Below are 72,089 nucleotides of genomic sequence, written 5' to 3'. Positions count from 1 at the left end.
TTCCCTCATCTGTAAAATGGAGATTAAGACTGTGAACCCCACGGGGGACAATCTGATGGCCTTGTATCCCCCCCAGCACTTAGAACAGTGCTTTGCACAGAGTAAGCAATCAATCATATTTATTGAGCGCTTACTGTGTGCAGAGCAGCAATCAATCAATCAATCAATCATATTTATTGAGCACTTACTGTGTGCAGAGCACTGTATTAAGCGCTTGGGAAGTACAAGTTGGCAACAAACACTTAACAAAAACCATCATTATTATTATTAATCCCTATTTTACAGATGAGGTAACTGAGGCACAGAGAAGTTAAGTGACTTGCCCAAAGTCACACAGCTGACAAGTGGCGGAGCTCTTTCCACTGAGCCATGCTGCTTCTCTTGGCCATGCTGGAACATACCCTGCTGGACACCTTTGTTTTGGAGAACTGCTGAGTTTGAATCTTGGGCCCCTAAAGGAGCAGGAAAAGAGAGTTTAGGCTGCAGGTTTTTTTTGACCTGTGATGCCCCTGGGCTGGAGTGGGAGTGGGATCTTATCATCATCATCAATCGTATTTATTGAGCACTTACTATGTGCAGAGCACTGTACTAAGCGCTTGGGAAATACAAATTGGCAACACATAGAGACAGTCCCTACCCAACAGTGGGCTCACAGTATAAAAGGGATATGTACAAGTAAAATAAATACATGAATAAATAAATAAATAGAGTAACAAATATGTACAAACATATATACATATATACAGGTATACATATATACAGGTAGACATGGATGTGGGGAGGGAGGGCATTCCAGGCCCATAGCACCTGTATATATGTTTGTACATATTTATTACTCTATTTTACCTGTACATATCTATTCTATTTATTTTATTTTGTTAATATGTTTGGTTTTGTTCTCTGTCTCCCCCTTCTAGACTGTGAGCCCACTGTTGGGTAGGGACTGTCTCTAGATGTTGCCAACTTGGACTTCCCAAGCGCTTAGTACGGTGCTCTGCACACAGTAAGCGCTCAATAAATACGATTGATGATGCTAGGGACACTGATGACTCCACACTTGCCGAAGATCTTCAAGCAGAGCAGTGTAGGTGATGGTGCCTGGGAGACATGATTAGCAGTCAGACCCACCTGGCATGCAGTTTTCATCAGCTGGAGCTTCCTGAAGCACTAACTGCACAAGGCTCTGCCCACTAGGCATTTGGGAAACCACAGTAAAGATGTGGCCCCTGCCCTTCAGGAGCTTACGATCTAATTTAGGAGAAAAATGGCCACAAAATGCAAACATACCTTATAAGCTGCATGACCTAGTAGAAGGAACACAGGACTGGGAGTGAAGACATCTGGGTTTAATCCTGACTCCTCTATTTGCCTGCTGTGTGACCTTGGGTAAGTCACATACTCTGTCCCTCAGTTTCCTCATCTGTAAAGTCAACCAGTGGTATTTAAAATGGGGATTAAATCCTTGTTCTCCCTCTCCCTAACACTATGAGCCTCATCTGGGGCAGGGACTGCATGTGATCTATATGGTATTTAGCACTATGCTCAGTACAGTGTAATTGCTTAACAAACATTACTATTATTATTGTTAAAAGAGAAAGAGCATAGATTCAAATGATAAAAACAAGAATAGGCGGGGACAGTGTTATACAATGTTCCCTTCAAGGCCCTACTGAGAGCTCACCTCCTCCAGGAGGCCTTCCCAGACTGAGCCCCTTCCTTCCTCTCCCCCTCGTCCCCCTCTCCATCCCCCTCATCTTACCTCCTTCCCTTCCCCACAGCACCTGTATATATGTATATATGTTTGTACATGTTTATTACTCTATTTTACTTGTACATATCTATTCTATTTATTTTATTTTGTTAGTATGTTTGGTTTTGTTCTCTGTCTCCCCCTTTTAGACTGTGAGCCCACTGTTGGGTAGGGACTGTCTCTAGATGTTGCCAACTTGGACTTCCCAAGCGCTTAGTACAGTGCTCTGCACACAGTAAGCGCTCAATAAATACGATTGATTGATTGATTGATCCAATGTCCAATCTGATTTTTTTGTATCTGCCTCAGTGCCTAATAATAATAATGGTATTTGTTTAGTGCTTACTATATGCCAGGGACTTTACTAAGCGTTAGTATAGTGCTTGGCACATAATGAGGGCTTAATAAATACCACGTTATTATTATTATTGTTCATATAGTGATCTGGATGGGGAAGCTGTCTATGGGGTAGCCTCTGAGGCCAAAAGGCTAAGCAGTGAACAGGGCCAGGCGTGATAAGAGGGACCCAGCTGTTCACCAGGGATGAGATTCTCTGGGTCCTCAAGCCTGTGGGGATGGGACAAGAGGGTGAACTAGACCAAGGGAAGGGGTGTAGAGCTAGAGGGACTCCATAAACTGGGAACGAGACCCCACCCAGGATGATTCATGTGGATATTGTGGGGTGGGAGCAGGGCGGGGGGAAGGCAGCCTGCATTTCTGGTCAGGCAGCTTGGCCTTGCGATGGGTTGGGTAGTGTAGCCATTCACCTGTTTTTATTCAAGAAGGTCTGGTGATCACCTATTTTGTCCCCTGTCTTGTACTAATATGCTGGGGTGAAAGTAAAAGTGGACACCTACCAAAATAAAGATCCTGCTATCGCATTTAAATCCCTGGCCATTTTGATCAGGCCAGGCAGTAGGTCAGGGGTGGATGAACCATTTAAAGCTGCTGCGGGGAGAGAGAGTGCCACTCCATCTCAACCTGTAGCCCATGTGGGAAAAAAAGAATCATCGCCTCAGAAATAACTCTACTGGAATAGGCACCTGGTTTGGGGCAGTTCCAATTTACTTCCAACCCTGCACGTACAGCCCCAGGCACCTTTATCATCATCATCAATCGTATTTATTGAGCACTTACTATGTGCAGAGCACTGTACTAAGCGCTTGGGAAGTACAAATTGGCAACATATAGAGACAGTCCCTACCCATCAGTGGGCTCACAGTCTAAACAGTCTCACCTTTATGTCTGCTCTTTTTAAGTGCCCAGCCCCCCTCCCTCCTCGGGCTCTGCCAGTTGAGTTTTGTGGCTTGGAAGCTATGCCCAGGTGCCTGGGGACCTGAGTGGGGAGCCTGTTGACTTTGAAGTGAAAAACCTTCCATATGATGTCATTATGCTACCTTGTGTAACTTGGGTAGCACCTAACGTAGGGTGCATTTGTTCCTTCTGGGCTGGCAGAAGAGCATTCAGTGTCTTTAAGTCGACTACTCTTATCACTCAGCAGGCCGGTGGCAGAGTTGAGACAGCAACTCATTACTCCTGACTCTCAGCTCCATGCTCTTTCCACATCACTAGGTCTTAATAGGTAGATGAGGCCAGGGAGTGATTGGTTAGAAGGAATCCAACTGAAGGTAGCACCTTCTCATCCCCTACCTAACCTTGTCTCTCTTCCTGATCTTGGTGGGGTTCAGGGGGAGGGAAAAACAGGGTGGGGAAGTTGGGAGTTACCTGAGCAGTCAGAGTCAAAAGGGAAGCGACTCTGTCCCCGCTTCCCAATCGCCCCCCTGCCCCGGGAGGCAGACCCACCAGCAGGCTCCTCCTCTGAAGCTGCAACCCCACCCGTCCTTCCTTCCTGCTGCCCAGGCTACAGAGGCTGCTGGAATGTCAGCAACAAACAAGGGAGGGGAGGCAGGAATGGACCAAAGAAATTGGGAGGGGAGGCAGAAATATACCAAGAGTCTGAATTGCCAGCAGGATGGGATCAAAGGCCAAGAACTCTCATCCTTCTCTTACCCCCCCAAAACCCCACACCGAGAGAGAGATGCTTAACTCCCTCACTGCTGAAATGCGAGAGTTTGAGTTGTGATGTGGTCTACTGTTACCAGAAGCCAAGCAGAGAAGTGTGTGACTGGCTCATATCCCATGCTTCATTTGGTGACTGCTTGCTTCGTGTGGTGTGATGGTTAGCTCTGCATCCCTGTTTTCTCCACCCGCTGCTGCACCATGATGCCACATCTTTGCCTATTTTAAGTCTCAGTCCAAGTAGGCTGCCCTCCTCCTGGTCCTTTCCTGGGTTCTTGGGTCCACTGTCATAAGCAACACTTCTTAATTCACTTTATTGGACTTATTCTAGATTTTTGGAATGTAGCATAAAAGTATTGCGGTCCCAGGTTTCCTAGAAAAAATCTGGCAGGGCGGGGCACTCCCGAAATCCTCACTCAAATCAGACACCGGTCACACAGTCGAGCTGGATTTATCCGAAACTGTAGATAACTGAGTTTTCCAAGGGAATGGATGTAGATGGGACCCAGAACTGAGCCTTGAGGGACTCCCACAGTTAAGGGGTGGGAGGCAGAGGTAGAGCCTGTGAAAGAAATTGAGATGGAACAACTAAAGAGATAGGAGAACCAGGAAAGATAATATCAGTAAAACCAAGGTTAGATGTTTCCAGGAGAACGGCGTGGTCCATAGTGTCGAAGGCACCTGAGAGGTTGAAGAGGATTGGATGGAGTGGAGGCTGTTGGATTTAGCAAGGAGATCACTGGTCACTTTTGAGAGGGTGGTTTTTTTGCAATCACTGTGGTGGAAGCCACACTCGGGGTTGTGGGGGCGGGGGTCAAGAGGAGATTTGAAGGAAAGGAAATGGAGGCAGCTGGTGTAGACAACTCAGTCAAGGATTTTGGAGAGGATTGGTAAGAGAGAGATGGAGTGATTACTGAAGGGGGCCATGAGGTCAGGGGAGGGTTTGATTTTCTGCTTGGTTTGGAGGCTGAGCCCAGACTCCATTCTTTTGGGTAGGAGATCAAGAAGTTTTAGCTCTGATTACAAGGTTGGAAACAAGAGATACTTTGGCTGGTTCCAGAGCACTGGCCCATGAACAGCCTAAGGGTTATAGCACTCGGTGTACCAAACACCACAGAGGGAAAGGAACATCTAAAAACTGACTTTTTAGGTTTCCCTCCTCTTCCTCCAAGAGGGATCCCCAACCACGTTGGCAGGGGGCCTCCTCTTCCCCTCTTCCTACCCATCCACTAGCAGGACCTGGACAAACAATCTAGACCACTGGATCATCATCAATCGTACTTATTGAGCGCTTACTGTGTGCAGAGCACTGTACTAAGCGCTTGGGAAATACAAGTTGGCAACATATAGAGACAGTCCCTACCCACCAGTGGGCTCACAGTCTAAAAGGATCAGACTGTTCGGTTTCCCCCTCAACAATTACAGAGAGGTAAGGAGAGGGACCAGTGACAAACCACTTGGAATGACCAAATGGACCCTGGGAGAAGAGGCTAAAGTTAACTGGGAGAAATGAAGACTCCTCAGGAAAGACAGGTACTAACACAATATTTATATATAAGGTACTAACTGGAGGGACAGAAGAAAAATAAGACAGTCCCTGCCCTCAAGAAGCTGCAAGTCTTTAGAGACTCCCAGAGTTAAGGGGTGGGAAGCAGAGGAAGAGCCCGCAGAGGTTGAAAAGGAATGGCCAGAGGAATAGGAGGAGAACCAGGAGAGGACAGTGTCGATGAAGCCTGGCTTAGATAATGTTTCCAGGAGAGGGCAGCTGAAAGGTCAAAAAGGATTAGGGTTAGGACAGATACAAATATGCAGAGAAGTAGATAAAAAATGCAGTGACAGGCATAGAATATAAAATAATTATGGTAATAATTATTATGGTACTTAAGCACTTACTATACACCAAGCACTATTCTAAGCACTGAGGTAGATACAAATTAATCAGGTAGGTAGAGTCCCTGTCCCACATGGGGCTCACAGTCTAAGTAGAATGGAGTAGAATTTAATCCCCATTTCACAGATGAGGTAAATGAGGCACAGAGAAGTGAAGTGACTTGTCCAAAATCACCCAACAGAGAGAGGTGTGGCAAAGCTAGGATTAGAACCCAGGTCCTCTGACTCCCCGTCCCATAACTTTCCACCAGGCCTCACTGCTTCTGTAAAAGAAACATAAGGGCATGAAGAACAGAAACGTGTGGGTTGCCTGATGTCTAGAGCTGTAAATCCATTCTAAGGCTTTGCTGACTTGATCCAGATAGGTTAGAGTTCATTCAAGAAAACTCATGGAGAAGGTGAAACATAATATCGAAAAAGAGGGGTTTATGGGTGTAAATGAGATGTCTTGTTTCTGTCATGGTCATAGAGAAGAGCAACAGAGAATGGGGTTTGCCTTGCAATAGGTGAGATTTAGGGTAGGCATTAAGAGTACGGAGCCCAGCACTTAGTACAGTGCCTGGCACAGAGTAAGTGCTTAACATATACCATTATTATTATTATTATCATTGTTAAGAAGAACTTCCTGATTGTCAAGAGGGTGGACTACATAATTGCTTCAAGTCCTTTTGAACTGAAGATTCTAGGCTTCTACCCGTCAGAAAGAGGCGTGAGTTTGACAAGGAACGAGGAGGTCCCAGATCTCTGAACTGCTCTGGAGGTGATGGCAATGGCTACACCAGAGCTAGTAGAGGGCAGGGACAGGATTAGTTAGAGGGCAGGGACAGGATGGGGAGGAAATACATCTGGAGGAAGTGCATTTTCTGTCACCGGGTGGTCAAGATTTGTCCCACGTGTTAAGACTTCAGAAAGAGAAGTCCAAGGCATATTTCACACTAACAAACACACCCATCCTAATTCCTAGACACTATGAGGCCGTACTGGTTCATCCTGCAAATAAACACCATAATGGAGAGTGTGGGAGTAAGTGGCTGGGGATAGGGAGGAACAAGCCAATTGTCTGGGAGGGCTCAAACCCTCTTGTAGCCCTGTCCTTGAGAGCTGGGCTCAAACAGACCTTCCCACACACTTGGGCACACTTAAAAAAACAAAAGGAAGAGCAGAATAATAATAATAATTGTGGTATTTGTTAAGCTCTTACTGTGTGCCAAGAACTGTTCTAAGAGCTGGGGTAGATACAGGGTAATCACGTTGTCCTACGTGGGGCTCACAGTCTTATTCTCCATTTTACAGATGAGGTTACTGAGGCCCAGAGAAGTAAAGTGACTTGCCCTAAGTCACACGGCAGATAAGTGGTGGAGCTGGGATTAGAACCCACATCCTCTGACTCCGTACTCTTTCCACTAAGCCATGCTACTTCTCTAAGTAGTAGAGCAGTAGTAATTGTATTTAAGTGTACAAAGCACTGTGCTAAAGTCTGGGAAAGAGTAAACAAACGCAAATGAGAGCAGGGCCTTGTCCCTCAAAGGACTCACAATCTATGAAAAGCAGCATGGCCTGGTGGATAGAGTACGGGCCTGGGAGTGAAAAGGACCTGGGTTCTAATTCCAGCTTTGCCACTTGTCTGCTATGTGACCTTGGGCAATCACTTCACTTCTTTGTGCCTCAGTTACCTCATCTGTAAAATGGGGACTAAGACTGTGAGCCCTATGTGGGACAGAGAATGTATCCAACCTGATTATCTTGTATTTACCCAGTGCTTAGTACAGTGCTTGGAACATAGTAAGTGCTTTATATATATTATATAATATATATTATTATATTATATATTAATTATATATTATATATAATATATTAATTATATTATATATGTATATAATGTAATTATTATAAGTGGGGAGAGGACTTGAGACAGTCACATTCATTCATTCATTCAATAGTATTTATTGAGTGCTTACTGTGTGAGCACTGTACTAATTCTGGGGAAGTACAAATCGTCAAGATACAGAGATGGTCCCTACCCAACGAAGGACTCATCTGGAGCAGTGAAATAATAAAACATTAAAACAGCTTAAGAAACAAGTTTAAATATGCCATGCATAAAATACACTACCTACAAAAGTGGAAACAGGCATTCCACCAAAATCCCTGCTCAGGTTTGATTTTCTGCAGTCTTTCCCTTCTTCAGCAAGGCCTGAGAACCTTGATATACTGGTCTTCTCTGACCTCCCTCACCCCACCCTCGCAGAAACTCCTCTCTTTGTTGGAGACAGACATGTAAAATGTTAGAAATCAGCTGGGGAAAATCCTGAGGTTTTGGTTTGTGCAATTGTTGCTGCAAAGACCTTCGGCTGCATGAAAATACAGCACTTTGCATCGTGTTTGCCTTGAAACACACCCGGCAGGCATTAGCAAGCAGCTCTGAATTCTTCCCTCAGAGTCTTCTCACTCGAAGGAAATGCTAATGATTTCAGAGAGAAAAAGATCTTAGAGTCCTTGGGCTGGAAGAGACCTTGAGAGATCATCAAGTCTCCCTGCCTCAGCACTTTTTGATGCTGAGACTTCTCCATTGTGAGCTGACGCCCACGAAAGCCCGCTGAGGTAGGTCACTGGGCTTAATTATAGGTTGGTATCATGTGTACATTATCTATGTAGATGCCCAAGTATATATCAACCATGCAAGGAAACCCAATCTTCTTACCACCTCACCTCATCCCCAGGAGATGCAGAAATTGTAAAGTAAATGAGTTCAGCATTCCTTGCTCTTCCCCCAGCATAAATGGTTATCTTATCAAATAAATGCTTATTACAAAACTGCATAAAATGTGGGGGGGGGATATGTTTGTCTGGACTGTCTTGGGCACATAAATTTGTTGGGGTGTGTGTGCATGTTTGTGTAAGTGTAGAAGAGATTTTTCAGTATTAATAATGCATTTATTGAAAGCTTCAGTGAACAAAACATTGCCCTAGGTACTTACGGAACATACAGAAGAAATTAAAGATGTAATCCTGACCTCAAGGACATTGCACTCGAATGGAGGAGACAGTAGATATGAACTGTTGAACATACCATGGTTGAGAGAGGTCTGATATAAATAATAAGCACAAGGAAATGACTAAATCCTTAGCAAGTGAACAGGTAAACACATGAGTGCTAGGGAGGCTGATGGGATGGCACATAAGAAACAATGTGGAGGTTTTATCAGCAAAGTCCATATTTGAACTCTGTCCATAAAAGAGTACCACGGCCTAGAGGATAGAGCAAGGGCTCGGGAGTCAGAAGACCTGGGTTCTAGTCCTAACTCTGCCACTTGCCTTCTGTGTAACTTTGGCCAAGTCACTTAATTTCTCTTTGCCTCAGTTTCCTCATCTGTAAAATGAGGATTAACTCCTATTTCTCCATTTCTCTCCCCTTCTTAGACTGTGAGCCCTGTTTGAGACAGTGACTGTGTCTGATCTGACTGTGTCTACCCTGGTGCTTGACCCACAGTAAGTGCTCAACAACTACTGTTATTATTAATAATGATAAGAATATTAATAACGTTAATAAGAGAATAAAGGGAAGCAAAGACCAAATATAAGTGAATCAGAAACCATTTCAGAGGACAATGCGTTGGAAGGAATTGAGATTTGGGAAACCAAAAAGCTATGGGCAGTGGATCCCAGGTGTCTGAGACTTTTACACAGCTCAAGAATGAGCACCTTGGACTCCCGGAAAGGACACCTGAGCGGTAAACCTGGTCCTGGGTGCTCTGTGTATATAGAGTTATTTTGGAAAGGGGGTTGGAGAAGTGGGGATTAGGAGGTGACTTTAAGAGAAGGGATAGGATAGTGAACTTTGCCTGCTGATGATCAGGGAAGGAAGAACAGGACATGAGATACACGGCCAGCTGTGGGCTCTGGGGGAAAACAGATGCAGCATCCAATGAGAGAAGAATAAAGTCACTCCCTAGGTCGGGCCTCAGTTCTGCGAGTGGATGCCAGGCCAGTTTGCTTCTGCAGGGAACAAGTCAGGGCAATACGTTTTTCCCTCTCTTTCCCTAACAGCTGCTCTTAAGAAGCAATTGGCTGGCCTCCAAACAAAAAGAACAGTGCCCCGGCCTGGGTTCACGTTGGATACGACTAGGGCCTGGCTGTTGTCCTCTGGCTAGGCAGTTACCTGAACCGAGCTCTCAATTCCTCAGTTTTTTCCCAAAATGGAGGAAACAGAACATGGCTCTGTTGGGAAATTGGCTATCAAGGGGATGGGAGGCAGGTGGCCTAGCAGAAAGAACCCAGGATTGGGAGTCAGAAGCGCTTAGTACAGTGCTCTGCACACAGTAAGCGCTCAATAAATACGATTGATGACGATTGATGATAGCCCTGACTCCACCACTCGCTTGCTATGTATCCATTGACAAATCATCTAAATTCTCTGTGCTTCACCCTCTTCATCTGTAAAATGGAGATAAAATACCTCTTCTCCCTCCTGCTTAGACTGTGAGCCCTGTGTGGGGGCCCAAGGCTGTGTCTGATCTAATTATCCTATTTCTATCTCAGTGCTTAGTACAATGCTTGGCACACAGCTCTTAACAGATACCACAGTTGTTATTATTAGGGCAGAGCTTGGCCCGTAGTAAATAGTAATAATAATAATAATAATGGAATTTGTTAGTGCTTACTATGTGCAAAGCACTGTTCTAAGCGCTGGGGAGGATATAAGGTGATCAGGTTGTTCCACATGAGGCTCACAGTCTTAATCCCCATTTTACAGATGAGGTAAATGAGGCTCAGAGAAATTAAGTGACTTGCCCAAAGTCACACAGCTGACAATTGGCGGAGCTGGGATTTGAACCCGTGACCTCTGACTCCCAAGCCCTTTCTCTTTCCACTGAGCCAAGCTTCATTATTGTTATTATAATTTCCTTTTCTGGAGAGGTTTATAAAGTGGCTAGGCTCACATGCCTGGTATCTAAAAGAAATCAAGGCCTACCCTAAAGAAATCCAGGCAACAGAAATCAAGCTGCTAACCTAAAAAAAAAAAAAAAATGATTCGGTGAAGAGAAGAATCCAACCTTTGACCAAGCCAAACTTCCTGTTTGATCAGAGGATCAGAGCTTTGATCTTGCAATTTCACCTCTTGATTCTCTCTCTCTCTCTCTCTCTCTCTCTCTCTCTCTCTCTCTCTCTCTCTCTCTCTCTCTCTCTCTCTCTCTCTCTCTCTCACTCATCTAGCTCAGTGGTGACGTGGATGCCGCATGAACAGTTTTCTTTTTCCTTTGGAGCAACTCACCTCAGCCAATCAACCCATTTTTGTGTGTGTGTCTGTGAGTGGTGGTGGTATTTGTTTTGTTTTTAATGTATTTGTTAAGCACTTACTATGTGCTAGGCACTGTAGGCGGGAGTAGATACAAGCTAATCAGGTTGGACATAGTCCTGGTCCCACATAGGGCTTACAGTCTTAATACCCATTTTCAGATGAGGAAATTGAAGCACAGAGAAGTGAAGTGACTTGCCCATCGTCACCCAGCAGACGAGTGGTGGAGCCAGGATTAGAACCCAGGTCCTCTGAATCCCTGACCCATGCTCTTTCCACTAGGCCACACTGCTTCCCTGTACTACCCAGCTTTTACCTAGGAGAGCTCCAACCACGTCTTTAAGACCTACTTTCATGTACACAACTCTAGCACAGGCCATAGCCCACACAAGTCTGGCGAGAGCAGGCCCCAGCCCACTTCCAACGCTTTATCTCTCCTCCATCCCACCACCACCCATAAACCTTTTTTCTCACCCTCCCGGCCCCCGCACTCTTAGGGCCTCAGAGCAAGACATTGACCCAGGAAGAGGGACTGATAAGATACTGAAGGCCCGCTGGCTCAGAAAGACATAAACCCACACAGTCCTAGGAGTGTGAAGAAACATGTCGGGGTGGGGGGCGGGGGAGACAGGTGTGAAGTGCTCAAAGCTGAGTCCGATGGCGTGGTATGGGAAGAGGCTGAGCCTGGGAACCGGGATGCTTAGCTCCCAGTTCTACTCTTGGCCATTTTGGGACTTAGCAATGTCGGGTGTAACCAGGATTTTTTTTTCTTTCAGAACACCCAGGAAAAAAGTTAATGAGTATGGTCTGGTCAGGCCTTCCCAGCTGCCTTGGAAGGGAGCTCTGGAAAGAAGGGCAGTCACCTGGGAAGGGCACAGAATCCAGACCTAGTGTGCAGAAGGAAGAAAACCTGAAATGGAGAGGTATGGAAAGAGGGGGGAAAACAGGACAGACAGGAAGCATGCCTGAACAGAGTGCCAAGTGTGAAAGGAGAAGCATAAGAAGGAGACAAGTGTGGAGGCCCAGATTGGAAGACAAGAGGCAAAAGGACAGTTTGGGATTCTAATGGGAGGCTTGAGAAGTGCCCAAGCAGAGGTTGATGATGATGCCGGCTTTGACTTTGCAGCAAGACAAATAGGATAGGATAGTAATAAGCCCATTATGGATGTTCAAAAAACAGTCAACAACAAAGGGAGGGGTGCAGGAAAAGATAACTGGAAAGAGAAGATTCCTGCCCAGCCACCAAATAGCTGTTCAGGGTAACCTTCCCCCTAGCTCTTTCCCTTCCTTTCCCCATGTCCACCTCTTCAGCTCCAGCCTCCAAGACCACTATTACTGTGGAATCTTCTTTCCTTCTCCCCCTCTCACAAAGATTCTCAGAGCTGGAAATAACAGATTTGAAACTTTTTTTAAAGGTAGAAAAAAACACTTCTCATGGTCAGTCAGTAATACTTCTTAATGAGTCAGTGGTATTTATTAAGCACTTACTGTGTGCTGAGCACTGTACTAAGCACTTGGGAGAGTATAATACAACAGACATGGTAGACATGTTCCCTGCCACAAGGAGCTTTCAGTCTAGAAGGGGAGATAGACATTTAGCACTGATTGGACATAAATGTTAATTGAAGTTGCTCTAATCTGCCACCTAGAAGTTTGTCTATTAAATGTTCTCTCTTTTTCTCTCTCTTCTATTTTTTCCCCTCTCACCACTCTCTCTACTTCCTTTTTCTCCTTTCATCCCTTACCAATTTTCAGCAGAAGCCCTTAGATCTGGTCAGGCCTTCCCAGCTGCCTTGGAAGGGAGCTCTGGAAAGAAGGGCAATCACCTGGGAAGGGCACAGAATCCAGACCTAGTGTGCAGAAGGAGGAAAACCTGAAATGAGAGGTATGGAAAGAGGGGGGAAAACAGGACAGATATGAAGCATGCCTGAACAGAGTGCCAAGTGTGAAAGGAGAAGCATAAGGAGGAGACAAGTATGGAGGCCCAGATTGGAAGACAAGAGGCAAAAGGACAGTTTGGGATTCTAGTGGGAGGCTTGAGAAGTGCCCAAGCAGAGGTTGATGATGATTCCGGCTTTGACTTTGCAGCAAGACAAATAGGATAGTGAACTGGGCACCATGAAGATTCAATCCATCCATCAGAAGTATTTTTTTTGAGTGCTTATTGTGTGCAGAGCACTGTACACTTGGGAGAGTACAATATAACAGAGTTGGTAGACGTGTTCCCTGCCCACAATAAGCTTACAGTCTGGAGGATTCCTTGCTCATGTCCCCTCCTTTCAAAATCTCCCCATCTTCAAAACCCTCCTGAAATCTCACCTTCTCCAGAAGTCTTTCCCCAATTAATTTTCTCCTCTCAGGTAATAACCTCCCAATGACCACCTTAGTACTTACATACACCTACCTACTCATAGCACTTTTGTATATTTGAATTAAGCACATATTTATTCCCCTATTGATCTTACCCGTCTTTCCTTCTCCTATTTAGAAATAATCCTTTTAGATTGTAAATTCCTTTTGCCGTTGGAGTACTCCCCCTGTCTCTTAGTGCAGTGCTTTGCCATATGATTGATTCATTGAAGGATACCCCAAATTGTGGAAATTATTCAGTAGGCTTCCTGCAGAAGGCTGCAGAACCCAAGCTTGTTCAATCAATCAATAGTATTTATTTCTGTTGTTCTTTGCAATGGGAGCAATCCAAAAGTCTCTGGGAAAAGTTCCGTGAAGAACCCAAATCCTCCCTTCCTAACCAGCTAGCAACTTGCCGAGGGGCCAGGCAGATCCCAAAAAAACAAACCTAAAAGCAACCTAATATCATTTCCATTCTCATTCTGTTTTTATCCATGAGAATCGGAGTCTGGGGAGGAGAGATTCCAAGCTATAGGTTGATATTTGTGTTTTCTGAGCCACATGATATAAGAGTAGAAGAAGGGGGAGACGATTTAGGAAGGGGGGAATTCAGACTAGGAATACACTGTGTCAGGTTGGATTGGCCCAGTCTTTAAATAACTGGTTAGACTCTGGGGTACCCAATCTCATCTGCAGTATCCCCTTCCTCCCTCCCTCTCTCCCTCCCTCAGAGAGGATGGTACAAAGGGGTCTTTGGGACAGAGCTGGGCCTGTCCCAAGTCCAGCTCCAGTGGTGTCCACTGGCTGGTTCTGGCATAGCTATAGCCATCATCCTCTGCATTCCTCCACTGGACAGTAAATGCATTTACCAATTCTACTATATTGGGCTCTCCAAAGTGCTTAGTACAGTGCTCTGCACAAAATGAGCACCCAATAATATGCAAGGCAGTGTGACATGTGAAAAGCAGCATTACCTAGTGGATAGAGCACAGCCCTGAGAGGCAGAAGGACCTGGGTTCTAGTCCTGGCTCGGCCACTTGTCTGCTGTGACCTTGGACAAGTCACTTGACTTCTTTATGCATTACTCACCTCATCTGTATTATTTATTTTATTTGTAAATATTTATTCTATTTATTTTATTTTGTTAATATGTTTTGTTTTGTTCTCTGTCTCCCCCTTCTAGACTGTGAGCCCGCTCTTGGGTAGGGACCGTCTCTATATGTTGCCAACTTGTACTTCCCAAGCACTTAGCACAGTGCTCTGCTCACAGTGCTCAATAAATACGATTGAATGAATGAATGAATCTGTAAAATAGGGATTAAGACTGTGAGCCCCATGTGGGACATGGACCATGTTCAACCTGATTACCTTGCATCTACCCCAGCTCTTATAACAGTGCCTGGCTCATAGTAAATGCTTAACAAATGCCATTAAAAATGAATAAATAAATTGATAAATTTCACTGATTGATTTGCCCCTAACCATTACCCATTTGTCTTCCCCAGGGACCTCCCTGCCTTCACAGTCTGGAGACTCCATTAGCTGGAAGTAAAGTGGCTTCACTCCTTGCCACATGTCTCCCAGGATCTACCAGTTGCAGTGCTTCAGGTGAGGATGTGGGTTCTAATCCTCCTTCCGCCACTTGTCTGTTGTGTGACCTTGGGTGAGACACTTAACTTCTCTATGCCTCAGTTACTTCATCTGTAAAATGGGGATCAAGACTTTGAGCCCCATGTGGGACAACCTGATTATCTTGTATCTACCCCAGCGCTTAGAACACTGCTTGGCACATAGTAAGCGCTTAACAAATGCCATCATTATTATTATCGTTATTATTACCACACCTCACTGTGATGTAGAGGGGGTTGAAACAGACTCTGAGTAGGGCCATGCCTACTGGGGCTATGCCTTCCATGGTGAAGGGTTAGTGACCAAAGAACCACCTAGAGCATTACACAAGTTGGACAGGTTCAGCAGGATTTCTGAAAATAGCTGGCTAATATAGGTGGTGAAGGCTGCAGTGGCAGAGCAGGAGGCTCTATGCTACAATCACTTGGGCAGAATAAGTGTTCTGTAAGTGCAAAGCAGGTTGTGTGCATTTTGCAACATGCCGTCCCCCTGTACTCACATATTGCATGCCACGGTCCAGCAGGAACACTACTGGCACAGACCAGAGGGTACAGGTGGAGCTCCACATGTCAGATAGGAGCAGGAGGGCATCCTAGCCTCAGTCCCAGCTTTGGCAAAGGCTCCGAGGGAAGAGATGGAGGCCCAGGCAAGGAGATCTAAGGCAGAGGCTAGGCAAGACTGGCAAGGTGGACTAGAGAACAGCAGGAGATGAGAGCAGGACATTGGCCCCATGCACCCACCCGCTGGTTTCTTAAGTCTCAATTCATCCTCCAAAGAGCTGCTGCTTCCCCTGGCCTTCCCTCTGCCCTTTCCACATTCCACTTTCTTCCCGTGGACTCGCCCTATCCACGATGTTCCCAAGGAATGTGTATTTATCTAGTCACCTCCTTTGGTTGCTCCTGATCCTTCCCTTAGGGTCTGTCCCAGTAGAACTGAGGGAAGGAGTAGAGTTAAGGAGCATCAGGGAAGGTGAGCTAGGGCTGGGGGCAGAGGTGCCAACTTTTCATTTTGAGTGTAGGGGCAAATGGGGAGCAGGGATTTTAGGGAGGGTGAGGCCTGGGTGAGGACAGGTTGCAGTTCATCCTGGGGTCTTTTCAGCCCTGAATGGAAACTTTCAAGTTTTATCAGAGGCCTTGGATGAAAGCACCCAGAAAACTAGCTCAAAAAACAGTGGGGGTGATTAACCCATCATCCCCATGGAGTAGGCATCTATGGCTAGGAGGGGGAGATTTCTCTGGAATTAGATATTAAATGGATACAACAATGATTTAGAAAATGGTTGGCATATTACCACCTGGATTTTGTGAACCAACATCTCAGCTCCTTGATTAACCAACATTCTGAAGACACCCCTCCCTGCCCCTGCCAACCAATCTCCACCACCATGGCTCTGCAGTTTGGCCAGAAATCCAGCCGCTTCCTCCACGCTCAATCTCAGTTTCAGTCAGTCTCTGATTGAGTGACAGAGCAGGGCTGGGACTGGGGAGAAAAGAGAGGGAAAAATAAAGCAGGGGCAAGAGAGAAAGGGGAGAGGGAGCAGAGGAAGGAAAAAGAAGAGAAGAGAAGTTAAGGGAAATATGAGGAAAAGAGGGGGTAGGAAAGAAGGATGGGGAAGAATGAGAATGGCCCTCTTGGAGTCAGGAAGAAATATCTTTGCCCTGGGAGAGCCAGGGCCCAACAGGGAGGTCCATTCACTCGTGGGAACCTTTCTAGACCATGCAACAGGGAGCCGAGCAGGCAGAGGCACTGGGGGTCAGCTGGAAAACAGAACAAAGCTGGCCGGGGCTACTCCCTGGGTTGGGTGCTGACCTCCAAAGTAGAGTTATCACAGCATGCACTCTGTCTTACAGGAAACTAGCTCCTTTCAATCCCCGTTTCCCAAATGCCTCCTTCAGAGATGTAGCTTTAATCTTCGGGCTGCAGGAAGCTGGGAGAAAACCACCATTAATTACTAAATGTATACTAAACACCTTTACCTTTCTTCCAGCTTTGCTATTAGTCTTAGCGAAAACCCCCAAAGCACTCCTTCCCCTGAGCATTTTAGTAAATCACAGTGATGGTTCCTCCCAAGCCACCAATCTCATTTTCCTCCTCCATCTGCCCTGGTGGATTCCAGCCCCAGAACTCTTTCAGCTGGCCCATCTTCCTTCACTCCGAGGAATGCTCAATGTTTGATTTATTTCTTCACACTGTGTGTAAGGCATTCCCCCTGGTTTTGCAAAAGAGAACTGAGATCTAGGAACAGCAAAAATCACTGAGCTAGTTCATGTTAAAATGACTGCTTTGAGCATCACTGCCTATTGATTAAGAGGCCCATTGTCCTGCTGGGTTTTGAGGTCAAACTTTCCCTCCACATATTCTTTGGGGTTTTTTTTTAATCACCACTTCCATCAATCTAATGAGAAATCATGCAAAGACAAAAATGCCTTCCAAGCCCCCCAGTCGCAACTGCACTTTTATTTCCAAGGAAAACAAATTTAAATGTGTTCTAGTTTACTGCCAGGATGCCACCTAATGGTCTGATCTTACCAAAAGAAAAAAACCCTGGAAACAACTGAATTCTCCATTGTTCCCCAGTGAGGTGTCCTTCTGTTGCCCAAGGCCAGGCTTTACACAGAGACTCTTGTCAGGACTTTTCCAAGTTGCCTCTGAGATTGCTGGTCAACATCACCACCAGCTAGCACTTCCATGACGGTTTCTCCTCTCCCCTTTCTCCCCCACTCCCTGCTCCGTACCCCCAACCCTAGCCATTTGCTTCCATGCAAGCATTCTCCTTTATAGAAGCTTCAGGGGACAGAATCCAGATTTCAGGTGAGCAAGGCTGGGATCATTTTACTAGAAAAGGCACATTCAGAAATTTTCTCCTAAAAATCATGGATTCCTGGAGCTCATTCAGTCCCCAGACAGAGCTAAACCTCCCTGGATCATCATCATCATCATCAATCGTATTTATTGAGCGCTTACTATGTGCAGAGCACTGTACTAAGCGCTTGGGAAGTACAAATTGGCAACATATAGAGACAGTCCCTACCCAACAGTGGGCTCACAGTCTAAAAGGGGGAGACAGAGAACAAAACCAAACATACTAACAAAATAAAATAAATAGAATAGATATGTACAAATAAATTAAATAAATAAATAGAGTAAAAAAATATGTACAAACATATATACATATATACAGGTGCTGTGGGGAAGGGAGGGAGGTAAGATGGGGGGATGGAGAGGGGGACGAGGGGGAGAGGAAGGAAGGGGCTCAGTCTGGGAAGGCTGGATGTCATCTGTCCTGTCCTTCAGCTTCTTTTGAGAAAGAGATGCCAAATTGCCCCCTTAGAATCAATTCCTCCTTGACTGGAAATGCCTGTTGCGTTTGCATTCATTCATTCATTCATTCAATCATATTTATTGAGCGCTCACTGTGTGCAGAGCACTGTACTAAGCACTTGGGAAGTACAAGTTGGCAACATATAGAGACGGTCCCTACCCCACAACGGGTTCACAGTCATTCCATTCCATACCATGGAAAGCACTTTCCAAGTGTGACTTCTAGGTATGCCTTATGGTCAGAACAGCACTTTATGCAGATTAGTTCATTTTGGCAACACCCATATGGGAAAATTTGAGGCTTAGTGGCTAAGCAATTTATTCCTGTGTGATGTCTCATGTCAGGGGTCAAGAGCACTACCATCTCTGCCTGTTGGAAAGCTCTTCCTGCTCTGGGTGTTTAGAGGGCTATGCTGAGGGTTTGGCCTGTATGACTCTTGACATGGGTGTACCATCTCAGGGTGTGCAGTTATAGCAGACCCAGCGGTTGCTCCATTGGTACCAGGGGCAATAGTGCTGTCTCTTTGCCCCCAGAAGTCCAGCAACAGTACAGTGCCCTGCAAACAGTAAGCGCTCAATAAATAGGATTGAATGAATTATCCACCTCCTCTTCCCAATTCAACAATACTGCCTTCCTCAGGTGGAGGGACAGAGCGGGAGAAACCAAAGAGTTGGCCTGTGTGCAAAGGGCAAGGCAGTGGTTGTACATGTGAAAAAAAATGCTCAACTCCCCATGGAAGGAAGGACTGGGAGACTATTTAAGTTCAGTCTTGGCATTTGGTTACTAAATGAACCCATTTTTTAAAAAATATGATAAATTAGAAATCACTTTTCCTTTATTTTTTTTGTATGCCCATGTAGTTGCTCCTTGCTGAACTGCTTTGGTGGTTGTTTCACTTTTACCGTCTCTTCTGGGAAAGAGAAAGCATGTGCTGCTCTTTGTATTCCAAGATGGCATTATTTTTTTTTTGTTATTTTATTTTGTTAGTATGTTTGGGTTTGTTCTCTGTCTCCCCCTTTTAGACTGTGAGCCCACTGCTGGGTAGGGACTGTCTCTATATGTTGCCAACTTGTACTTCCCAAGCGCTTAGTGCAGTGCTCTGCACACAGTAAGCGCTCAATAAATGCGATTGATGATGATGATGATTATTGAGGGAGAGATTTTATCCATGAGCTGAGGATGGCTGGATAATTCCTTCCAGTCAGTCAGTCAGTTGCATTTATTGAGTGCTTTCTATGTGCAGAGAACTGTACTAAGCACTTGGGAGAGTGTAATATAACAATTCCTTGCCCACACAAGCATTATACAAAGAAAGATTAAAATTTGCCATACTATTATATTTGCTATTTGCAGTGCTGGTTGTTGTTTTCAACCCGGTCTCTTGTTGTCGCAGTCTTCTTGAAACTAGTCACCTCTTCCTGATTGAGGTATGCCAGGCTGGTCTGGCTGCTGATTTGTCTAAACTGCACTGTTTGATAGTTTCGCTGTATCTTTAGAGTATTTCTTCTACCCCTGCCCTATGCTCCAGTTTCTGCTTACTACCCAGAAGCTGCTTAAATTTCCTGTTGCATTCCTGACTCCTGCGTGTTCCACCCAACGGAACTGTGTTGTGGTCAACATTGCTTTTATGCTGATAGACTGACTCTGTTCAGGCCATTGTTTGTGACCTCTTTTGCCATTTGCTATTGGGTAGGGCAGGTAGGGATGCTGTCATAACTGCACAACAAGTCCTATGTACCTATGGTAGGTCCAAGTATCAGAGTCAGAGTGGCTCAGTGGAAAGAGCACGGCCTTGGGAGTCAGAGGATATGGGTTCCAATCTCAGCTCTGCCATTTGTCAGCTTTGCGATTTTGGGCAAGTCACTTAACTTCTCTGTGCCACAGTTACCTCATCTGTAAAATGGGGATTAAGATTGTGAGCCCCATGTGGGGCAACCTGATTACCTTATATCCCTCTCAGCACTTAGAACAGTGCTTGGCACACAGGAAGTGCTTAACAAATACTATTATTATTATTAAGGTTGGATACAACAAGACATGGAAGATCACCAGTTTGATCTGAAGCTTGATTGCGAGCCCTGTACAGGACAAGGACCTGGTCTGAATTGTTTATCTTGTTTTTGCTTCAGGTAATAACAATATAATCGTGGTATTAGTTAAGCGCTTACTATATGCCAGGCACTGTATTAAGCACCGGGGCGGTTACAAGCAAATTGAGTTGGATATAGTCCCTGTCCCATGTGGGGCTCACAGTCTCAATCCCCATTTTACAGATGAGGAAACTGAGGCACAGAGAAGTGAAGTGACTTGCCCAAGGTCATACAGCAGACATGTGGTAGAGCCAGGATTAGAACCTGTGACCTTCCGATTACCAGGTCCATGCTCTCTCTACTATGCCATGGCTTCAGTACTTCAGTGCTCTCAGCTCAATGCTTTGTTCATTTTAAGCACTTAGTAAATATATTAACTAACTTGATGATACCATAAAACCACATTCTTTGTAGAAGAAGAACAGCTAACCTTTCTGATTTTATTTACTACTTTGTCTATAGAAGCATTGTTGGGAAGTGTGCTGCCTAGATAGCAGGAAATCAGTACCAGCGTTCAGTTTCTAAAAATCTTTGTATGAAAGGACTCATGGGTGCTGAAAGGGCTTTAATTAATCCATCAATAGTATTTATTGAGTGCTTTCTCTGTCCTGAGCACTGTTCTAAATGCTTGGGAGAGTGCAATAGAGTTAGTAGACATAATTCCTGCCCTCTGGGGTTTCATAATTTAACAGTATGAGAACCATAATCTTGATCTTATTTTTAGTCCGAAATACTTTGCTGATTCTACAAAATGATTTATAATTTTTGTTTGCCTCCTTGTATGTAAACCAGAAGCGTGTACACACACACAACCACCAGTTTACAACCACTATGATTTTGTTGGTGTTTGTAGCATGCTGATTTGAAAGTGTTTCCTAGAGAGGTGGAAGAAATTTGAATACTATCTTTCAGGGCCTTTTTTGTAACCCAGTTATATCAGTATGGAATATGTTAAGTAAGTCTGGCCTTTTGAATATTCTTCTCTACTCCACTAGAGATGGAGAAAAGGTTAGATAATACTCCTTCAACCCTAACGTGATTGAAGATCACTGGAATCTTGGCCAACTTCTCAGAGCAGCCAAACTTGTTTAGGAGCTACCCAGGCCTCCTGATGATGTCAAATGGCCTTGTAAGGCCAATGAATAATCTTCCTTGCACTTCTGGATATGATTTGCAGAAAAGTTCTTGTTTACCGGCTGCTCTGCCATCTAAACCTTCACTGTCTAAAAGCAGATGACATTCTTCAGTAACTGATCCAGAAGACCTCCGGGTAGAATATCTTGCCATCAATGGAGAATAATAAGATGTTATAATAATTTCCGCAGCAACTTTCTTGCCTGCCTTCTTGATGAGGGTGATAGCTTTGAAATCCTGGAGCATTTCTTTGGTGTGTTTATTATGTTGGGGAAAGCTGTACAGATATCTGAGCAGTATCTCCTTATCCTGCTTTCAAAAGGCATGCCATCAAATCCTTGAACTTTGGCACCCTTCATTGGTCTGTGCAACAGTGATGCCCTAAAAAGATTCAAAGATACCATGAACCAAATGCTGGAAGTGCAATCACCACCTTTAAAAAAATTGAAATCAGCCTGTCTACAACCTTACTTGTCATTCAATTCAGTCGTATTTATTGAGCGCTTACTGTGTGCAGAGCACTGTACTAAGTGCTTGGGAAGTACAAGTTGGCAACATATAGAGATGGTCCCTACCCAACAGCGGGCTCACAGTCTAGAAGGGGGAGACAGAGAAAAAAACCAAACATATTAACAAAATAAAATAAATAGAATAAATATGTACAAATAAAATAGAGTAATAAATACGTACAAACATAAATACAGGTGCTGTGGGGAGGGGAAGGAGGTAAGGCGGGGGGGATGTGGAGGAGGGGGAGAGGAAGGAGGGGGCTCAGTCTGGGAAGGCCTCCTTGTCAAAGAAACCTTGATTAAGATTGATTTTAGGGATAGTTATTCATGATTAATTGGACTGTCAGTAGTGAGTATTAAATGGTTTGATTTGTCATTGATTATCTTATAGATGTTTGGATTTTGCATTTGTTTATTGGCCTGCATCCTCACCAGTTGGCTTGTTGATAGCACCTAATTGTTGTGGAGGAAGTGTTTAAAATAAGCATTGAAGTGCTGATATCTTTGCAGGACTGTTGTGATGAGGGTATGACCAGAGATACTTTTAATGCTGTGGTAGAGGGGTCCAAATTCACTGCCCAGGGATTATAGAAGTCCTTGGTTTGATGATGATCTGTGTGCCCTGGAATACTTTACCCACAACATATCCACTCTTGCAGCTCAAGTTTTTTTAACCTGTTGCAATAAAGGAGCATGAGGAACTGCAAGTGCACTGCATCCTTTGCAGCAAGCAGTTCTTCTTTCTCATCAAACCAGTTCTGATGGTGTCAGCTAACAGTGCTCATACTCTTAATGATTGCCCAGGAGACAGTATCTTTTATCATCATCATCAATCGTATTTATTGAGCGCTTACTATGTGCAGAGCACTGTACTAGTCTCTTTTAGAGATGCTCATTTGCTAATCATATTGATATTGGCAAATGGAGTTCTCTGCTCCAATAGGAATGTTGCTACAGGGCTCTTCACAAATGTCTTTATTCTTTACTTGGATGTTAAACTGTCTAGATATTTAGATAACAACAATGTGGATGTTCTTTTAAATGCCTCAATCCCGAGTCTTCTGGCTCTTTCAATCTGGAGTCTTCTGGCTTATTTGTCTGTGTTGATACTGTGTTGCAGAGATGTTTAGCTCTTAGAGGGTTAGGGCCTGAGTTCATTTCTGCACAACCTGGGTCTAGGAAATGATTAGTTGAGTTGTCTTTTTTTGGAATGATGAAAACTTTTGAGGTACCAACATTGTCATTCCTTATATATATGTGTGTGCAGTCATATTGAGATCATTTTCCAAGGATCTTGTCACTGCATGTAATAACCCAGCTGGAAAATTCGTGCTCACAATGCTGAGAGTCCCACGAACATCAGAGAAGCAAAGGTGACAGAGATCTAGTCAGTGCATGGCTTAAGAATTAGCCTTCCATTCCAGAAGTTCATGAAACCAGTGAATAGTTGAAATTAAACTGAGCCATGAAGTAATTTTCCAGAGTTTTCATCCTAAAAAACCTGCACGAAAGTTGCTGATCTTTCACTCAGTTTTTTCTATCTCAGTAGAAGTAGTAGTAGCAATAGTAATATATGAGCCTGTGAGCCCACTGTTGGGTAGGGACTGTATATGTTGCCAATTTGTACTTCCCAAGCGCTTAGTACAGTGCTCTGCACATAGTAAGCGCTCAATAAATACGATTGATGATGATGATGAGCCCCTTGTGGGACAAGGATTGTGTCTGACCTGATTATCTTATCCACCCCCAGTGTTTAGTACAGCACTTGGCACATAGTAAGCATTTAACAGTGACCACAACTAATATTATTATTATTTTATTAATAATATTGTCTAGTGTGTGCAAAGCCCAAGACTAGGAGCTGGGGGAAAAATATGAAGATACTGCAGCTGCAGCCTTCCCAACATTCCAAAAGTTGGCTGCAGGGATTTCCTGTCCTTTCCCAGATTGGAACAGGGGCCAACTAGATTTGCAATGGTATGTGGATGGATAGTGGCAGTGGTGATATAATAGTAATAATTGAGGTAATAGTAGTAGTTCATTCATTCATTCGATTGTATTGAGCACATACTGTGTGCAGAGCACTTTACTAAGCACTTGGGAAAGTACAATGTAACAGTAAACAGACATATTCCTTGCCCACAACTAGCTAGTAGTTGTGAGTCAGAGAAGCAGGTCGTGGGTTCATTCATTCATTCAATCGTATTTATTGAGTACTTACTGTGTGCAGAGCACTGTACTAAGCGCTTGGGAAGTACAAGTTGGCAACATACAGAGACGGTCCCTACCCAACAACGGGCTCACAGTCTAGGAGGGGGAGACAGACAACAAAACAAAACATGTGGACAGGTGTCAAGTCATCAGAATAATCCCAGCTCCTCCACTTGTCTGCTGTGTGACCTTGGGCAAGTCACTTCTCTGGGCCCCAGTTACCTCATCTGTAAAAACGGGGATTAAGACTGTGAGCCACGTGTGGGACAACCTGATTACCTTCTCTAACACTTAGTAAAGTGCTTGGCACCTAGTAAGTGCTTAACAAATACCATAATAATAATAATAGTTATTATTATTATGAGCCCTGCTGTTGGTTCAGTGGTTCTTGAGCTTGAAGGCTCAGAACTCAGCTTCACCTGTCATTTTCAATAGGATGTTTCTTAAGTAGTAATGAGAGATGAGAGGTTTAAAATTGATTGTGGGAATTTCTTGGGGGTTTGAAAATAGCAGGAGTTAAGAAACTGAAACTTCAACTGCCTGGGCAGTAGATTGAGCCCAGGGAGAAGAATTATGATCTCCCTCTCTGACCCTTTCCGTGATTACAGTCAGTTAATCAGGGAAAACATGGATCAATGATTAATATCCATAAAAATCCCAAACTCTCACTTGAACCAATAGTGTAAACCTCCAAGCACCCCTCTTACCAGAGCTGCTTACAAGAAGCACTTTTAGTAGAAGTACTAATGAGCAGTTAAAGACCAAAGGTCAGTGGGGTGAGGAAGAGATGCTGCAAATGGCCAGGATGATCAGGTTATCATCAGAGACTCGTACCTTCTTTCATCACTACTATTAATCTCCTTCTCCTTTCACCCCCAGTACTATTGTTCCTTTCTACACTATCTCTTCACTGTTCACTGACTGTATATAGTGAGTGCCCACCCAGGCCTAGAAGTGTGGATTAGTGGATAGAGCACGGGTCTAGGAATCAAAAGGACTTGGGTTCTACTCCCGGGTCCACCACATGTGGACCTTGGGCAAATCCCTTAACTTTTCTGTGCCTCAGTTACCTCATTTGTAAAATGGGGATTAAGACTGTGAGCCCCATGTGGGACAGGGATTGTATCCAACCTGATTAACTTGTATCTACCCCAGTGCTTAGAACAGTGCGTGGCACATAGTAAGCACTTAAAAAGTAGCATAATTGGTATTAATTGTTGCTAAAGAAGAAGGAGCAGAGCTTATGCCTAGTGGCAAGAAGGGACAGAAAGTTGATCCAAGTTGGATGGCTATGGATCTAGCATTAGGGATGGAGGAGGGAAGATTCAGAAAGGGGGAAAGCTGATGTTGGACCAGAAGTTGAGGTGGCAGAGCAACTGAGGGCTGTCCTGGACTTTAATGCTACCTCAACATCCTAGTCAATATCCTAGAAAAAGAGACATCCTTCATGTCTAAAGAAGACATCATTAACAGTGAAATTCACCCACAGATGCATGTGTGAGACTGAAAAGGCCATTGCTGGACCGACAGAGGCTAGCATACACAAAGACTGTCCTTTACTGAGATACCAATTTTGTTGTTTGCAGCGCATACACTGTTTTTGCGATTATTTTCTTGTCTCATGATTCTCACCAAGTTTCTGCTCGGAAAGTGATGCTCCTTTATCTGTTGCTGTGCTCCATGCTGATCTAGCTGGGTGAGTGACTTGAGTTTTCAGATGAGATGCTGAACTGAGGTTTTACTGAATTCAGCCACAAAACCTGTATGCAGTCTCAGCATGTTTCCTATTAGCATAAGCATCCCAAATTACTCGAATTTGCTATTTAAATGACTTCTATTTGGGAGAAAAAAAGTGAAGGATGGAATTATTAAAATCCTTTTGGTTTGGCTGTGCATTTCTATCAGCCCAGAGAAATCACTCTGGATCTAACTGCTTGGGCAGCATGCCAAAAAAAGTGAATAACTCTGCTTCCCCTTTGTATTGCTTTTGTATCAAAAGCCTGTGGGAAGCTTTGCCTGGAGCAAAGGTTTAAATGTTACCATTGCAGGCCGGTACTTGTATTCATTGGCCCAATGAGTTGGGCAGCAGAAACTGAGCTGGCCCAAAAGTGGTTGCAATTTCTTTGGAGATATTAGAGGCCACCCTACCTATGCCTTGGTGGGCAGGGGTGTAAGATAGAGGGAGGAATAGATCTCACTTGCATTTTTTTATATAGTATTTGTTAAGAGCTTACTATGTGTCAGGCACTGTACTAAGAACTGGGATAAATACGAACTAATCAGGTTGGACACAGTCCGTGCCCCACATTGGACTCAGAGTATTAATCCTCATTTTACATGAGGATTGAATGAGGCACAGAGTAAAGTGACTTGCCCAAGGTCACACAGGAGACAAGTGGAGGAGCCAGAATTAGAACCCAGTCCTTTTGATTCTCAGGCCCGAACTGTATCCACTAGGCCACACTGATGGCATTTATGCCATGTCAAGTATTGAAGTAGGTAAACGGCAATCAGATCCCTCACAGTGCCTCTCCCACCTGAGGCTCACAGTCAGTCTTAGTGGTAGAGAGAACTAGTATTTTATCCCCATTTTACAGATGAGGAAAGTGAGTTTGTGACCTGCCCAAAGTTTCAGAGCAGGTGATTAGAACCTCAGACTCCTGATTACCAGTCCTGTGCTCTTCCCACTACGTCATGATTTGAGGATGCCAACGTAACGGGTGCAAAGATGCTTAGGCATGACCCTGGACAGAAGGGAAGTATTGGCATGACCCAGCTGGTTTATACTTATTTGCGATTAAGTGTTTGGCAAAAAATGTTTCCGACATGAGTAATAAATGGTTCAGAAAATACTCCAAACCCTTTTCTAAGCCCTGTCCAACCTGCATTCCTTCAAACGACCATGGATGAATGATCAGACTAACACAGTCTGTCCTGTGGCACACCCAGACTGAAACCACACTGTATTCTGAGACCAAGCCTTTGCACAAAGCCTGGGTGTGATCCACACTGCCCTGCACCTGCTGATCCCACCCAATTTCTACTGTAGAACTCCTAGAAGAATGGAATGGACCCCAAATTACAAATGTCCTTGACCACCCATGTCCGATCGATCAATTATTCTTCGGACAAAGACTCCTGCGCTGTTTGAGATTCACTTCTTATGAGTAGGGGTCAGTTCTGGGAAATCTCCTTTCTGGGAAATCTCCTTCACTATCACTAGCTAGAGGACAATGCTTTATAAATTGTCAGGATGCAGCAGTTTAAATGATCTGGAAGAAGGGAGGAAATGGCATTTTACAGTTTCAGGAAAAGCAGTATAACCTCTTCTTTTCCATCCACAGGACTAATCGATCACATGTAGCCACTTTGTCCTGTAAGCCTGGCTTTTGTTCTTCATAAGTTTTATTACAGTAAATGAGCAATAATTTCCCCCTCCACAGATTCCCCAGAGTGTTATTTGCTCTTATGGAAGCTGGATATTGTTTTCTTAAGGTGCTAATTCAGCAAGTTTTTCTTTTGTCTGGGTTTTACCAAAGAACTGGGCATTGAACTCTGTCACCCAGAAAGTCCTCTGTCTTCTCAGCCATAGCACCTTCCTTCTACCATTTACTACTGATCAATAACTCATTAAGTGATTAATTTATCTCCTGGAAGTTGTTTCATAGGCAAAAAATTAGACTGTAATCACACTACTACACACACCCTTTAAGTTTGCTATTTAAATATTTTCTAATGAAATTTTTCACAGAGTTTTGTTTTGGTGAAGATTTTTAATTTGAAGTCAGTATTTGGTTGAAAATGTGTATATACATACATATAGCAGATATACATAGACTTTAAGACTTTCCCCCGTTCACGTAATTATACCCCCCTATCACTATTCCCACATTCAACAAACCACTCCATCACACTGTTCTGCTGACCAGGATCTCCATCTTCAAAATTCTTCTGAAATCTCTACCTCTTCCTAAAAGCCTTCCCTGATGAATACCCAACATACTTCAATGGTCATATTTTTCAGTCACAATGATGTTTTTATACCCATCCTCAGCATTTATGTGTAGATGTGCATTGGTGTACTTTGGGTTTTGACCCACCTCATAATACATGCAACTATTTGCTGATACACTCCAGCAATGATAAGCCTTGCTCCGATGTTACATCCAATCAATCTCTAAGGTTAAGTCAATTCCCTCCCCATTCTCTTTCCCAACTCTGCCTCCTCCCTGCCCTCCCGTTCCCTAGCCTTTCCTGCCCTTCCACACCTCCCATCCCAAACTCGCCATCCCACACACCTCCCCAGTCTTCCCTCAGTGCTTTAGGATTTTTCATTTTTGTTACAATAACCTTAGTGACAGCTGCTGCTAAGAGGACATCTATTGCCACCTTCAATTCCTCTTCCTACTCTTATCCCCACTTTGGCCAATGCCATGGAACAGGGACCAGTAACAATTGGGGCAGGAAGAAGAGGATGGTGAGATCTCGAAGTCACCGCCACCACCTCTTCCTCTGTCTTTACTCCCATGGCTTCGGCTGGGGCAAGGAGGTGGGGCTACAAGCAGAAACGGGAAGCAAGGCAGTGGCAGCAGTTGTACTCACAGTAGTAACATGATTAGTATGAAAAAAGAAAAAAAAATCCTAGAGTGTGGTAGATAAGGGGACCAAGGAGACGCGGGTGGAGAAGTTGAATTTTGGGTACAGTTATAAGGTGGACAGAGAAGCTACTAGGAACAGAAGGATGGGTAGGGTGAAGAGAATAATTTTAGGGCATAATTTTTGCTTAGTATTCAGCTGTCATATAAGGGTTGATTCTGAATGGATCCTAATTAATTGCATGCCAACCACATTTTCCAGAAACAAGATCTCGTATGAGGCTCCTGTAGCTAATAGCATACATTGCAAGCCAATTGGTGAAAGTAAGGGTGCAATCTGTGCCCTCTGCAGCCAGTGAATCCTGCTGTTCTCATCTGGATTATGCATTATTAAGTGAAACACTCCCATCGGTTGTACCAATCATTAGGGTCCCGTAATCAGAGAGGTCAAAACCCAGTTTGATGGTTTAAAGTCCAACTTGAGTAGATTCCAGGGAGGGAGATAACGTGGGAAGGAGACAGGACATGAAAATAGGTGGTGTGTTGAAATCTGAGTAAAGGTGGAAATACAGCAGGGGATACTGCACTACTTTGTCATTCTCCGAGCGATGCTGGTTAACTTCAACCTATGAATACATGGAAATCTTATTTTCTGGACTACAAAGTGGAGCAGGGCTGATTATCTTGTATCTACCTCAGCATTTGGCACATAGTAAGGGTTTAATGAATACCACAGTCATTATTGAATACTATAGGGCTCACGGCAACAGCAGAAATGGCCATGGTGGTAGCAGTGGCTGTGAATGTACTTGCCTTCTACCATTGCTGGTTGCTTCAATCAAACATTGCTATTTATGAGCACTTACTGAATGCAGAGCACTGAATTAAGTGCTTGGGAGAGTCCAATAGACAGGTTCTGTGTTCACAAGGTGCTTACAGTCTGGGGAGGGGGGGCAGGGGGCGGTGAGGGCTGGGGGATGGGAACCAGACATTACAGTAAGGATATGTACATTAAGTGCTGGGGGGCTGAGGGTGGGGCGAATATCAAGTGCTTACAATGACCCCAATACTATGGCTGGAAATGGGACTTTTGGAGACCCCAACAAGCATCTTTTAAAACGCTAAGTGGACTTCTGTATGAATATCCTATGTCTTTGGAACATTTAGTGACACAAATGACCAGAACCCTAGTTTACACCTCATTTAAAGAATAATGAACTGTAGTAGAGGCATAAATTTGGGGAGTAAAACATTTTTAAATGTATTATCCCACAAATATAACTAGCGCCATAACAATAGTTCCCTCTGTTGAGGCAGGAAATGTTAGTAACATGAAGTATTTTAGTACTAGTGCTTAATGATAGTGATATAAAATCTTACTTGCAAAAAGATGTATTTCTTTTAGTCCAGCCTCATTGCTTTGAGGCTAGCAGCCTGGATCGACTGCTTATCCAATGCATGACCCGTGCTTAGTATAGAGCTTAGTACCATGCCTGGCACATAGTAAGCATTTAACAAATGCCATAATAATAATTATTATTATGACCAGGCTGAGTACTGACTGCTTAGTTCAATCATAGCCTGGAATTACTGGGGAGCAAACTGTATGCACAAGACAACTAAGCAGGAATGTAAGACAGTTTTATTTACTGCTTAGCTTTGGTAAATAAAGGAAAAAAACACAGTAGCCTGTCTCATGTAGAACATTTATAATATAATACAATCCATAAAACCTCATGATGAGGTAGGAATAACTTTGGAAAACAATGTACAAACATACAAAGAACAAATAATTTAATGTAAAACAGAAAAGACATTTGTATCTGCTTTCAGCAAGATGACAACTGCATAACATTGCACCACATTCTGCCCAGAGAGATGGCAATAGCAGACACCAGAACCACATGAATGGAAGAAAGGTCCGTGAAGAATCACAGCACACATTTTATTGTGCTGATCAAGGCAGACCCAAAACATGGCCATTTCTGTGTTTAGAGCTTTTCAGGTACAATCACATCTATTCATTGTATGCTACGTTCCCTTTAGAATCTTTTTGTCAGAGACACAGGACTACAAAATTTTTGGTTTAAAAGTTTAAATAGAAGTATACACAAAAGGCCCCTTGTGCCAATGAGAAAGGATTGCTAAATATTTCAGCCTTTGACAGTAAAATGAAATAGCATAGCCACACAACTTCTGTAATGCTACGTTAAAATGGCACTATTAAAACTCCTCGTTGAGAAATGGTCAAACACTACATAATGGACTCAATAGTATGTTAGAAACTGAAAAGAATACTGGGTTTTCCTCTCCCCTTCTCCTCTATAGTTTTAACAATGTTTCATGACTCACCAATGTTACTGAAGTACAGCATTAATATCAATATTTCTACATTGTGAAGAGAATCAATAGGTTTACCAAGTCACTCTCCATATTTGTTTTTTTTTCATGCTCTGTGTGAAAACATCAACAGCAGATAAAGATCATATTTATAGCTTTCAGAAAATGTCAACATGTAGCAAGCATTAAAACCTCAACACCTACCAAATATTCTACAATTCACTCCAAGGTTAATTTTAACATTCTCAGGGATCTAATTTTCAAAAAATAAAAAATATATTAATACTGATTGAGTTGGGGTTGTTCAAAAACTAAAAACAAGACCCCACACAAAGACGAAAATTTCATTCTCTTCCAGTACACTGATACATCCTCTTCTTTCACTGATTATCCATGGGACCCTCATGGAAAAAGAAAACACTCCCACCCAAACTGCCAATCTCAGAGGTATAGCATATGGTTTTCTAAATATTCACATACATACTCTAAACTAAATATTCTCTCGTTTACATCTTTCTACAAGTGAGTACTCCAACTGTGGAGATTCAAATCTACCATCATTAAGGCTGTATTTGGGGAATTTTTTTTTTCCGGACCATTTTTATCGTAGGCATAAAACAGCACAACTTCCCAACTCTCACCCCTCTCCTCTACATAAGTGAAATTATAAGCTTCTAGGCCATAAATTGCTAATCTTGAATACTAAATAAAAGCCAGTTGGAGAGCAATAAGGCTACATAACTGATGCAGCATTCTAAAACAGGCTCTTTAAAATTTTAAGATATTTAGATGCCCTAAAGTTTAGGTGCATTTACCCACTTCCCTTCAAGAAAACTAAATCCCAAGAAGTTTACATATAAAAACGTGATTTTCTTACTCTTTATAGAGAAATATGGATTAGAAAGTGCTTAGAAGAGAGAAACATTATTTCTCCAATAAAAACTTCTGGGTCGACAGTGCCCATTACTTTGTTATAAATGAGAAACTATTTTGAAGAGGAAACCCTATGGTTCCCCTAGATGAATACATTATAAAAGTTACTTAAAAATGAGTTATGAAAAGAATAACCAACTTTGAAGCTCATTTTTGTACTTTAAGAAACACATAGCCCTTTTCCTGTGCTTAAATACCATTTTAAATCCTCATTCACATGAACACATTTTACTTCTGCATTGTAACCACTTTTAAGTTTCTAAAAGGAAACTTCTCTTGGGTGTAAATAGTCAGTAAGGTTATTGTGTGATATCATTACTAAAAATGTATGCATTAACAGAGAGGCCTATTTCTTCATAAAATGTAAAGTCAGAAATGCCCAAAATGCAGTGCAATTAGCCACCTTCTCCTTCTGGTTTCAGCAAATAATAGAACTTCTACAATTCATACTTAAAATTGTCACATAGACCTCAAAAGATGTTTTGGATTGAATTCTGAAGATTCCATTTCACAATCTTCACTATGCAGCATCAAAACATCAGGCTATATTGCAAATTTCAGGTTCTGGTTTTGGCCCATTTGAGAAAACATGAAGGTATACATACACTCACACTCACCTTCCCCCTGTCCCCCCTCCCCGCTACACTCCCACACTATTATCTAAGTACACCTCACTCCATTCTTAAGGGGTCCCGTTTTTATAAGCCCATTGCCAGCAACAGGCACGTTAGAAAAAAGGTACAATTTCTGCCAATAGATTAAACATTTATAAAGAAATCAGGTATCTAATTCCAAGTCTTAACATTTTTTTTTGAATTTTTGAATTTAAAACAATGACTCTTTGCCAACACAAAATTCGTCATCCCAGGCGCAATCTACAAAACCAATTAGAAATAGTTGTGACTTTTTACATGCTTTTGGCAAAACAGCTCTGTGTATAACTGATATTACCAATATCGGTTCCATTTAGAACTCCTCTTTTCCTCTGCCCCTCCTGCACTGGGCCTCCCCAGCAAAAAATAAAATAAAAGTACTGCTTCACAAAGCTAAAAGTAATCCACCTTCTAAAATTGTGTTTGATGGGAAAACTTTGAAATCTATGAACATCAAATCCCTTGCAGGAAAACTGAAATGGACAACTTTAGTCACAGTTCATTCACCTTTTTGTGGATAACTGTTAGTGTCCATGCTAAATAGGCCACAGTTTAAAGACCTGAGCAATATCCACACCTCAAGGTGAGGTACACCTGGGCCTGACCTTAATTATATATTTTGCTTTTAAAGTTTTAAGCACTGTGATGTTTTTGCTTTCTATTTTTTATGCTTCTGATCGGCAGCTGTAATGAAAGCATGGGAATTGACAGCATATTAGGCAGTTTTTCAAAAATACATGTTTTGATTCAAAATATGACTTTTCTTTGAAACATTTATTGTTGATTCTTTTCTTCAAGGCTTAATTTGTATTGAATATCTGTTAAAAAATACTTTCTACAGTGGGGTATTTCTAAGTAAAGTTTCCTCCCAATGGCAAATTTCACTATAAAGTGTCAAATCAATCCATCTAAATGAAAAAAAAATGCTGGTGATCACCTTTATAAGTTTTCGGAAAAAATAAATGAGAAACAGGTGCTTATTCATAAATTGAAATACTTTGAAGAATTTAAAAGTTCTTCCATTATTTTATTTTATAAAATAATATGTCTGTTAGATCTCTTGTGTCATCCTTTCTACTTTTATTACTTTTTAGTTTAATCAGATATAACTCAGTGATATAGTAGAAGAGAATTTAATAAACAATATTAACACAATCTGCTTCTTTTGTGGGGGCAGAAAATGCCACTATCACATAAGAGAATGTAACAACTTTTCCTACTAATGTCCATAAGACATTCTTCGAAAAAATGCTACCGTTATGCTATAACTTCAAATGGCATTTAAAGTTTATCATAAATGTCTACGAAGAAAAGAAAACCAACAACATTTTCTGGTTTCAAGTTTTATATAAAAAAAAATGAGACCAAATGATTCAAACGAAAAGTACTACACTAGAGGGAATGGGGTAGGGAAAAAAAGGCCAAAGAAATACCAGTAACAAATTAAATTTTAATTTATTTAATCCCCCTAATTAAGTTTTGCCATGGGAAAACTGAAATCAAGTATCATTAGAATATACAAAGTAAATGCTTACTTCAACATAACAACAAAAAAAAATGTAACAAGTGTTAAAACTGGCTTTCCAAAATCGTTACAGCATAGCTGTGCCCAGCAAATAATCACAAAGTTGTAATACAAAACTCTGTGTTCTGCTGTTCCTTTATGTTCTTTAAAAAATAGAACTAACGGTGTGACAAGAATGAAGACTTCAGCAATTACACTTCTTGGCAAACTTGGGATTTCATTGGAGTCTCTTCCTCTTGTAGTTGAAAAAGTCAAACATCACATTTTTTGGACCCTACAAAGATGATTCGGGTTTCTTTTTGGAATTCTTCTTAATATCTAGCACGACAGCTGAGACGCTTTCAGTTTTAGTCCTTGTTTTGTTCTCTAGTGTTTCACTGAGTTCTAAACAAGAAATACTAACTGAAGGGAGCTTTTCTGTCTCTTTCTCAGAATTGGCTTTTTGTGTTGTTCCACAACATTGCTTCAAAGCACACTGAGTTCGGCAGGCGAGCTCACAGGGGGTGATGCTTGATTGAGAGCCTACGCTAGCAAATTCGGGCTGAATGGTGGTAGCGTGAATTCCGTGATTATGAAAGACGTCTTTAATGCTCTTAGCCACCTGCATGTACGCTGCAGGGTCATGACATTTTATGTGAGCAGTGGCAATAATTCTGCTTCCAGCAAGTTGCCAAACATGTAATTCATGAACTTCTTCAACTCCTTCAACCTCTCGAAGGTGCTTTTTCAAATTTCTGATATTTATTTGTTTAGGAACAGTTTGCAAAAGAATAAGGGCAGACTCCTTAAGTAATGGATAAGTTGTATAAAGAAGTATACCAATCATTACGAGGCAAAGAGTTGGATCTAAATAGAGCACCCAGCAGGGACCAGCCTCAAGTACAGAAGAATTATTTGAACCTACAAACATCTGGCAAGGGCTGTCAATGCATGGGTTTTCACAAAACACTCCCTCCGGACATGCTCTCCAAGAAAAGTAAAAGACCAAAGCATTGATTACCACAATCACTGAACCCAAAGCATCTCCAAAGACATGAAGGAACACTCCTCTCATGTTAAGTTGTGCACTAGTATCTTCTGCATCAATTTTTTCAGAAGAGTCATCATTAATAAGGTTCCCGTTCACTTGCACGTCCACTGTGCTTTCTTTTGCTGTGTTTCCTACAAAGAAGAGAAAGCAAAATTTAGCAAAATTGAAGTTTCAGTATAGCACAGTTACATTTCCAGGTCAAAACCGGTAGTTTTCAGGACCATGGAAGAGTGGTAGCTTCATTTTCTTTAGTGCAGAATCGGACAATCCTACTTAAGAACTTAGGACTGAAGTTACACATTGATGGAATCAGTATTTGCCTGATTGCTTTGGCTTTTCCTATTAACATCCAGGACTGAATGTTGCCAGGAGGCTATTTCCAGATTCCGATTACCTCTCCGCCCCTTCCCGCCAAACATAAATTCCCTATCAATTCAGGAGATCAAGAATAATGGAAGAAATAAACTAACTCAAATTTATGGCAACCCAGAAGGCTTGATTTGACATTTCGTTCCAGTTGTACTTGCTATTCTTGTGTTCCCTGGATTCATCTCACACTTTTATTATAACTGGCCCCAAAATTACTTTGGTTGGTTATATCCATTCAAATAAGGACATTTTTGCCAAAGACTAAATAATAATAATAATAATAATAATAATAATGGCATTTAAGTGCTTACTATGTGCAAAGTACTGTTCTAAGCGCTGAGCTAAATGATCGATGTACATGTGGAATCTCATAATCCCAAGATCATTTTGAACATCTGACTTGTTGAGCGTTCCCTAACCCTCATATGTAATAAAAGTTTAATTCAGGGAACACCTTACAAAATGGGGCTGGGGAGCAGGGAAAGGTGGAAGGAGTTGACCCCAGCGATTTAATCCATCTTTTCAACTCACCAATTTCTAGGATGCACTGTACTAAATTTAGGATAACCACATTTTTGCTCTTTTGCAAATTCTAAGCAGTTGTATCAGTGGGATCTAGAAGGCCAAGTGTTCAACGTGCCCAGACAGGCCGTCAGAAGATGATTAGCGGGGCCATGGGTCAAATGAACTGAACCCTCGAGTGCCTTTCATAAAAGAAACCTTTAACCGGGCATTTATTTTCCAGGGAAGGCTAATTGCTAAGATACTGGTCCTGGAAGTGATACACCCCCGGGGGAGGTTTGTTCTGTGGGCTGGTGGGCTTTCTACATGACCTCGGAGGAAAACTTTTCCTGAATATACACTGCCCAGGCAGGTCCCAACACCCAGGGGCAAGAGCCAGGGCAGTCCGGGGTGCGTCTCCTTCGGATCTCCGGCACGGGCTTGCATACCACGAAGGAGCCGGCTCCCGCCTGCCTTCGCTCCGGCCGTCCGGCCAAGGGTCTTGGGGGGCCTTTCCGCAGCAGCATAGGAAGTTGAAGGCCGAGGGTCTCTCCCCCGTTCCCCCCCGCACCCCATTTCTCCTCCAAAAGGCTTCGAGCCCCTTGGCTCCAGCCCAGAAGCAGCGTGGCTTAGTGGAGGGAGCACGGGCTTGGGTTCTAATCCCGCCTCCGCCACTTGTCTGCTGTCACTTTTCTCCGCCACTTGGGCAATCAATCAATCAATCAATCGTATTTATTGAGCGCTTACTGTGTGCAGAGCACTGTACTAAGCGCTTGGGAAGTACAAGTTGGCAACATATAGAGACAGTCCCTACCCAACAGTGGGTTCACAGTCAAGAAGGGGGAGACAGAGAACAAAACAAAAACATATTAACAAAATAAAATAAATAGAATAAATATGTACAAGTAAAATAGAGTAATAAATATGTACAAACATATATAAATATATACAGGTGCTGTGGAAAGGGAAGGCAAGTCACTTCACTTCTCTGGGTCCGTTGTTGCGTAGGGACCGTCTCTATATGTTGCTGCCTTATACTTCCCAAGCGCTTAGTACAGTGCTCTGCACACAGTAAGTGCTCAATAAATACGATTGAATGAATGAATGGGCCTCGGTTACCCCATCTGGAAAATGGGGATGAAGACCATGAGCCCCAGGCGGTACAACTTGATTACCTGGTATAATAACGATGGTATTTGTTCATTCATTCATTCATTCATTCAATCGTATTTATTGAGCATTGTGTGCAGAGCACTGTACTAAGCGCTTGGGAAGTACAAGTTGGCAACACATAGAGACGGTCCCTACCCAACAGTGGGCTCACAGTCTAGAAGACTGGTAAGCACTTACTCTGTGCCAAGCACTGTTCTAAGCGCTGGAGAGGTTACAGGGTGATCAGGTTGTCCCACGGGGGGCTCACAGTTTTCACCCCCATTTTACAGATGAGGCCACTGAGGCCCAGAGAAGTGAAATGACTTGCCCCAAGTCACACAGCTGACAGTTGGCGGGGCTGGGATTTGAACCCACGACCTCCAAAGCCCGGGCTTTTTCCACTGAGCCACGCTGCTTCTCCCCAGCGCTTAGCACGGTGCATGGCACATGGTAAGCACTTAACAAATGCCATCGTTATTACTATTAGGCCAGGCCCGGGCCTTTCTCCCCAGACCCCTCATCCGCGCGGGGGACGAGCGGGGAAGGGGAGGCTGGGGCTCCCGGGTCCCCTCTCCCTGGACCATTCATTCCTTCACTCATTCAGTCGTATTTATTGAGCGCTTACTGTGTGCAGAGCACTGTACTACGCGCTTGGAAAGTACAAGTTGGCAACATATAGAGTTGGTCCCTACCCAAGTGGAGGGATCCTGCTCAGCCCCAATAATAACCATAATTCATTCACTCAATCGTATTTATTGAGCGCTTACTGTATGCAGCGCACTGTACTACGCGCTTGGGAAGTACAAGCTGGCAACATATAGAGACGGTCCCTACCCGAGTGGAGGGATCCTGCTCAGCCCCAATAATAACCATAATTCATTCATTCAATCGTATTTATTGAGCGCTTACTGTATGCAGAGCACTGAACTACGCGCTTGGAAAGTACAAGCTGGCAACATATAGAGACGGTCCCTACCCGAGTGGAGGGATCCTGCTCAGCCCCAATAATAACCATAATTCATTCATTCATAATTCATTCAATCGTATTTATTGAGCGCTTACCGTATGCAGAGCACTGTACTACGCGCTTGGGAAGTACAAGCTGGCAACATATAGAGACGGTCCCTACCCGAGTGGAGGGATCCTGTTCAACCCCAACAATAATCACAATTCATTCAATCGTATTTATTGAACGCTTACTGTGTGCTGAGCGCTGTACTACACGCTTGGGAAGTACAAGCTGTTAACATATAGAGACGGTCCCTACCCGAGTGGAGGGATCCTGCTCGGCCCCAATAATAATCATAATTCATTCAATCGTATTTACTGAGCGTTTACTATGTGCTGAGCGCTGTACTACACGCTTGGGAAGTACAAGCTGGCAACATATAGAGACGGTCCCTACCCAACAGCGGGCTCAGGGTCTGGAAATAATAATGACGGGATTTGTGAAGCTCTAGGTGCGAAACACCGTGCTAAGCACTGGGGGAATACAAGGCGATCAGGCTGTGCCCCGTGCTGCTCCCGGTCAATCAATCAATCAATCGTATTTATTGAGCTCTTACTGTGTGCAGAGCACTGTACTAAGCGCTTGGGAAGTACAAGTTGGCAACACATAGAGACGGTCCCTACCCAACAGTGGGCTCACAGTCTAGAAGGGGGAGACAGAGAACAAAGCCAAACATATTAACAAAATAAAATAAATAGAATAGATATGTACAAGTAGAATAGGGTAATAAATATGTACAAACATATATACAGGTGATGTGGGGAAGGGAAGGAGGTAAGACGGGGGGATGGACAGGGGGACGAGGGGGAGAGAAATGAGGGGGCTCAGTCTGGGAATCAATCAATCGTATTTATTGAGCGCTTACTGTGTGCACAGCACTGTACTAAGCGCTTGGGAAGTCCAAGTTGGCAACATATAGAGACAGTCCCTACCCAACAGTGGGCTCACAGTCTAGAAGGGGGAGACAGAGAACAAAACCGAACACATTAACAAAATAAAATAGAATAGATATGTACAAGTAAAATAGAGTAATAAATATGTACAAACATATATACAGGTGCTGTGGGGAAGGGCAGGAGGTAAAACGTGGGGGGGGTGGAGAGGGGGAGGCGGGGGAGAGAAATGAGGGGGCTCAGTCTGGGAATCAATCAATCGTATTTATTGAGCGCTTATTGTGTGCAGAGCACAGTACTAAGCGCTTGGGAAGTACAAGTTGGCAACATATAGAGACAATCAATCAATCGTATTTATTGAGCGCGTACTGTGTGCAGAGCACTGTACGAAGCGCTTGGGAAGTCCAAGTTGGCAACATATAGAGACGGTCCCTACCCAACAGTGGGCTCACAGTCTAGAAGGGGGAGACAGAGAACAAAACCAAACACATTAACAAAATAAAACAAATAGAATAGATATGTACAAGTAAAATAGGGTAATAAATATGTACGAACATATATACAGGTGCTGTGGGGAAGGGAAGGAGGTAAGACGGAGGGGATGGAGAGGGGGCTCAGTGTGGGAATCAATCCATCGTATTTATCGAGCGCTGTGTGCAGAGCACTGTACTAAGCGCTTGGGAAGTACAACTTGGCAACATAGAGACAGTCAATCAATCAATCAATCGTATTTATCGAGCGCTTACTGTCTGCAGAGCACTGTACTAAGCGCTTGGGAAGTCCAAGTTGGCAACATCTAGAGACGGTCCCTATCCAACAGTGGGTTCACAGTCTAGAAGGGGGAGACAGAGAACAAAACCAAACATATTAAGAAAATAAAATAGAATAGATATGTACAAGTAAAATAGAGTAACAAACATGTACAAACATATATACAGGTGCTGTGGGGAAGGGAAGGAGGTAAGACGGGGGGATGGAGGGGGGACGAGGGGGAGAGGAATGAGGGGGCTCAGTATGGGAATCAATCAATCGTATTTACTGAGCGCTGTGTGCAGACCACTGTACTAAGCGCTTGGGAAGTACAAGTTGGCAACATATACAGTCAATCGTATTTATTGAGCGCTTACTGTGTGCAGAGCACTGTACTAAGCGCTTGGGGAGTCCAAGTTGGCAACATCTAGAGACGGTCCCTACCCAACAGTGGGCTCACAGTCTAGAAGGGGGAGACAGAGAACAAAACCAAACACATTAACAAAATAAAATAAGTAGAATAGACATGTACAAGTAAAATAGGGTAATAAATATGTACGAACATATATACAGGTGCTGTGGGGAAGGGAAGGAGGTAAGACCGGGGGGATGGAGAGGGGGCTCAGTGTGGGAATCAATCCATCGTATTTATCGAGCGCCGTGTGCAGAGCACTGTACTAAGCGCTTGGGAAGTACAAGTTGGAAACATATAGAGACAGTCAATCAATCAATCGTATTTATCGAGCGCTTACTGTGTGCAGAGCACTGTACTAAGCGCTTGGGAAGTCCAAGTTGGCAACATCTAGAGACGGTCCCTACCCAACAGTGGGTTCACAGTCTAGAAGGGGGAGACAGAGAACAAAACCAAACATATTAAGAAAATAAAATAGAATAGATATGTACAAGTAAAATAGAGTAACAAACATGTACAAACATATATACAGGTGCTGTGGGGAAGGGAAGGAGGTAAGACGGGGGGATGGAGGGGGGACGAGGGGGAGAGGAATGAGGGGGCTCAGTATGGGAATCAATCAATCGTATTTACTGAGCGCTGTGTGCAGACCACTGTACTAAGCGCTTGGGAAGTCCAAGTTGGCAACATATACAGTCAATCAATCGTATTTATTGAGCGCTTACTGTGTGCAGAGCACTGTACTAAGCGCTTGGGGAGTCCAAGTTGGCAACATATAGAGACGGTCCCTACCCAACAGTGGGCTCACAGTCTAGAAGGGGGAGACAGAGAACAAAACCAAACGCATTAACAAAATAGAATAGACATGTACAAGTAAAATAGAGTAATAAATATGTACAAACATATATACAGGTGCTGTGGGGAAGGGAAGGAGATAAGACGGGGGGGATGGAGGGGGGGCGAGGGGGAGAGGAAGGAGGGGGCTCAGTCTGGGAATCAATCAATCAAATCAATCGTATTTATTGAGCGCTGTGTCCAGACCACTGTACTAAGCGCTTGGGAAGTACAAGTTGGCAACATATAGAGACAGTCAATCAATCGTATTTATTGAGCGCTTACAGTGTGCAGAGCACTGTACTAGGCGCTTGGGAAGTCCAAGTTGGCAACATCTAGAGACGGTCCCTACCCAACAGTGGGCTCACAGTCTAAAAGGGGGAGACGCGGGGGGGATGGAGAGGAAGGAGGGGGCTCAGTGCGGGAAGGCCTCCTGGAGGAGGTGAGCTGTCAGTAGGGCCTTGAAGGGAGAAAGAGGGTCATCCCCTCTTGATTGATTGTCTCTATAACTTGCCAGCTTGTACTTCCCAAGCGCTTAGTCCAGTGCTTTTAGACTGCGAGCCCACTGTTGGGTAGGGACTGCCTCTAGACGTTGCCAACTTGGACTTCCCAAGCGCTTAGTCCAGTGCCCATAGTAGGCGCTCACTCAATACGATGGATGATGATGAGTGCTCCGCACACAGTAAGCGCTCAGTAAATACGATCGATCGATTGATGGATCGATGCCCATTTACGGGGGGGGGGGGGGGGGGGGGGCGTCCCCTGCTCACCTGGCCGGTCCGGCTTGAGCCCGTTGGAGCTGCCGCGGCCGCCCACCAGGATGTTGGTCTCCTCCGGGTCGGGGTCGGGGCGATCCTTGGCGGCGACGCCGTGCCCCCCGTGGTGCCCCCCGCGGTGCCCGTGCCCCCCGTGGTGCCCCAGGCCGCTGTGGTGGTGGAAGAGGCAGAGCCCCAGCAGGTTGACCACCAGCCCGGCCACGCCGACCCCCAGCACCACCAGCGGCTTCTGCATCTCGTGCGGCTCGATGAACCGCTCGATGGCCTCCAGCAGGATGGCGAAGCAGAGGCCGGTGAGGAAGATGGCGTTCACCAGGGCCCCCATCACCTCGGCCCGGATCCAGCCGAAGGTGTTCTTCTGCGTGGCCTGGGTCCTCCGGGCGAAGCGCTCCGCCACCAGGGCCACCACCAGGGCCAGCACGTCCGACAGCATGTGGAACGAGTCCGACAGCATGGCCAGCGACGCCGTCAGCCGGCTCACCACCACCTCCAGCACCATGAACAGGAAGGTCAGCGACAGCATGCACAGCAGCCGGGCCCGGTTGGGGCCCCAGCACGCCATGGCGCCTGAGGGAAGCGCCCACCGCGACGGCCGCCGCCGCCGCTCTCCCTCCTCACGGGCGTCGACGGCCACTGCGCCCGGCCCCGTCTCGGGCTCCTCACCCCTTTGCAGACGGTTTGCAAAAAAACTTTGCTTTGCACTCGGAACCCGCCGTTTCCACACGGCCCCCGGGGCCCCGCCCCCCAGGGCGCTCCTCATTGGTCCGACCGGCCTCCGGACACGCCCACCGGCGCCCGGGATTGGACGCCGCCCGCGCGGGCCCCGGGTGGGCGGGGCTCGGCGCCTGAGGGGGCCGGGTGCAGCCGGGCCCGGACCCCCTCACCTCCCCTCAGCGGCCCTCACCAAATCGCGGCCCCAGCCGAGGGACTAATAATAATAATAATAATAATGGCATTTTTAATCAATCAATCAATCAATCGTATTTATTGAGCGCTTACTGTGTGCAGAGCGCTGTGCTAAGCGCTTGGGAAGTCCAAGTTGGCAACATACAGAGACAGTCCCTACCCAACGGTGGGCTCACAGTCTAAAAGGGGGAGACGGAGAACAGAACCAAACATACTAACAAAATAAAATAAATAGAATAGATATGTACAAGTAAAATAAATAAATAGAGTAATAAATATGTACAATCATATATACATATATATACATATTTATATATATATATATTTAGCGCTTACTATGTGCCAAGCACTGTTCTAAGGGCTGGGGAGGATACAATCAATCAATCAGTCAATCGTATTTATTGAGCGGTTACATATATATATACATATACATATATATATATATATATTTAGCGCTTACTATGTGCCAAGCACTGTTCTAAGCCCTGGGGAGGATACAATCAATCAATCAGTCAATCGTATTTATTGAGCAGTTACTGTGTGCAGAGCACTGTATACTAAGCGCTTGGGAAGTCCAGGTTGGCAACATCTAGAGACAGTCCCTACCCAACAGTGGGCTCACAGTCTAAAAGGGGGAGACGGAGAACAGAACCAAACATACTAACAAAATAAAATAAATAGAATAGATATGTACAAGTTAAATAAATAGAGTAATAAATATGTACAAACATATATATATATATACACATATATTAAGCGCTTACTATGTGCCAAGCACTGTTCTAAGCGCTGGGGAGGATACAATCAATCAGTCAATCGTATTTATTGAGCGCTTACGGTGTGCAGAGCGCTGTACTAAGCGCTTGGGAAGTCCAAGTTGGCAACATCGAGAGACGGTCCCTACCCAACAGTGGGCTCACAGTCTAAAAGGGGGAGACAGAGAACAAAACCAAACATATTAACAAAATAAAATAAATAGAATAGACAGGTACAAGTAAAATAAATAAATAAATAGAGTAATAAATACGTACAAACAAAAATACAGGTGCCGTGGGGAAGGGAAGGAGGTAAGGCGGGGGGATGGAGAGGGGGAGGAAGGGGAGAGGAAGGAGGGGGCTCAGTGTGGGAGGGCCTCCTGGAGGAGGTGAGCTCTCAGTAGGGCCTTGAAGGGAGGGAGAGAGCTAGGGGAGGGCATTCCAGGCCAGGGGGATGACGTGGGCCGGGGGGCGACGGCGGGACAGGCGAGAACGAGGCACGGTGAGGAGATATTTATTCTAATTATTTTATTTTGTTAATATGTTTTGTTCTCTGTCTCCCCCTTCTAGACTGTGAGCCCACTGTTGGGTAGGGACCGTCCCCATATGTTGCCGACTTGTGCTTCCCAAGCGCTTAGTCCAGTGCTCTGCACACAGTAAGCGCTCAATAAATACGATTGAATGAATGAATGAATATAGAGACGGTCCCTACCCAACAACGGGCTCACATACAAGGTAATCAGTTTATCCCACGTGGGGCTCACAGGCTTCATCCCCATTTTAATAATAATGATGTTGGTATTTCATTCATTCAGTCGTATTTACTGAGCGCCTACTGTGTAGAGCACTGGACTAAGCGCTTGGGAAGGACAAGTCGCCGACATATAGAGACGGTCCCTACTCAACAACGGGCTCACATACAAGGTAATCAGTTTATCCCACGTGGGGCTCACAGGCTTCATCCCCATTTTAATAATGATGATGTTGGTATTTCATTCATTCAGTCGTATTTATTGAGCGCCTACTGTGTGCAGAGCACTGGACTAAGCGCTTGGGAAGTACAAGTCAACGACATATAGAGACGGTCCCTACCCAACAACGGGCTCACATACAAGGTAATCAGTTTATCCCACGTGGGGCTCACAGGCTTCACCCCCATTTTAATAATAATGATGTTGGTATTTCATTCATTCAGTCAGTCGTATTTATTGAGCGCCTACTGTGTGCAGAGCACTGAACTAAGCGGTTGGGAAGGACAAGTCGCCAACATATAGAGACGGTCCCTACCCAACAACGGGCTCACATACAAGGTAATCAGTTTATCCCACGTGGGGCTCACAGGCTTCATCCCCATTTTAATAATAATGATGTTGGTATTTGTGAAGCGCTTCCTATGTGCCAAGCGCTGTTCTAAGCGCCGGGGTAGAAACAAGGTAATCAGGTTGTCCCGCGTGGGGCTCACAGTCTTCATCCCCAGTTTACGGATGAGGGAACTGAGGCATCGAGAAGTGAAGTGATTTGCCCAAGGTCACGCAGCTAACAAGCGGCGGAGGCGGGATTAGAACCCACGACCTCTGGCTCCCCAGCCCGGGCACTTTCCACTCTTTACACTCCGCGGTTGGGACCAAACTCACCTCCAGCTTCAATGCGGCAACTCAAGGGTCAGGCCTTGGCTGCTTGATAATAATAATGGTGGCATTTGTTAAGAGCTTACTATGTGCAAAGCACTGTTCTAAGCGCTGGGGCACTGTGCTAAGCGCTGGATGAGGAGCCACCCTAGGGTTTAACTGCCCGTGGTTACTTTTGGTCTCCTCTCTGAGGCTCACGCGCCGCCCGCCCCCAAAACGCCCTTCACACCCAGCGGCTCTCATGTAAGAGGGAGGGCGAGGGGCCCGGCTGTTTATACATCAAGCGGCGCCTGGTTTTCCTAATTGAAAGTTTGGTTCCAACCTAAATAGGCCCCGGGCTGATATGTAATCAATGTGTTCGGCTTTCGTACTCGAAAAAGGTGCCACTGACATTTTGTAGGTGAAAGAGTGACTGCTTAAGGTCCTTCTAGACTCACCAAATAGGTGCTGGAGATGCCATTTATGGCACCCCAAACTCTTCGGCTGGCGCGTTCCCTTACCCAGGGTGTGTGCCAGAAACCTTTATTCAAGAGAACCGCCTCGTTTTGTCTCCAAGCCAGTGTCTTCGAAAGACCGAGCTCGGGTTCTCAGTAATAGATCAGAAGAAATGCTGTTAAATGAAGTAGACCAACCGCCCAACTGGCCCGATATTCCCTCTCCGACTGTGGCGACAGAACCCAGGAAGGATGGTTGGCCTCCTTGATGTAGATCCTCTAATATTAAGGTTTCCCTCCAGAAATACATTATGGACTGCTCTTGAACCTACTATGTACTGTAACTCACCTTGAGCAGGGTGAAGACTTGCTTTCTCAGTTTGTTTTGAACCATCTAACTTCAAGCTTGGATGGCTGCCCCCTTGTCTTGATTTTACGGGGGTTTGGTGAATAACAATTCCATGCCCTCCCTCTCTGCACCCTTCATGAATTTTGTAGGTTTCATGTGTCCCTCTCAAGGCTGTGCCTTTGCAGGCTGGAGTCTTAACTTGGTCTCTCCTCCTAAGGAAATTAATTCCATTCATCTGGTTGTCCTGGCTGCCTCTCTCCATGCCGTCTCCAAGTGCCTTATGTTTTTCAGTCACTCGATAGTATTTTCCTAAAATGGGGTTAGCAGAACTGCCTAAAGAATTCCAGATATGGGCACATCATAGTTTTATATCATGATAAAACTTATTTTTTTGGTTTTCTAAACCCTTCCTGCTGATGTCCGCCGATCAGTGGGCTTTTTTGACTGCTGCACGCTGGATCCGTGATTTGAAAGCAGAGTCAACAGTGACTCCGATACTTTTTTCATGCTTTGTGACTGATAACTCTTAGCCCAACATCATAAAGTTGTAATTATTTTTCCATAGGTACCTCACTTTACATTGGCTCCTATTGACGCTCATCTGCCACAAAGCTCATCCTTATGGAGATCTTCATCCCTGTCTTCATGACATTTTACAGCCTGGAATAATTTGAGATCTCATCGCACACTCCCTCTTCCAGACCACTGATGAGGAAGTTAAACAAAGTTGATGCTTAGGGGACCTCCCCTATTTATCCCTCTCCTTTCAGTGTACCATGCAGACAATTTTCTACCATTTTCTAATGAAAGGCATCCTAGCGTGTAGTCACCTGACTCTTCCCTCCCCTCTTCTTTAAGTAACGGGACAGTGATGCCAGTTAAGGTGGCAAATATTGCCTGTGAAAGAAGTGGAGTTCCTCAGGAGGCTGTGGGTGGCTTTGCGGAAACTGAACAATGGGAAGCCTAGAAATGGAAGTTACTGTGATGCCAGGAAAGATGCCAAGCCCAGGGGGAATTGTGAGAAAGTAAACTTTAGGCCTTCCAAAGTCAAGACTAAGTTGAATCAATTACATAGAAACCTGGAATTTAACTACAGATAAAAAGATAATTGAAATGCCGCACACTACTGCAGCAGCGAAATTTCACGAGTCAGCAGAGAGGCAGGTGGTAGCTTCTCACCTCCCACCCACTTCTCTATGTGACTGCTATTGCAGTGGGAATCTTAAATTCTCTTAACTCAATGCCAATCTATAGTTTCTCTGTTATTATTTGAGCAATAATGCCCATCGGGGAGGGCATTTCCTGTCAGCTAGCGAGAGGTTGAATTAAGGGGCGCCCAGCCTTGCCATGGGCCCTTAACCCAACCTGTTATTAAGGACCCAGGAGGCATAATGGCAAATATGAAAGATGAAAACATAACTAAAAGCTGTAATGTAATCACCTTTTGATGGTGTAAAAAAAAAAGTAAAAGCTGAAGTGCTTGTTTGTTCATATCCCTGCTGGAATTTCATCAAATCCAGAAGTAGTTTTTTCCAAGGGACAAGGTCTCCAGTATAATTTGCAAATGTGAGAACACCCTTTGTAACAAACATTTACTCTGAGAGTGGGCTAAGAGGGATGCAAACTCTAAACCTAATTAACTTGCTGTAAGAACATGTTCACACACGTTCTCATCTCTGGGCATACAGATGGGCTTGACAAATAGGGGCTAAAATGTAGAGTTTTTTTAAAAAAAGGTATGTAAATTAATACTAGAGCAAGCCAAAATAAATTAATCTGGAAGACAGGGCGTGAACAAAGACCTGTTTGGGAACACAACTGGAGATTTACAGTCTTGCACTGACATTTGAACATCAGGCACAGATGTGGTCGAGGAGAAAAAGCACAGGACTGGAAGTCAGAAGACCTGGCTTCTAATTCCTGTTCTGCCACTTACCTGCTATATGACCTTTGGGCAAGTCGCTTGACTTCTCTGTACCTTGATTTTTTCAAATGTAAAACTGGGATAAAATACCTGTTCTCCCTTCCTATTGAACTGTATGGCCCATGTGGGATGGGGGCTGTGTCACAACTGATTATTTGTATGTGCCCCAGTTTTTAGCACAAGGCTTGGCCCATAGTAAGCAATCAATCAATCAGTTATATCTGAGCGCTTACTCTGTGCAGAGCACTGTATTAAGCACTTGGGTGAGAACAATATAACAATTGGTAGACATGTTCCCTGCCCATAATGAGGTTATGGTCTAGAGGGGGGGACAGACCTAAATTTTTTGTAGAAAAATGATCTGGGCAGTAGAGCGAAGTATGGACTGGGGTAGGGAGAGACAGGAGGCTGGTAGGTCAGCAGAGGAGGCTAATACAGTCATCAAAGCGAGGTAGTATATGTGATGGTATTAACGTGGTAAGTGATACGTACATAAGTGCTGTGAGGTGAATAAAGGGTGCAAGTTCAAGTACAAGGGCAACACAGACGGGAATGGGTGAAGCAACAAATACCACTGCTATCATTAATACAACTATTTTGTGCCGGTGAGGATTTTTTTAGTGAATCTCTCCCCTTAGTCTCTTTCTAACAGTTCAAGATAATGGAGAAATCAAGTTCAAAGGTACAGTGGGTCTCTGATTTGTTTTCATTGCACGGTAACCATGCGTGGTAGAGGATTCTCAAAGAGGATTTTCTGGTGCAAAATTTCTTTTAAGAATTGTATGTATGTGGGGCAACCTCCTACTTGGTACCAGTCTAGCAATAGCAGAGAGAGTCCTGGCAGGCAGTTGGAGAGCTTTTGAACCCCTGTATCCCTAGTCGTGCACAACCCACCCCAAGCAGTGGAAAGGGTCTGGGCTTGGGAGTTGGAGGTCATGGGTTCTAATCCCTGCCCTGCCACTTGTCTGCTCTGTGACCTTGGTCAAGTCACTTCACTTCTCTGTGCCTCAGTTCCCTCATCTGTAAAATGGGAATTAAGATTGTGAGTCCCATGTGGGACAACCTGATTACCCTGGATCTACCCCAGCGCTTAGAACAGTGCTTGGCACATAGTAAGCGTTTATCAAATACCATCATTATTATAAATGACAGAGTACTTGTTGCATTTGGTCGCTCGTCGTCCGACTCACACTTCTCTGAGTTGGGGAGATGAAGCAGCCAGAAATAGGGGCCTGCTAGGGCTGTGCTATCAGTGACGAAGATTTCCAACTGAAGAACCACTGTGGGTGACTCGGATGGTGGATAGAGTCAGTGGGAATCCCGAAAATAGCAGGCTAACAGGGGCAGCAGAGACTAGAGGAGTTATGCAAATGGCCATCCTGGTTGCTGCCTGTTGGTCTGTGGTGTTGCTGCACAGCATCGACACTCCATGCTGCTTTGGTCACTTTGGACATGGAGGGGTTTGGTACCTAAAGTCGTCGTGGCCCTTTCAGAATGTACAGTGCTCCTGCCCACCTACTTACTTCACACTCACTATCCCATTGGGAACACTACTGGCAGAGACCAGAGGGGATGAGTGCCACTATACAAGCCACCATCAGTTAAGCGCTGATACAGGTGCTTCGTGTGGTGCTCTGCACACAGTAAGCGCTCAATAAATACGATTGAATGAATGAATCAGTTCCTTTGCATGGAATCTCCCATAGAGAATGCCAAGTGAACGTTGATCCTGAGATGAAGGGATTGAGTACAGTGATAGTCACGTGCGACAAGTGAGTAGGAGTCCGATTGCAGGACGTTATGAAGTGCATGGAATAATTGTATGTGCAAAATCTATTTATGGCTAAAGTGACCACTGTGTGATGTCTAAGCTCTGCCATAGCATCGTAGCCCAGCAATCAATCAGTAGTATTCAATCAGTTGTATTTATTGCAAACCACTTTATTAAGTGATTTGGAGAGTACAGTACAATAGAGTTAGTAGACACCCTGCTCTCTTGGAGCTTCCATTGGAGTCGGGCAGATGAAGGTTAAAATAAATTACACTTAGAGGAAATGGCAGAGTGTAAGGATATGGACTGGGGTGGGTTGAGTATCCAAGTGCTTTTGGGTGACGTGCTGGGGTGGGGAGACAGAATCCAAGTGCTTAAGTGAACAGACCCAAATGCATAGGCGATACAGAAGGGAGGGTGATTAGTTGAGAGAATGAAGGATTAGTCAGGGAAGGCCTCTTGGAAGAAGGGTAGTTTTAGTAAGGTTTTGATGGTGGAAAGACTGGTGGTCTGTTGGATATGAAGGGAGAGAGGGTTCCAGGCTAGAGGGGGAACGTAAGCAAGGGGTTGTCTGCGAGACAGAGATGATAGAGGTACAGCGAGGAGTTGGTACGGGAGGAGTGTGTGCCGGCTGAGTTGTTGTGGGAGATTAGTGAGGTTGGGAAGAGGAAAGCAAAAAGCAGTGTAGAGCTATCGAGTTCTGTTTCCAAGCCCTGAGGCATGGAAGAAGTTTCCCAGTTACAACTCAGAACAAGGAGTTCCAGTGTTTGGAATATATTCAAAATCTTTTATGTAAGAGTTCGCCAGTTTATCTTTACTAATTTTATGTATAGGTTTCCAATGCTGGCTAGAATTGTTTTGCTTGATCGTGGCTCACCTGATTATCCTGTATCTACCTCTGTACTTAGTATAATGCTTGACAGTAAGAGTTTAATATTATTATTATTTAGTGGTATTTAAGCACTTACAATGTGTCAGGCACCGCCTTTTCTCCCACTTCCTTCCGCATCACCCTGATTTGCTCCCTTTATCCTCCACTTCAGCCCGCAGCTGCTCCCTTTATCCTCCACTTCAGACTGTAGCTCATGGTAGGCAGGGAATGTGTCTGTTTTATTGTTGAATTGTACTCTCCCAAGGGCTTAGTGCTGTGCTCTGCACACAGTAAGTGCTCAATAAATACAAGTGATTGGGGTAATAATAATAATTGTGGTATTTGTTGAGCACTTACTGTGTGCCAGGCACTGTACTCAGCCCTGGGGGTAGATCCAAGCAAACTGAGTTGGACAAAGGCCCTGACCCACGTGGGGTAAACAGTCTTAATCCCCATTTTTATAAATGAGGTAATTAATTGAGGCACAGAGAAGTGAAGTAACTTGTCCACGGTCACACAGTAGACAAGTAAAATAACTTAATCATGTCAGACACAGTCCCTGTCCCACATGTGGTTAATAGTCTAAGTAGGAGGGAGAATGGGCATTGAATCCCCATTTTACAGTTGAGGAAATTGAGGCACAGAGAAGTCAAGTGATTTGTCCAAAATCACACAGCAGGCATGTGGTGGAGATGGGATTAGAACCCACATCCTCTGATTTCCTGGCCTGAGTTTTTCCACAAAGCCATGCCACTTTCCAGTTATTATTCAGATTTAATCATCCTTCTTTGTTAACTAATTTCCTTTTAATAATAAATAATTATTATTATGGCATTTGTTAAGTGCTTACTATGTGCCAAGCACTGTTCTAAGCACTGGGGTAGATACAAGGCAATCACGTTGCCCCACATGGGGCTCACAGTCTTAATCCCCATTTTACAGGTGAGGTAACTGAGGCAACAGAGAAGTTAAGTGGCTTGCCTAAGCTCACACAGCAGGCAGGTGGCGGAGCTGGGATTAGAACCTATGTCTTCTGACTCCCAAGCCCGGGCTCTTTCCACTAAGCAGTTTTTTAGCCTTTTATCCATACCTGTCATTCTTTAGTCTTTAAAAAAAAATCAACCCTTTGTTTTCTGCTTCTTTCTCCCATGTATTCACTTTCCATGCTGTTCCTGTTTCCCTTGTGTTCTGAACATTTTGTTTCCTGCTTTGACCCATTTCTTTCTTATGGTTTCCCCTGCACACCCCCACTAAACTCCTTTGTGTTCCTTCTGTGTTTTGTTATTTTATTGTTTGGGTGTTTATTATTTTAGACCTTGGTCTATTCTGTTAGGAGGCAGGCAAAATTAAATAGTAGCCCTTTCAGCTTTGCAGAGGAATTAGCTTGCATTTATAACAATTGTCTTATGCCCTCAAAAGAAAACCATACATACCAACAACCCCCCCCGCACTAACCACCCTCAAAAACAGGCAAAAATTTCACACTCTGAATTTATGGGAACTATGAGCACGACAGCCAAAATTAGCTCTAGTCCTCAAATGTTAATCTGACTCCTCGTGATACCTTTCTCTCCCCTCCTTATTTCTAATTTTGTTTTTAACTAAGGTTTTGGTTGGCTTTCTTTTTTCAGATTGGCATTTTTAACTTGTAAGAGTTACTGGCCCTAGGTTCCCATCAGCTAGATACAGACTGGAGTTTACTTGCTTTTAGTAAAGCTTGTGTTTGGCGAGAATGTGACTGTGATTGCACAAAATCCCTAGGCGATGGGTCACTAAGACACTCCTGGCTCTTACGTGTATCCTGTCCATTTTTATCGAGGGTGACAGTTTTCTTTAAAGTAAAAAACGTATTTCTAAGGCCTTTTACGGATATAAAGTGGATTATAAGTAGGATACTATGCTAAAAGAGAAAGAATCTCTAAGATTTCTGAGAAGGCACGTCTAGGGACAAGAGATGAGATGAGGAGTCACGTGGCCTAATGGGAAGAGCCTGGATCTGGAAGTTGGAGGACTTGGGTTCTAATTCTGATTCTGCCACTTGCTTGGTGTGAGACTTTGGGCAAGTCACTTCACTTCCCTAAGCCTCAGTTTCCTCACCAGTAAAATGGGGATTCAATACCTGTTCTCCCTTCTACTTAGACTGTGAGCCCCATGTAGGATAAAGACTGACTAGACTAGTTATCTTGTTAGCTACTCTCTTAGTACGGTATTTAGCACATAGTAAGTGCATAACAAATACCACAATTATTATTACTATTATGCCTCACTGGGAAAAGCATGTTGTATCTCTTAAAATGCAGCTCTACTTAACCTCCTTGGAATGTATAACCCCAGCCCATCCTCTCTCTGTCAGAAAAATGCTTTATTTCCCATAAAATGGTGTGAAAGTATTTGCTGGGCGGTATACTGACAAAGTAATAGCAGTTAAGACACCCAAAAGTAGTCCAGAGTTCCCAGTTAAAACAGGATAAAATGTTTGTGAATTTGTAATTTCCTTCTTTGCTTCCTTCAAGTCAATTCAGTTATTTAGTTTCCTGATGATCTATGCCTTTTGCTTCTTCTAATTCTCCCTCCCATCGTTCCTAATACCAAATGGTAACATTAATCAGGTGGAGGTTAAAAAAGAAAAGAATGTCTTCCATTGGCCACACAACCAGTCATAATTCAATTATTTTCACGTTGTAACTGGTTCACATAAGTTGTGAACAACAAATTTCAAATTCAAAACTAATTCTATAATCAACAACTAGCTTGAAGGTGTGATTTCTACAGTTTTCTCCTCATTCCAAACTGTCCTGAACTCACCTACCTGTCCCAACTGTCATAGAATCTTCTAATTGCAGCAGTTCATTCTTTCTCCTTCTGAAGGGATAGCAGTGGAAACATTAGGCTGTGGTTTGAGTAGCAGCCAAATGGACATAGCTTGTTCCCTTATTTATTTATTCATTTATTCATGAGGTTGGCTCTTGTTGTAGTGTCATCTCTATAGTCATTGAACAGTTCTCTGTTTTGAATGTCCCTTCACTTTTGTCCTCACTGATGTTGTCTTTACTTGACTCTAAGCCCAGGGGTGTAATTAGATATTTTTGCTCAAGAAACGTGCCTGGGTACAAAAGCATCTAATTACTTCACTGATATACTCCTTGCCTCTTCTGGAGCTGGGGGTGAGAATGCCAAGCTAGATATAGTTCTGTGACTACTTCCAAGTTGTTCCAGAGTAAATATCCCATCTTGATTATGTCCATGTAAGATCCTTTGCATAAAGGATCATATCTATTCAACTTGCTTATAAAGCACCCAGTTCAGTGTCTGGCACGTATGGTATTTAAGTGCTTACTATGTGCCAGGTACTGGAGTAAGCACTGGGGTAGATGCAACCTAATCAGGTTGGACATAGTCCATGTCCCACATGCGTCTTTCAGTCTTAATCCCCATTTTACAGATGAGTAGTTGTGACTATCCCAAGGACACACAGCAGACACGTGGCACTGGGGTATTCATTCATTCAATCATATTTATTGAGCGCTTACTGTGTGCAGAGCACTGTATTAAGTGCTTGGGAAGTACAAGTTGGCAACATATAGAGATGGTCCCTACCCAAAAATGGGTTCGCAGTCTAGATACAAGCTAATTAGGTTGGACATAGTTCATGTCCCACCTGGGACTCACAATCTTACAACTCATTTTACAGATGAGATAACTGAGGCCCAGGGACATGAAGTGCCTTGCCCAGGGTCACACAGCAGACAAGTGGCAGAGCCCGGATTAGAATCCAGGTCCCCTCTGTTTCCCAAGCCTGTGCTCTATCCACTAGACCACACTGCTTCCATGGGGGTTGATAAAGATTTCTGTATTTTTTTCTTAATTCCATTTTTCTAATTCAGCATAATCCTAGGCATCCATTTAGCCTGAAATCACAACTGCTTTCTGCTCCATCCTTGTTTTTTCAGTAGTTTGAATGGGGTGTGAGGTTTCCCCTTCCTTCCTCTCCCCCTCGTCCCCCTCTCCATCCCCCCATCTTACCTCCTTCCCTTCAATCAATCGTATTTATTGAGCGCTTACTGTGTGCAGAGCACTGTACTAAGTGCTTGGGAAGGACAAGTTGGCAACATATAGAGACAGTCCCTACCCAACAGTGGGCTCACAGCACCTGTATATATGTATATATGTTTGTACATATTTATTACTATATTTATTTATTTATTTTACCTGTACATATCTATTCTATTTTATTTTGTTAGTATGTTTGGTTTTGTTCTCTGTCTCCCCCTTTTAGACTGTGAGCCCACTGTTGGGTAGGGACTGTCTCTATATGTTGCCAACTTGTACTTCCCAAGCACTTAGTACAGTGCTCTGCACACAGTAAGTGCTCAATAAATACGATTGATGGATTTCCAAGAAGAATGACTACCCATTGCCTTAGTCTCTGGAATTATTTATACACCTTTCTAAATGTTGAATGCTTCAGGTATTGCTTGATTTAATTTTTTTTCTGAAAATGGTCATCATGGTCAGCTCTTTAATCCCTTCTTCAAGGGTTTGCTACAGGCTAAGGTCTCTTTGTTTTACTATAGCCAGTACTATTAAGTTCTCCCTTTTTAGCTTTTCCAACAAACCCCTCTAGCTGCTGGCTTTCAAAGCAGTGAGAAAATGCTTAAAGTAGCCATTAATAAGGAGCTAGGAGTCACAGGGGGAGAAAGAGTGGGAGAAGCCCATCCAGTGTCACACAACTTCTTTGTCTGCCCGGAACAAATCCAGTGGCAGGTTGAAAACACGTCTGTGTCTTAGTGGCACTGATGATATTTAGCTCCTTAGCAAGTGAAAGTCAGGGAGATTTGCTGCTAGAGCTTTTTGTTGTAATCCAGCATCGTGGGGCAGAAAAGCCTTCTGTTGAGCTGGTGGAAAAAGGGCATTTTGTCGAGGAGATTGCATTCGCTTGAGTGCCTTCTAATTGCTCTAGGAATCCACCTGATTGACAGCGCCTACTCAGAGCATTGCCAGCTTTGCACTCCCTAACGAACTCTCCAACAGCCTGCCTAATCTTGGGGACTTTTCGGAGGCCAGCCAGGAAAGCCCAATCCGACATCTACGACAGTCAAACTGTTGAACTGGGGAGAGCTACCGAGACACACTCTGAAGCGAGACTAGTGCAAAGTGACTCCAAAAATATTCCTCTTGTTTGTCTTCTCAAACATTAGGTGGGTGTTTAATATTCAGTTTGCCCTGTGCAAATTTAGGTCGCACATTGATTTTTTTTTTCCTACTGTAAAATTATCTTCAGAAATACACAGGCCTCATGTAAATGTCAATGAATTAACAGCAGAGTCAGAACTCAGTCCCTGATCACCCAGCTCACCAGACCACATGCGTTTCAGTCATGGGAATTTATGCACTCCTTGAAGAGCCCTGAGTTTTTGGAAGAAGTGACAGCCTGGGAAAGCTAATTTCCAGAAGGAACAAAATAACTGAGTCCTCTGTTTCCAGCCAAATGCGTTCCTTCTCATTCCAGCCCTGGAATCACTTACTATTCCTAAAGGGGATGGCATAACCCTACCCAGGACAAAGCCAAGCAGACAAAGACCTTCTCATCAAAGACGCCCGCTCTTTCCAGGCTAGACATAGTCTTCAAATTCTCAGTTACAGAATGTTTAAAAATATGATGTTATACTATTGAGTTGACGTGGTTCTCACTCAGGTAGGACATCTAAAATAAACGGATGCAATTTATAGAAATTGGCTTCCAACTCAATATTCAGGATTGGAACAGGAAATACATACACTAATTTTAAACCAATTCATTGTATCAAGCCCTGGAATATGAGAGATGCTCCTCCCACCAACAGATTCATAAATGTTGCTAAAGGTTGTTCTTCATTATCGCTATTGGTAGAGGGGATAGGAGACAGGCTACCTCAGCATTCCCCTGTGTGCTCTCTGTCCCTAATGTCACTTTTTTTTTCTTTTTATGGTATTTGTTAAAGTGCTTACTATGTGCCAGGCACTTTTGGCTTAGTGGAAGGAGCACGGGCTTGGGAGTCAGAGGTCATGGGTTCTAATCTCAGCTACACCACTTATCAGCTGTGTGACTTTGGCCAAGTCACTTAACTTCCCTGTGCCTTCTTTCCCTCATCAGGAAAATGGGGATTAAGTCTGTGAGCCCAACGTGGAACAACCTGATTACCTTGTCTCTACCCCAGTGCTTAGAACAGTGCTTGGCGTGTAGTAAGCGCTTAACAAATACCATTATTAGTATCATTATTGTTATTATTAAGCACTGGGGTAGATACAGGTTTATAAGCATCATGGCCTAGTGGAAAGAGCATGGGCCTGGGAATCAGAGGACCTGGGTTCTAATCCTGACTCTGCCTTTTACTCTGCCAATTGCTTGCTATGTGATCTTGGGCAAGTCACTTCACTTCTCTGTGCCTCAGTTACCTCAACTGTAAAATGGGGGTTTAAATACCTGTTCTCCCTCCTGCTTAGACTGTGAGCCCCAAGTGGGATAGGGACAGTGTCCAACCTAATTAACTTGTACCTACCCTAGAGCTTAGAACACAGATGAAGCAGTCAATCAGAGGTATTATTTACTGTAATAAGTACTTGGGTGAGTACAGGAAACAGAATTAGCAGGCACTTTCCCTGCCCATATTGAGCTTACAGTCCAGAGGGGGAACTGAGGCACAGAGAAGTGAAGTGACTTACCCAAGGTCACTCAACAGACAAGTGCTGAATGCTAAATCGGGATTAAAATCCAGGTTCTTCTGACTCCCGGGCCCAGAGCATGCTTTATCCATTAGGCCACACTGCTACTCCACTTTTGCCAGTAGGTAGAAGTGTCACTCTAGAGCCAGGGTCGGGGGAATAAACTCAGATGTCTCTCTGGATCCTGGATGCAGGAAGCACAAGTGCAGGCCAGAAGAGAGGGCTTAGAACAGTGCTTGGCACATAGTAAGCACATAACAAATACCATTATCACCATCATCATCATCATCATCAAGAAAGCACCCCTTTAGACTGTAAACTCATTCATTCAATTGGGCTTACTGAACGTTTACTGTGTGTAAAGCACTGAGCCGGGAATATGTCTCCCGACTGTTATATTGTACTCTCCCAAGTGCTTAGTATGGTGCTTCGCCCACATTAAGTGCTTAATAAATATGATTGATTGAAATTATGATTGATTTATGATTTAGGTATGCCCCTGATCCCCACCCTTTTGGAACAGTTTCCCAAAGATGAATATGGCACCCCAGCCACTCCCTGAGATCAGATTGCTTATTTATGTTCTTAGGAGGTATTCCGGGTGGGCTACAGATTGCAGTGTCGCTCACCCTTTATGCCTTCCAATCCCTCTCTTTCATGTGAATTGGCAATGGGAAGAGAAGACCTGTGAGCTCTTTGGGAGCCCAAAGAGTACCATTTGCTATATGCCAGGCACTATCTCTCTGTATTTAATTAGTCCCTCAGAAGCAACTCAAACCTAGTAAGGAGGCAGGATTTCACTCACTCAGAAGAATAAGGTATGTCATCCTATTTCTAAAATTTGGCTTGTTTCCCCTGTCTTTAACTCCTGTCTTTTTCAGTAGGTCCTGTCTTCTCATATTTTACCTACCTACTTTCTCTTCACTATACCTGCCTTCTAATTCCTCAAGGGATCTTGGTGCTACTACTGTGTTTTCTTTCCTTTTCCTCTCTCTCTATTTCTCTGTCTCGGGACAGTTGGTCAGGTCTAAAGATTATCCCCATTTACCAGTTTCAACAACCCCGATTCCAGTTTTGAGAGCCAATTGCCCAATTCAAGCACCTCTCCTAAATGCCGTTTCCATATAATAATAATAATTGTGCTACTAAGTGCTTACTATGTGCCAAGCACTGGGGTACATAATATCATCAGGCCCCACATGGGAGTTACAGTCTAAGTAGGAGGGAGAACAGGTCCTTATTTTGCAGGTGAGGGAACTGAGGCATGGTGAAGTTAAGTAACTAGCCCAAGGTCATGCAGCAGGTAAGTGGCAGAGTGGAGATTAGAACACAGGTCCTCTGACCCCTCGATCTGTGCTGTTTCCACTAAGCCATGGTACTATACTTCTAGGTCAAATTCATATATGGGACATTATCCTGTACAGCTAATTAAATTCTCCTTGGAGGTATTTGTGATTTTTTCTATTGTTTTGTTTTTGTTTTATGGTATTTCTTAAGTGCTTACTATGTGCCAGGTAGGTGGATTCATGCTAATCAGGTTGGACACAGTCCCTGTCCCACGTGGGGCTCACAGTCCCCACTTTCCAGATGAGGTAACTGAGGCACAGTATAGTTAAGTGACTTGCCCAAGGTCACCCAGCAGACAAGGGGTAGAGCTGGAATTAGAACCCAGGTCCTTCTGACTCCTAGGCCCGTTATCTATCCACTAATCCATGCTGCTTTTCAAATGGTTAAATGGAACTTTCCCTCAGAAGCTCTACTGTCAATTTGGAGGCCTCTAAGGATTTGTCTACTTTGACAAAAGCGCAGACTTTCCCCAGCAATTATCAAGCGATTTGATAACTACTTTAAGGAAAAACTTCTTGACTGTCAGAATGATTAAGTAATGGTACTGACTACCAAAGGGTGTTGTGAAATCACCATCCCTGAGTATCTTTAAAAAAGAATAAACAATAACCTGTGCTGGATAATTAGGTACATATATGCCTGGACGCAGGGGTCTAGATTAAAAGATCTATTTAGGTCCTCTCTAGCCCTGTGATTTCATTTTATACAACCCCCTGCTTTATTTTCACTGTGGTCACAGGCAAATTCAGACCAAGGAATGACAGATAATGCAGCCCCATTGGGTGGAGCCCATTTTCTCAAGAGTGTACTTTTTACTGAAGCTGGTGTAAGCATGATTCAAATAGAATGTAACTGTGATGCTGATGATACTTCCCCACGAATACTTCAGTAGAGCCATAAATCCAGGCCATCAAGATCAAAGCTGTAGAAGCTAAGTCAAATAGGATCAAAGATTTTCCCTGCCAGTCTGTTTTCTATTTTTGTTTTATTTCCGCATTTTAAAGAGAGGAGCAGGTAGCCCTATGTTGCAACAATTGCCTGTGTGTAAAGGTTCACATTTCACAAGCAGCCTAATCATTTCATCTAGCTGCCCTTCTCGCTAATCAAGTGCATCCCATCAGTCAGTCAGTTGTATTTGAACGCTTACTGTGTGCAGAACACTGTACTAAGCGCTTGGGAGAGTATAATATCACAATATCATCATCATCATCAATCGTATTTATTGAGCGCTTGCTATGTGCAGAGCACTGTACTAAGCACTTGGGAAGTACAAATTGGCAACATATAGAGACAGTCCCTACCCAACAGTGGGCTCACAGTCTAAAAGGGGGAGACAGAGAACAAAACCAAACATACTAACAAAATATAAGAATATATATACAATATAAGAAACACATTCCCTGCCCACAGCAATGCAAGACAGGGGCCACTTGCTTGCTGGTGGAGAGAGACCCTTCGGTCTCAGGGGATGAGAGGGAGGAACTTAAAGATCCAAGTTCTACCTCTTAAATCTGCCCCCCAAATGGACAGTCTGACAACCCCCACCCCCCCACTCTTCCCAGTGATTGGGACTCTGGAGACTTACTATTGTGGGAGCAGTAAAGGTGGGAAGACTATTGGTTCTGTTTCCAGTGCCACTTACTGGAAATTCTCACTCACCACTCCACCTTCCCCCATTGTCCCATGCAGTGTCAGTTTTCTAGATTTCCACTTCCCAGAAAGGGGGAAATTGCCCCTATTTAGCCAGGCCCTCGGGGTGGCCCTATCAAATAGTCATTCCTAATGTATTTCCTCCAGCATTTTCAATTGGCTAATTCCAACTGCCTTCTGATTTCTGAACTTTATTCCTTCTTACTTTGAAAGGGTGTTTTTTCAGAGCATCAGGGAAATTGAATCTCATTTTGGATGACTCATCAGCAGGCCAAGATTAACATGCCTCACTTTCATTCTTTTTCTTCCCCTCAGTTGCCTGGCTCCCCTGTGCCTGGAGGCTGCCCGCTCAAAATTCCTCCCACCCAATGGCCTTGTTCTTTTTCCTAGCTAACTCAGCTGTGCTGATACTTCCTACTCTCCTAAACTCCCCCACCCCCAGCTTTCGGATTCCATTGCCCATTTTCAGGGATTTGGTTTAAGGAAGGCATGCTGTCTTCTCCTGCCATTTTGACCTGCAATGAGAATAGAATAGTAAAACCCTAAGAGATACAGCAACAGTTGTACATGGGAACTATTTATCCATATGCTTTAGAGATGTCATGAAGTGCTTGCACTTTAGCAAAACAAATGCCAGACTCTTTGGTATTTGAGCAAGGCAGCCTGTTTGGTCTCTAGCTAGGGTTCAGTCCCGAATCTCACATCTGCTCCTTCCTTTTGGTGTGTGAGGAGAAATAGGAGGTTAGGGGAGAGAAATACATCTCCATCTAGAATTGTAAGGGGCCCTGCTGTGGGATGGAGTGGATCTTTTTTCCTAAACAAATAAGATAGGTGTCCTCCAGCTTGGAATCTCCTCCCTTATCTCTTCTGAACACATGAAGATAAACTCTCATTTGAAACAGCTCATTTTCAGGTGGTTGTAAAGACTTGATAATCATGAGGTACAAATGCTGAGCAAGATAGGTTTCCTCAGAAGCATTTTATAAAACTAGGAATCCTGTTCATGTAGCGCATTCTCAAATCCCATGTCTACGCCCACTGCAATCTGGTAGAAGCACTGGACAGTGGGCGAACTCGCAGGGTCAAACTTCGGGTGCTTATGCCAACTGTGCCCTCTGGAAAGCCAAATAAGAACTCTGACTTTGGGCCTATCTCTGCTGGCCTAATGCAGAATAAGAGCCAGATTTAAAAGGAGTCTCAGTTAGCCATTCATTCATATTAACAACACTCCCTTTAGGAGCTTGTAAAAAGTTATTAAGATTCAGAGCACAGGAAGATGCATTATGAATCTTAGAGTCATAAGGCAGCAAGGTGCCTAGAGAAATCAAGTAGCCCAGCTGACTGCTCCCATCTTAGACCATCCCAGGCAAGTTGCTCATCTAGCTCATTTTTAGAAGATTCCCCAATCTACCTCAGCTCATTCAATGCCTCTTCAATCCTTAAAAACCTAACCATATGTAACCACCCTTATACTCTAAATTTAAATGGTTCACTCGATAGCTTAAGTCCATTTCTCTTTGCTCAGTCCTTTTTAGTGAAAGAGAACCACTTGTCACTGTCTGCGCAGTATCCCCTTGTTACAAGGAAACTTATCGAGTTCCCACTCAACCTTCCCTCCTCCAGTTTAAGCTAGTGTTACCTTCCCATGGGGGAGTGAACCGAGACGTGGAATCCCCTGAGATCCTTTCTCTAGACTGTGGAATGGGGGCAAATGGAAAAGGGGGTCAGAATAGGCAGGAGATGGGATGTACAATCTAATGTTCTTATCACCGTCTTTTAGCCCATGCCCTGAAATCGGAAAAGCAGTCAAAACCAAAGAACTCCCTCAATCAGAGATAATAAGAGTGGCAGTATTTGTTAAGCACTCCCATTTGCCAAGTACTGTAGCCTCACCCTCACTGGGACAAGTCTATGTGGGAGAGAGAACTGGTACCTAATCACCATTTCACAGGTGAGGAAACTGAGGCACAGAGAAGTGTAACTTTCAGTCAGTGCAGCCTAGTGGACAGAGCTGGAGCCTGGGAGTCAGAGGACCTGGGTTCTAATTCTGGCTCCTCCACTTGTCTGCTGTATGACCTTGGGCTTTTCACTTCTCTGGGCTTCAATTACCTCATCTATAAAATGGATCCATGATTAGAACTGAGGGGTCCTGACTTCCGATCCTATCCTCTTTCCCCTAGGCCACACTGCTTCTCTCCCATGAAGGAATGAGTAGCCCGAGGGTCCTGGATACAAAGTGGATACCCCCAAGGGATGCTAAAACCAGGGTAAGTGTGACCCATTGCTGCGGGCTTGTTTTTTATTTGGATGGATCAGAAACTGAGAGATCTATTCCAGTATCCGGAGGGAACTCTTCAGTGTAGTGATAATGCTATTTATTAAACTCTTACTATACACCAAGAACTGGGGTGTATACAAGATAGATTGGACACACTCCCTGGCTCTTGTGGGGCTCACAGTCTGTAAGGCAGGGAGAAGAGGTATCGTAGTCCGATTTTTCAAATGAGGAAACTGAGGCACAGAGCGATTGTGACTTACCCAAGATCACACAGCAAGAGTAGCGGAAATGGGATTAGAACCCAGGTTTACTGACTCCCAGCCCTTTACTTTTTCACCTAGACTGTGCTGCCTCCAAGCTGCCCATTATTTAATAATGCCTATCATCATCATCAATCGTATTTATTGAGCGCTTACTGTGTGCAGAGCACTGTACTAAGCGCTTGGGAAGTACAAATTGGCAACATAAGAGATTAAAAACATATCATAAGAGATTATAAACAATAATAATCTTGAATTTGTGTATCACTTTTATTTTCCAAAGCCTATATCTCATTTTATAACAACACTATGAGACAGGCCGATACTTCATTGTAAACTGCTTTCCTTAACGAAACCCCAATTTTTCCAGCCTGTCTCAAGTTTTTCCCACTTGCTCAGGCTAATATATGTTCCCATTGGAACCACCCTAGAAGCCAGAAGTGGGACCTTCCCACTTCTGGTTTTCATGGTTACTGAAAATGGGGTGGAGAGGTAACAGAGGTAGAGTTCCCTTGGCCTGTACAAGAGAAGAGGGGCCAGAAGTGTTACATTTTATGCAGAGATTACGAGTCTTGGGATTTTTGTGCCTTTACTATGAATGGGGCAATTTTGTTTAATGAGAGCAATGTCGTGTCTTATTGCGTCAGACTAATGGTCTATTCAGCTCAATATTCTGTCTCCAACGATGGCCTTAAAGGATTCTGAGAGGAACAATGAAATGGTTGTCCAGGCAGGAGGAAGGGTGTGATCAAGAGGTCAATGGTGAGAGAGATAAGAATGAGGCACAGTAAGTAGCTTGGCTTGAGAGAAGTGAAGTGTGGGAGCTGGGGTGTAGAGGGAGAAGAGCGAGGTTAAGTAATGGGGAGCAGGCTGATTGAGGGTCTTAAAGGAAAGGTCAGGAGTTCCTGCTTGAGGAGAAAGGCTGATATAGCAGGCTAGCCAAGCAGCTTCTGTTTATAACTGGGAGGGCAGAATCACCTATTGAAAATCTTATTGAAGCCCAGTTTCAAACACTGCAACATAGCAGCAGACTCTTGGGTGGTCGCTGCAGCAGCCTAGTGACCAGCACCTAGAGAGGGAGAGGGGTGGCTGTCCTTAAGCAAAGTCTTTGAAAAGATTAGGATACCAAGACAAGAGGTGTGCACAAAAACAGAGACAGACCCCAGGGAGGGACCCTTGCATTAGCACAGCAAGGAATTAACTTTACATACACACAATGCCTCAGGGAGTTGTCAGTCAGTAATGCCTCTTCAGCAGTACTTGCAGGCCAATCCTGTCCCAGGAGAGTGACAAGGGGTCTGGGGAGTTTACCTCACCTGTCCGTTTTTGTCCCAGGTATATCCTTGGATAGGTCAGCCCAAATTATCTGAACAGATTCAAAAATACAGATGACTGCAGGGTTCATGGAATTAAGTAACATTGGAAGCATAAGCTTTGGGCGCTTGTCCTGTTTCTCTGTCACAAATTTACCTAGTGGCTTGAGACATGTATCTTAACTATTTTCAACCTCACTTTACTCACCCATAAAATGGGAGTAATGATAGAATCACCCATCAGGAATTGATTATAGGACTAGTGGAGTTTCAGTGCCACTCATATTATCTCGTCCCTGTTAGTCCTGTTCCCACTGTGGCACAACGTACAGCAAGTGAGTAGGTGGGCAGGGGTGCAGGACAGGTGCAGCCCTTGCCCATGTTAGCCAGCTACTGGAAAAACTGGGACTACAATCCAGGTCCCCAGACCAATAATAGGGATAATTCCAGCCACCTCCCAGGATTGCTCTGCTGACATACCAATGAAGTGAGCAAAAGAAATCTTAAAAATATACCTGCTAAAGAACTCTTATCAAGAGGCCCCAGGCCAGACTGACCAAGTGTGTTAAAGTTACAAAATGATTAGGTATGGAATTGATGCAATTAAACCCGGATAGGTTCATTTTAGAAATTCAGTGTTTCCAGACCCTGAGGATGTTCCTATCTTACAGGTTATGTTTGGTTCAGTGATCCTGTGTCTTGGGAGTCTTATACACAGGCTACCATTAAGTTGCTTTTTTTTTCCTAGGAGAGAAATGATCACAGTTAGAGTCAAGTGTCTTTTTAGCCCCAACCCACTGAAGTGTTCCCTGAGGACACAGGTTGCATAAGCAAAACATGCCGAACTTCATTTTTTAAGGCTGCGTTGTTCATCTTTTGGCCTTGACAAAATTCATTCACCCCTCAGATGCGTTAATAGTAATAATAATAATGGTATTTGTTAGTGTGTTGGGCCTTGGTAAATCTCTTTTCTTTGTTCTGCAGTGAGGCACTCTCTGAAACCAAATTATCCATCCCAATAATTATTTGGTTATTTCTGGTGACTTTGGGGGAGGAGTTGCCGGGGGTGGGGGGCGGCAGATCGGGGAAAGGTTTATTTTTGGTTCTCAATTATCCAGATCATTTGCATGTGCAGATTATCACTGACTCTCTCTGTCAGTACTTCTGCTTTGGACTAATCTTTCAGCAAATTTGGATAAAAATTGGGCACCCATATCTGTGCAGTGGTAAAAGCCAGTTTTAAACTGTCTGCTTTTCCCATGAGAGACCTGCACAGGGCCAGAAATCCTAACCCAACCTTTCCCATCCTGACCCCTGCCTTTGTCCCTCCCCCTGCTCAGCCCCAGCCTGACAACAGTGGCCCTTACCGATCCAGCCAGACTCAGAACCTTTTGTAATGGGACAGCTGGGCTCCTTGTAATTAGATATACCCCACTCGAAACCACAAATGGCTGGAAACTCATATTTGAGAGGGGCCTCGGGTGCATGAATATAGCCCTGGAAGTCAGCTTCTGGCCACTCCCAATTTGACTTGGGGGAGAGGGGGCTGCCATTGAGAACAGCTGGGTACCATCCGCTGGGTAATTACCAGAGCTAGTTTTCTGCTTCCCCTGTAGACAATCTTTTGGTCGCAGTAGACATTTCAATTATATTGTTTTTCATTGCCAACGGACTCTCGGTTACCTAGGGGATTTGCTTTTAATTTGTTTTTCTTTCTATATTAATTGGACAAGTTTACTGAAATGAGATCTCTTTTATGGAAGCATCCACAGAGAGGGATTCCATCTCAGATCATCAGCACTACATTAATAACCTATTACAAATTGCACATAGGTATACGAATGTGTTTCCTGTGCATTTAGAGAGAGTGAACCATGAACATTTAAGGGGTTCTAGTATTCCAAGCAATATTTACTAAAAGGAGTGGTGTAGGTATGATAGGTATAGGTTCTAACTAAACTGGGTAAGCATATTTTTTTAAAGGACTCTTCCTCTAGAAAACTCTGGGTTTTGTTCTAGAAACTACACTTTAGATGCTACTCAACTGTAGGCAGGAATTTTGATACAGGACTCATTATCCCCCAACCCTAGACTTGCCCTGGGTACCCAAATACCTGTATGCACTAGCTATCATTATTCTGATGATAGGGCAGTTGCTCCTTCAGCCCACAGGCCCCAGGGACATAGTGAATATTTTGGCCCCTATTAGTAACCAGAGATGCCCAAGCACTGAATAACTTGGGCCAGGGTCATTGACAGCTCTGGTATACAGTTATGCTTGAGAGAAGAGGAGGGGAGCAAGGAGTGGCCCAAGTAGCTGCTGCCATCAGCAACTGCCCCGCTCCCACACTCTAAGCATCTCATCCTCAGATGGGAAGTGACATTCCAGAGAAGGGAGGGTAGAGCCAAGGATAACGCTTCAAGTACGCGTGGTCGTTCATGGCATCAAAAGCCAGCATCTAGGAACATGTACCCGCCAACAAGTTTTCTGAGTTTTTTTTAGTTTCCATTCCTGTCCCTCAACTCCTCTGCTTCCCTCGGTCAGGGCGGTGCCCAAAGTCTAGAAAGGTTGGTAACACTTTAGGGGCAGTCAGCGCAAGCCCCATCCACCAGAGAGACAGACTGAGGAGGCACACCCAAGAATCCCATCTTATAAGTGCTCAATAAACACTACTGATTGACTGATGGAACAGGTCCTCTGCATCATCTCAAGTGAGCACTTTTGAGTCATGCCATGCTGAATTTCAGCCAAAAGCAAGAATAAGCAAGTCCTCTTAAACATTTGCTGGCAAACAGGAGATACCATTAGGGTCACCAAGAACCTCTTGGATTCTTTCAGATTTTTCCAACCTACAGTTAAGTTTCACCTTGCAGACACCAAAGATTAACCACACTTAAGACTGAAATGAATAGCCCTAATATATCCAGCCGAGTTGTATGTAAGTTGGGTAGGTTGATGCAGCTCATGATTTTCAGTGTAACTTCACCCTTAAAGGAAATCTATTTCAGTCCCAGTTTTATCTGCACTGAAGTAAATGGATCAGTTCAGTATAGACAAAGATATTTCTTTAAAATTTCAAGAGGCCAGAGTTTTAGAAAGTCGGGTATGATTGAAAGTGGTTAAACAGCACCTATACCTACCTAGCAGTTCAGCATGATGGGTGAATGGAAAATAGAGCATTTTAACCTATTTTTACCAAGACGTGATGCTCAAGCACAATAAACTGGTGATGATATAAACCCTAAATGCTTATTTCCAGTGATCAACTTGGAAAGTTCAGAATGGGTTTGGCCAGTATGTTGAACACACTAGAATCTAAGAACAAAGGGACTTGCTACCATGACCACGGCAATTGTTGCCATATGATGTACTGTTGTGTCAGTCTTTTAATGAGTATTTATTGAGCACTGGCAGAGTGCAAAACATTGTTCCAGGCTCTTATAAAAAACAGAGTCACTGCCCTCAAGGAGCTTTAGAGAATAAGCCTAAGTAATGAGTCTTATGCGTCAAATATATTCTATGGTGGTGTTCACAGTGGTGACCGAGCACTTCATCCCAGTGAGATCGATGGAACATATTGTCAATCAATCCGTGTTATTTATTGAGCACTTACTATGTGCAGAGCACTGTTCTAAATGCTTAGGAAAGTAAAGTTCCACAGAATTAACAGACACGTATTGTCCTACCCATTTTAAAGATGGGAAAACTGAGGAGAATATAAATTGTTTGAAAAAAAGTACATTCTAATGAACGTTGTTGAGACTATTGGTAGGTTTAAAAGTATCCTCCTAAAACTTCTGTATTGCTTAGACAGGGTTAAGTGATTTTTTTTTCAGGCCTAGCTATTAATTCAAATAGCTCTCCACAGTTAAGAGTCACTGGTTTGTGGGCAGGAGATGGGAACGGGGAATCATTAACATCAGGACAATACTTTATCAAATTTAATCATGACCTGTAAAAAGCTTTGGATTAGCAAGCCCCAGCCCATTTGCGCAGGGGGAAATTGTTTCTCTCAATCTCCTTATTTCTTTTGCATATTTTATTAGCCAGCTCCGTTAAAAAAAAACTGGTGATAATTATGTTAATCTCATTTAAAAAGTCAGAAAGGCTCTAATTTGAAAAGATATTTCTATTGCCAGTTACTCACCTGCACACTTTTGTATCTGAAATTTAGGGAAGCAAACAGGATTTGGGTGGGGTTTTGGGGGTTTTTTTTCCCTCTTTCTATTTTTTAACTTTTTCCTTCACTTCCAATTTGTTTGGTACTTCCAGAGGAGAGAATTCTTCTATGGGAGACTAGTTCTTCTTAGGTGCTAGAAACTGGCTCTCCGGTCATTGAAGAGGAGGAGAATATTACAAGTCCAGACACGCTACAAGTTTTTTCCCCTTGGCCAGCCCTTGTTCAAAGCGCTTTGTGCTGAGAGTTTTTGAAAGAAGGGTATCATTCAGCATATAATTTTAACCAGTTGAAAAGTGGGGAAGCAGTACATGGATTTTCTGTTTGCTGATTAAATTAAGCTAATTTCTTTTGTAGTGATTTAGAAGAACTTTGGCATACCCTGTCTTCAATTCAGAAAAAAAATGCCCAATACTGTCTGCTAGTTTTTACTTTAAATTTCTCCTGTCCTTTAGTTCTTACCCAATAATGGAAAGTTTCACATTTAAATTCCTTAAAAAAAATATGAAGTACTATATGTCTACAGTGAGATTTAAACTTCCCCATAATTTCACTGAAGAAAATCAGCTATATAACTCTATACATTTGCCATTCTAAAGCTAGAGCGCCCTAAATGAGCAAATGAGTAGAAGGGAAAGTAGTTAATACTGAAACCATTGTTCTGCTGTCACTCAGTCAACAGTAACTATTGAGCAACTACTCTAGTGCTTTTACAGAGTCCTTCACCAGGGACTTTCCAGAAAGAAAGATCAATCAATCGATCAATCAATCGTATTTATTGAGCGCTTACTGTGTGCAGAGCACTGTACTAAGCGCTTGGGAAGTACAAGTTGGCAACATATAGAGACAGTCCCTACCCAACAGTGGGCTCACAGTCTAAAAGATGTGGATCTCAGAGGTTTTCTCATCTCCCCATCCCACATCTCCTGGGTATGAATTGTGGCAATAACCTTCCTATTAGTCTTGCTCATAAACTGGGCATAAAAAGCCAGAGAGTTGCTGGGTAAATTCTACTTGGACTTAAAAGCAGCTTCAGTATTAGCATTGATGGTCCGTGAGCTACATGAAACCTGGAGTAGACATAAGAAGTGAGTAGATAGAGATAATTCTGTGTTTTCAGAAATAAAGACAAGATCAGAAAGTGCCTACTAGAGGTAAAGGAAAAAAAATCCTTTAAGAAATTACATTTGTGATATGCAACTTCAGTGAGAAGTTTACACTTTGTCCTGGTTCCAAAGTCCCTCTGTCTCATCAGTCAACACATCTCTCCCAGGTTAGAGAAATTTTGAATTTGCAAAAGGCAATATGTTTTCTTTCTTGACTAAATGACTAGAGAAGCAGCATGGCTCAGTGGAAAGAGCACAGGCTTTGGAGTCAGAGGTCATGGGTTCGAATCCCTGCTCCGCCACGTGTCGGCTGTGTGACCTTGGGCAAGTCACTTCACTTCTCTGAGCCTCAGTTACCTCATCTGTAAAATGGGGATTAAGACTGTGAGCCCCACGTGGGACAACCTGATCACCTTGTATCCCCCCCAGTGCTTAGAACAGTGCTTTGCACATAGTATGCGCTAAACAAATGCCATTATTATTATTAAATGAGGTTTCATCATAATGCATCCCGGTGTCTTCAGCTAAACCTTTGGATCAACTTGCTATCATGGCTCAAAGCCAAATCTCCAGATGTTTTGCAATAAATCGAAGGATTAACAATTCCCAAATCCAAGGAAGAGACTGATACTCATGCCCCTGTATCTAGATCCTACTTTGCTGAAATCATCCCAATCAATCAATGGCATCTACTGAGTGCTTATTACGTGCAGAGCACTGTACTAAGCACTTGGGAGACTATAATACAACAAAATTAGTGGATACGTTCCCTGCCCTAAAGAATTTACAGTCTTGAGGGGGGGACAATGTGTCCTCAGATGGTTAGGAAGAGATTCCCTTGAATACTGTATAATGTTTCATTTCCATTATTGTTATTATGGTATTTTTTAAGCCCTTACTATGTGCCAAGCATTAATGCTGGGGCTACATTCCCAAGCGTTCATTCTAGAACTCATGCCACAGCAGGAGAGAGATGGAGAAAGCCGAGTTGGAGAGAGCAAGAGAGATGAGCAGCATGGCCTAGTGGATAGAGCAAGGGCCCGGGAGTCAGGAGGACCTGGGTTCTAATCCCGGCTCTGCCACTTGTCTGCTGTGTGACCTTGGGCAAAACTCCGAACTTCTCTGGGCCTCAGCTACCTCATCTGTAAAATGGGGATTAAGACCGTGAGACTGTATCCAACCTGATTAACTTGTATCTACTCTAGTGCTCAGTTCAGTGCCTGGAACATGGTAAGCGCTATCAAATGCCATTAAAAAACATCCAGGAAAGAGGGGAAAAAAGTAATAGTGGAGAACAAGCCCAGAAGGGTTTAGGTCAAATTTTGGAGCATATTGTTGCTCCCCAGCAAAAATGGGCAAGCAGGTGAGTGTGGTTTGATTACTGCAGTTATAGCATTCAGTTCATTCATTCAATCATATTTATTGAGCGCTTACTGTGTGCAGAGCACTGTACTAAGCGCTTGGGAAGTGCAAGTTGACTCATTTATCACACTTATGATTTAAAGCGCTTTTCCTCTATTTCATTTAATTGTGGTTTACCAGACCCTGTTTTATGGGGCAAACCACCAGTTCACCTAGGATTTGGTAAAGATATTCATAATGTGGGTATTGTTCTTGGAGAATGTGTGTCTTCTGAAAATCTGTTTGTGGGTTTTACAAATACCGTGCCATTATATTGATCTGTTTTTATGACTCATTTTGCTAGGCTGAGATTTATGTTTGTCTGTAAAGAGAAGAGGAGGGGGCAGAGAGCCAGGAGTCATTTTGTTTACTCTGGTCCCTGTACTCCTGCATTTTTCTGGGGCTAATTTGTCCTCTGATTCCTTTTAAGGATTTAGCTTCTTTGCCAAGACCCTTATCATCTCACTGCTGGCAAACCATGTGCCTGCATTGCTCTAGTAATTGTCAAAGAATTCTGTTAGTATTTCTGATCATTACCATATGCAGGTGGTTCATTCATTCATTCGTATTTACTGAGCGCTTACTGTGTGCAGAGCACTGTACTAAGCACTTGGGAAGTACAAACTGACAACATGTAAAGGCGGTCCCTACCCAACAATGGGCTAGCAGTCTAGAAGGGGGAGACAGACAACAGAACGAAACAAGTCAACAAGTGCATGGTGCATTTAATTCATTATATTCATATACCATAATTTTTAAAAAAGGCCATATACATGAAGAGAAACAAATTTTTAGAAAATCTACAGCATGGGGTGGAGGGGTTAGTGATTCAAACTGTGCCTGGCACATATTAGGTGCTTAACAAACCCCATCATTATTATTATTATTGGGAGAATCCCCTGGGGGGGGAGCCAAGCTCTGCCACATGTCTGCTGTGTGACCTTGGGCAAGTCACTTCACTTCTCTGAGCCTCAGTTACCTCATCTGTAAAATGGGGATTAAGACTGTGAACCCCACATGGAACAACCTGATCACTTTGTATCCCCCCAGCGCTTAGAACAGTGCTTTGCATGTAGTAAGCGCTTAACAAATGCCAACATTATTATTATTATTATTATTATTATTATTATTATTATCCAGTGCTGCAGCAGGCTGGGCTGAGGAATAACCATCTTCTGGGGTGTCCTGGCCTCTAGATTGGGCGGGGGATAGGATGGGAATGTGATCAGCAGGAAGGGTGGGGGC

The 72,089-nt window shown here is 43.8% G+C and overlaps 1 protein-coding gene across 1 annotated transcript; it reads right to left on the bottom strand.

The window, feature by feature from the left end:
* Positions 1-30,488: 30,488 nt before the first annotated feature.
* SLC30A1 (solute carrier family 30 member 1) lies at positions 30,489-42,578 on the bottom strand. Its single transcript, XM_038760819.1, has 2 exons — positions 41,966-42,578; positions 30,489-35,406 (listed from the first exon to the last, which is right to left on the bottom strand). The coding sequence occupies exons 1-2, from the start codon at positions 42,531-42,533 to the stop codon at positions 34,520-34,522; spliced, it is 1,455 nt and encodes a 484-aa protein (XP_038616747.1). The 5' UTR covers positions 42,534-42,578; the 3' UTR covers positions 30,489-34,519.
* Positions 42,579-72,089: the final 29,511 nt, after the last annotated feature.

Source organism: Tachyglossus aculeatus, chromosome 19, assembly GCF_015852505.1.
Source record: "Tachyglossus aculeatus isolate mTacAcu1 chromosome 19, mTacAcu1.pri, whole genome shotgun sequence".
Taxonomy (NCBI): domain Eukaryota; kingdom Metazoa; phylum Chordata; class Mammalia; order Monotremata; family Tachyglossidae; genus Tachyglossus; species Tachyglossus aculeatus.
This window is presented reverse-complemented; position numbering and strand designations above follow the sequence as displayed.

What these genes read in the sequence shown, in the direction of transcription:
- SLC30A1 (XM_038760819.1), bottom strand. Translation starts at nt 42,533, where the DNA reads ATGGCGTGCTGGGGCCCCAACCGGGCCCGGCTGCTGTGCATGCTGTCG. An exon ending in GCTCAAGCCGGACCGGCCAG is followed by an intron (nt 35,407 to 41,965) that starts GTGAGCAGGGGA and finishes TCTTCTTTGTAG; the next exon opens with GAAACACAGCAAAAGAAAGC.